We start from the raw sequence: 72,089 nt of genomic DNA on the forward strand, positions 1-72,089 counted from the left end.
TAGAACCGGTCGAAATTCATTACTGGCCCGTAGAACAAGATCTTTAGTTGCGTCCTCGCTCTCTACGATTGTCCCGTTTCTTGTCATCCTCTCCAACGGCATACCCATTGTAACTTCAAATTTGTATCGATCGTAGCGTTTGACATGACACTCATGATTGGGTAGTTTCTTCAGCTTGCAGAGCTGGTCTTCTGGAGCTGGTTCTGGAGCGGGGCGGGGCTTGGGTTCGGCAGTGCTGTTTTCCCCCTCATTGCACAATGGATAAGGATCACCGTACAGACACCGCATCCAGTTACCCATAAACACTGGCAGCAGGTTGATGATTGACTGAGCCCCATTCTCAATGTCAGTCACACGAACGTATTTGAAACGGCCCGTCCAAGTGACATGGTGGCCTTCGAGATGGGAGCAGAGGATCTGAGTTTGGGCCATGTTGGATTCCTTCCATGCCCGTGGGCCACAGAGGTTGCCGTATTCATGCCAAGTCAATGTAGAGTTATAAACCTTCATGCCTTCAGATCGGTACACATACAGCCAACAGAAGAGTAACATTCCACTGAGCCACACTAGGATGAGCTTGACGATGCTAATTCGCGACAGTGACCGAATCATGACGATAGGGTTGAGGCTGAACTTGGTCCATTGCCTCAACACCACTGGCACAAAGCAAACTGTCAAGGTAACCACCATCTTGGTCAGCTCCAAAGCTAGGAACCATTGTATCATCTGGACGAGGAATAGGACTGCCAGGCCCATCGAGACAACAGGAAGGGCAAAGAGGAACAGGAAGTAGCCCACGCAGGTACGGAGGAGTCCTATGGCAGAGGAGTTATTGAGGAACACAAAGCACAGTTCACACCAGGTGAAGCAGACTAGGTAGGGCGCCAAACATAGGTAGGTTCCCCTGAAGCCTTTTACCTGGGCCATGCGGAATAGCAGAAAGAAGAGGTGTCCGTACAAGAGACATGGCAGCCCCAGATTCAGTGCCACCATATTCCCTAGCGGTATGGTGATAAATGTCCTCCCCAATGCGCGGAGGAACCACAACGAGTCAGGGAGGAGAGAACAGAGAGAACAGGCCCCACAGAGGACCTCGGTGAGCAGGGCTTTGCGGGAAAAGAGCTCGGCGGAGGCATGGAGGCTAAGGTAGGAGGTGACAGTGAAAAAGAGGGCGATGGTAGCTAGCTCTGCGCAGGGGATCCAGGTCTTTTCAGCCACAGGGAAGGATAAAACCACAAAGACCACGGAACCCATGAAGTACCTGGGGAAAGAAGGCAGATTTAGGGCCGTACATCTGTATGGTTTGAAAGAAAATGTTGATTAGTTTTGCTTTTAAAACTAAACTATCCACAGTGTCGATCGTTCATCATAACAGTCCTGAATTAATGTATAACTGGCTAAATCCATACAATGAATAATGATTGAACAGAAGTTTGCTTACAAGTAGGGCCCAAAGTGTGTCCATCCAAAATTGGACTCTGCCTGTTCCAGGTCCAGACCTGGCTCAAAGCGAACCAACAGGTCTGTCAGGGCTCGGAAATTCTCCCAAGCCTTGGAATTCTACAGAGAAAATAATTGATGTTAACTTGTGTTGTTATGTTATGAAATAATCGTTTTCCCAAAGTACAATTAAGGCTACTTTATACTTTCGACAGGCAAAATAAAATGTCTACAAGTACACAACACAAGTAGTGCGGCTGCTGACCTGGAAGACGCGCAGTGTGCAGATGACCATGGAGAAGAACGAGAGGTAGAAGACCAGCAGCGGGATGAGGAAGAAGAAGAACTCAATGGTGAGGTTGGATATGATGAAGAAGAATATGAGCGCGTTGACGTGGTGCGTGGGGATGAGCGCGCTGAGCCACTGCATGCCGGCCCGAGATGCCCAGTCAATCAGGTGCTCTTTGATCTCCAGCAGGGCATGCAGGGGGAACTTCAGCACCTGATGGTTGCAGGAAGGAGACGGAAAGGGGAGAAGGACAGAGACGCGGGGATATTTTAAAGATGCACAATGTAAATCCATAGTGCACTACAGCAATTCACAGCCCTTGGGCCCCCAGATAATAGATTTTGAATGATAATTATTCATTAAAATTACTGTTTTTAATTAATAGTTTTATGTTTACCTTGTATGTAAGTTTATGTTTTTTCTTTAGAACTTTGGAAATAAATAAGAACTTAAAGTATACTACTTCCATTGGTCTTAGCCGGAGCCCAGTTGGTTAAATGATGAAAATTAAACATGCCCTGAAAATCAGTCACCCATCTGACCAGTGACGTCTTAACAGTTAAGTGGTCAAATGAGTGCTCTGTAAAACTTTTAAGAATGGGCCCTTATACCGAACATTGTGTGTTCGGAACCACTGCATCACAATACAACCTCAAAGCAGAGTGCTGCTGAGAAGGGACATGAAGACACCTGTAGCTCGTACCTTTTGGTGCAGGGGAAGATCATCAGGGTTCTTCACAACATCATCGTAGTCGTCGTCATCGTCGTCATCATCATGCCTGGCCATGACAGGTGAAGGAGGAATACCCTGAGCATACTTTTTGGTCATCTCCACAAAGTCGTCCAGACTCACATCGGACGTAGCTTCAAATGCAGATAGAAAGAGACGTTGTTGAAGTCATTTTATATTAAGACAATTAAGGCAATTTTGGCATAATGAAATGTATTAGCTGTTTTGAGCCTGGATCGTACAACCTCGCAGTGTAAACCGCAGTGTAAACCGCTACAGTTTACTTTACTCGCAGTGTGTGTGGGGGGGGGGGGTCTTGAAAGTATGTGAACTACTGATTTAGAAGGAATTCGTAGAACTGTTCTCAATGTACCTTCACTGGAGACCATGGTCTGCAGAACTCTCCTCTGTTTCTGGGCACCGCTGGGCAGAAGGCCTGGGGAGCGTGGTGTGCCTGAGGGAAAGGGAAAGCAAATGAAATACAGACATAGGTAAACACAAATTATTTGTTAAAGTAGAACTATATCATGCAGAATGATGCATGCTTGCGCACTTGTGCGTGCGTATTAAATATTTAATTATATTATATATATAATTTGGTTTCAATTATGATGTGCTTTCTTATTTTCTATTAATCTGCTGATGTTCTATAAGAAGCCATTGAGTTAGTATTTCATGTTCATGATATGGCTGTGGTGCATATTATTGAGTCTACCAGTGATTGAGAAACCCTGCCCAAGACTCACCTCAATCAGACTAGCCTGATTGAGTGATTGGCATTTGGCACTCACAAATGTTTGTGGTATATGGAGTGTGGCTCTGGCAGTCCAGGCTGAATGTGAGCAGAGAGAGAGACAACTGGAGGAGCAGGCGGATTAGTTCCCAGGTTTTGCTAGTTTCTAATGCATCGTATTGGATACCACTACCACTGGCTGAAGTGAACTTTTCTATTGTGGATTATTGGATTTCTTGGATCAAGACTTGCTATTAAAGGGACAAACTGTGCGAAAGAGTTAAAGGGATGGTAAGAGGAGACCAACTTACCACAGGCTGGTTTGCATTTTGCTTTCTTTTGGAAATTTGTGTTTAGTTTTAGACCGTGTGAATATTTTCTTATTTGAAGCTACATTTTCTTTGACGTTTTTAATTGGCTATATATATTGATATGACCACATCTCTGCTATCTCCGTCTACCTGGGTCTGTGTGGACTTGTCCAACGTTTTCCAGCATCTCGGACACAGTTACTGTCTTTTTCTTCTCTGGGTTTAGCTTCCAATACATTTGAAGGGCAGCCTTCCTCACTCCTCTCTCATAGCGTGTCTCCAAACTCAACTTCCTCACCTGCTCAAGGTTTTCTTGTGTGATGCCTGGTAAAAAGACAAAATGTGAATGAATATTTTGGTACAGACAGGACAAACAAACCCCCAAAATAAAAAATCTTCAACTGTACAGTTTTTCTTCAGTCCCTTTGGTACATTTTCCTGATCAGAATATTAGAAATTCTCAAAACTATTCAACATCTAGTAACTTGTGCATATCAAAAGGTATTTCTCATTCTTTTGGGGGAAAGGGCAAATGCTTTGGCACAATACATTCAAGCAAATTATTATGTAATTATATCACCATTGTACCTTTGTTGGAGGCCAGACAACTTTGCAAGAGTTTGACAGCATCCCTGCGGCCGTGTTTAGCAGCGTGGATCAGCCAGGTGACCGCGTTACAGTTGTTCAGCTCCTCATCTCTCTCCTCTGCCAGCGCCAGGTAGTAAAGACCCATCTACACACACACACACACACTGTTACAATACCAACTGATTTGGCTTTAGCTGCTTTACAATTACAAAGAAGACCCGTTGTCTGACTACTAAGATGGCCATTAATATAATTGTCAATGTTGGGAAGAAACCTTGTATCTTCATAATCACCGTAATGTTTTTTATTTATTTTTTCATAAGTGCATTTAAAGATTGATGTTGAAAATCTTTTCACCAGCATGCCCAAAATAGGGATGTCTATAAATATATAACCAATGAAAAGAGCTTGTGACAAAGCAATGGTTTTGGACAATTGTACATACAAGGTTTCTGCCCGATGGTGGCATTTACAGTGGCAGTTATTGTGACAGTGGTTGTTGTTGCTTACCCTGGTTTGTGATTTGGCATCTCCAGATTTTGCCCTCTTCTCTAGGATCTCAAAAGCTAGCTCCTCCTCTGGCTCTGCTTCTGGAAACACAAGTAATTTGCTTGTTGAGTGGAATAAATTATCTGTCATTTTGCGATTGACTTGCTCCTCTGGTCAGTTGTGCGGTGAATTAGGAATTTACCTATAACAGCATATACATGCAATGTCTTTTGCATCAGACATTCTTGTTGTGTAAGTCTAAACAAAATGATGTAAAGTAGCATATTTGAGGCCAAGTATTTTTGGCATTCCACAATGGCTTCCCTTTTTGAGGGGCGCCTCCATCCGCTCCTCCTCCGCTTTCCTTGGGAAACTTTGATAGCTACTGAAAGTTGGGGTAACAAGTTACAACCTATATAATATGTAGGCAAGTTTTTCAAAATTGTATTCTGCTTTAAGTCAGTGGCATGAGATGGGTCAAACCAGGGGTCATCAAATTTGGAAAAGCGGCTATGGCCGTTTTTAGCCCAAGAAGTGGGCAGAATAAAGCAGAGTGAAATTTTGCCTGCAAATAGGTTGTTAATGGTACCCCAACTTTCAGCAGCTGTCGCAAGGTTTCCCAAGGGAGTTGACTTGGAACACATTTAGAGGTGATAGTAGACACCTTTGTCAAGAAAGCTAGTGGCATTTATTTTGCCTCAAATTCAGCTAAATTTCCCTAATTAAATGGCAGTGGAGTCCAGTCGAGCATACCCCCCCCCCCCCCCTCCACTCCCCCATATATGTTGAAATCAGGACACCAAGACTCACATCAAACAGGGAAAGGCTACGGTTTACTTGTAGAAGTTCTATATTTATACACAACGCATGGATTCCAAATTCAAATGCCGCAGTATTAGATTTCATACTTCCATAGTCTATTTGCATGTCTACAAACCTTACCAGGCCCACAGATTCCCAGTTGTTTGCCTGTGAGAATCTAGGGGTAAGAACAGGATTTTCTCCCTCAGTAAGCATTATGGGAGAGGCTGCTTTTACATGTCATGTAAATGTGTATGGTTATAATGGCACATCATGATGAGTCAGGGTATCGCTGTCGGTGCAATGATTGGTCAGAAAGCAGGAAGTAGAAACAAGTCAACCACTATTGTCTGGGGAATACTACTGCAGAAAAGTATATGGTCAGTTGGTCACGGTCTAATTTTGTAAGCATAATGTGTGTGTGTTTGTTTTATACATGCATGGGTGTTGTGGACACATGTCTTACTTCTGTCACCTGGTTCAGAGGCCGAAGTAGACCGCAGAGGGCTGGCTGCAGCCACGGCCGGGGGTCTGGAATTCTCTGTGGAAGCTGCATTGAGCTGAGACCTGCCCACCTGAACAGGATGGCGGAGAGGGGAGGAAGGTGGGGTGGAGAGCGCAGGAGAGGGAGGAGATAGAACAGGTGCAAACTTAGAAGATATGGAGGGACTGGTGTGTGTGGCTGGTTTGGGTGTGGTGGGAGTTGATTTTGAGGTCATTGGAGGTGGGGTTGCGGCAGGCGAGCCAGTCTTTGAGCTGGCGAGGGTGCCAGACGGTGATGGTTCCATTTCTGAAAAATGGAAACAGACAAGTTAAACCTGGCACGCCTTCAATCACAACCAGGGTTGTCCCGATTGGAAATCAGGGCCAATCACATCATTTTCAAATGATCGGAATCGGATCGGGAGCAAAGAAAATTGATTGGGACATCTTGATCCTTGTATCAATTTTATATCCATATCATGATATTAGACTGGTTATTGTCTGTGATTTTGGATATTGTACTATTCTGATATGGCATAAGTGTTCTATAAAGAAATCTGATCGGGAAAAATCTATATAAAAATCAAATGATCTAATTCGGATCGGGAGCAAAATCCCTAATCACAACCTTTCAGAATATTTAAAAAACAACAATACACAAAGAAAACACACACACACACACACACACACACACACACACACAGTCACACAGACCACAGACGGAACAATTTTATTTTCCGAGGCTATGAATGCACAGCTTGACTGACAGGACAGAGGGTGCAAGGGACCAATGCTGGGCCAGGAGGAGAATCAAGAAAGGGGAGATTGCAGACTGTGCTTGCATTGACAGGCTGTCAATGCAAGCACAGCTGCCAACAGCTGTCAACAGCAGTCTTTAGAAAGACACTGTTTTACTTTCTTCTCCGCCTGTCAGCAGTGAGTCACTCTACTCTCAGTCAATAAGAAATCTGCTGCTCCCGTCCTGAGCTAGTTCACCAGTCACCACTCCTACAGCTCAACAAATATATTTGTTTATTCATGGCCTACTCTGCACTCACAAGCACAAATACATGGTGGGTTGTGTTCAGTTTGTTTTGGTGCAACAACAGTGGCTAAAAGACACATTTGCCACAATATGCAGTCAATATTCATTCATTCCAAACTGATTTCCAGTCCCAGATTCAACACAAAACAGTATCTGCATATCTGCACCCCATCAGTTGCTCTAGCCCTAGAATGACTCTTGTTGTTTCATACTGTATGAAACAACAAGAGCCATTCTAGGGCTACAGTTGCTCATCCCACCATGGGAATGGGACGCATGGGGCTATATTAAGAAGGTGACCAACCTACAAAAGTGCAAAAGTGACATGCCCTAACCTCATAGCAGGGAATCCCCTTTGGCCAGCAAGAGTTGCACTGTCTGACTTTGACATTACCAAGGCATCCAAAATTCTAACACAGGCCGGGGAGCTAAAACTATCTGTAATGGCAACATGGCTCGTTCATATAGCACAAAACCTTTGAGACTGTTCATGGCGAGAGAACGCGAAACGGAACAGACAGTAGTGGGTGAGTGAGTGACAGGTCAGTCAGGTACACAATGTTCACCCATAATCTTCAACTTTAAGGTGCTGCTAATGTTAGCACGAATCTCCTTAGCATGTGTCGTTCGCTCACCTTTACGATAAGTAGCATACACCAGTGTGTGTTTAGTCTGCTTGGGGAGAAATCTTCTAGAAAGTCCTCTTTCTATTCAAAGGCCTTTCTCATTCATGTCTTCCACTTCTGAAAGCTCTGTGTGTGAGAGTGTATGTGTTCACTGATTTCACCTAGTACTAAACTAGTAACAACTTAGGCAAGTGGGAAGGTTTGTTAGCTGTTGTCATACACAATGTAGACGCCCATTTCGTATTTCTGAAATTGTGATTGGACACATTTGTGGCTTCTTAGCGTTACATTATTCTGATTGGACATAAAGACCGGAAGTGAACATCATATTTGGCAGCTGTTTTTCAGACAAACGTAGTGGAATGTCGAAAACAGTTTCAGGGTTTCAGCTCAGCCAAGCTGCAATTCAACAATTGAGTCTTTAATTAGTAGTCCGACTTCAAGACAGTTTTATAATATTGCATGATTCATTGACGCATTTGTTTCCTGGATACTTTCATTATTCCTTTGCTTTATCTCAGACTTTATCATGTATGGATCTACCGTAACTTCCTTCGATTGCTCGTGTGCGCGCTATTGCTATGTCCACCAGGAGATGTCATCTAACTGTCAAGAATGTAAGTTGGGATATCCGTGGATATACCGGTACACGATATATCCATTTTCAATGAATCAATCTATGCAAAGGGGGGAAAAATCACACTCATGTGAAATGAGGGATGCCCAGTTTTTGTGTGGCATGTTGATGTTCTCATGTCTGAAAGATGTAAGATGTATTTATATCTGCAAGATTACGTTGTCATTCACTGCCCTAAACAAACATTAAAGTCCGTGACTTAATTGGTTGGAATGAATTGCGTCATAGTGCAGTGCAACAATTAGAAATCAGGAAGGATAAGGAAAGATCATAAGGAAAGAATATGTACAGTATAGAGGGATTTACTTTTTTTTCTCGGGCCAGTTTCAAATTGCAGTAAGTGCGGTGTTATAGATGGTGGTCCTCAGGGTGATGGGTTTCTAATCTATCATACAGTGCAGTCTGAATTTGGCTATATCAGACCATTAATGTTCATGACAGAAACCGTAGATGGTAAAATGCATGGACACTTGTAGCTCTTTGCCCAGACATACATCACTCATTCTTGAGATGAGGGACAAAAGTGGAAAAAACATGTCCCACACATAAGAGCCTTATTTTATGTAAAAAATAAATTAATTCATAAAAATAAAAGCACTTGCAAAGTTAAGTGTAATACAGTTGTGTATTATTATGCCCTTAATTTCATTATAATTGTTTTCATATTCCATCTGAATTAGTTAAAAGCAGGCCCTGTACCCAAAAAGGCCTGTATTTAGCCTGTCCCCAGCAAGTGGCCACAATTTCAAACTGCCAAAAAAGTGTCTAATACTGTCACAATCACATAAATATACATACTAAATTAAAGTAGATTGTCAACAACATAGCAAATAATATACACAGTTAATTTTAATTCATATTTTCTATTAAATATCTCATATCAAATGTTCGTCCCACGTCTCCGTCAACTCCGTCAGGTTTTTTTAAAAGTCTTAAATTAATCAGAAAATATTGTCGACAGATTTAGCCTGAAGACTCCTTTTCCAAGTCCCATTTATATTTGTTGCAACAGTGGAGTACCTGGTCTGACAAGCATTCAATTGTTTGATATTTTAAACAAACAATGTTGATAACAATGTGGTCACAGCTTTTACATGTCAACTCCGTCAGGACATTATTATGATCTTTGTTAAGAATTCAAAAATAATGTTTATTATTTTAGTTTAGGGGTTAGGTTTAGCTAACAAAATTAAGCAAAAACAAAATGGCTACATTGTACTAAAGAGGGTTAAGATGAAAACAAATGCCATTTTGTCAACTCCGTCAGACGTCAACTCCGTCAGATTTTGTGTCTGACGGAGTTGACGTGTATCTGACGGAGTTGACAAAAGTGTTCCTAAAACAATAAAATTATTGTTTTTGAATAATGGGCAGTATTCTAATTTGGCACACAGTTAGAGCATGCCTTAAGGAACATTTTTGGCTATGGGGCCATCACAGATTTGTCTCGTGGTGACCATGGCAGCCATATTACAAAAGAGCCTCCACCTGATGTTATTTTACAATAACTCAAGTTCTACACCACCTAGGATCTTGATTCTGGTGACTAAGACCTCATTTTCAAGGATGAGGGATACAGTGGTACAATTTAGACTTTCCCTGTGACCATGGCAGCCATTTTTCAAAATGGCCGCCACCTGCTGTTATTTTACAATAACTCAAGTTCTACACCACCTAGGATCTTGATTCTGGTGACTAATCATACATTTTCAAGGATGTGGGGTACATTGGTAATATTTAGATTTGTCCTGTGACCATAGCAGCCATTTCTTTTTCAAAATGGCCGCCACCTGCTGTTATTTTACAATAACTCAAGTTTTAGACCACCTAGGATCTTGATTTTGGCGACTAATCATACATTTTAAAAGATGAGAAATACAGTGGTACTATTTAGATTTGTCCTGTGACCATGGCAGCCATTGTTTTTCAAAATGACCACCAACCTGCTGTTATTTTACCAATAACTCAAGTTTTAGACCACCAAGGATCTTGATTCTGGGGACTAATCATTACATTTTCAAGGATGATCTTTCTCTGGGAGAGGTAAGGGCTTATTTCAGGTGCAGGTTGAGTTTCTACTGACAGGACATTAAAAGGAGGTGGGCTTTCTGGCCTTTGACTTGCCCCTTTCAGGTACAGATGCACAGTTTGACTTCACTGGCCACTGCAGGGAACTGTGGGGGAGAAACTTTGGTCTCTTGACACCCCGATTAGGTTCAGGGTTTTTTTTGGTGGAGACTTGCCTTTCATGACATCTTTGCTGCAGCAGTTGATCTCCTTATTGCCAGTGGTGGCACACTCTGGGTCTCTGGGGCATTGTATCTTGGTGGCCTCCTGCCAGTGTTTCTCCATCCTTCTCCTGAGCTCTGTGTTCTGGGGCTCTGTTATAGTCAACTTACATTGTCTTGGCTGGAGATTGCTTTCCTGCAGGGTCCAGCCCAGTCTTGTGCAGATGGCTGCTGGCCCACCTGGAGGCCCCAACCTCACTTGTTCGGTTGGTGTGATTAGGTGGGGTGGTCTTCCCCAATCAGGATGAGGGGTTTGACCCTTTCAAACGGCAGTCTGGCCAAGTGTCTGTATTTAGTTGTGAGTTTAGATACAGGATACGATTGCTCACCCAGCCCCAGGTGACATGAGGTGAAGGCTCCTTTGATTTGGTAACATTGCTTTGGTTGACATGCTGGGGACACAGAGAAAGACACTGATGCCTTCAGTGTCTGCACATCCTGCCTGATGGTCCTGAAGCCAAATCTTCTGTCTTCAGTCTTTCGCTCACTGTTCACTGCTCACTGTTCACCTCACCGAATTTAGCCCAAGGAGTTTGACCCCTAGTTTGGCCATAGACCCCCTAGTTTGGCCATAGCCACTTGCCCAAATGTGCCGACATGTGCTGACCTCATCACATCTGTGATGATGGCTATGGCTGTTTTTAGCCAACGTAGTGTTTTTTGTGCAAAACTAATGCTTGGAATGGATCCAGAATCATGAAAAGCCCCTAGTTTGACATGCTACTTAAAGCATAATGAAATTTAAAACATTTAGCCTTATATTGTTTGTTGATGGTACCCAACTTTCAGCAGCTGTCAAACATGCCCCTAGGGTGGTCAAATAGAAACCAATGTGGGATATGTTAGTAGACACCTTTACAAACATTGGTGAAGAAAATTCTTGGTAAGAAATGTATTCACAGATTTTATATTATTCTGATAATATTCCCTGAGTAAATTGGTAAAATAATAGCAGGTCCACCATTTTTTTAAATGTCTACCATCCATGGTCACAGGATAAATCTAAATAGTACAACTGTATTCCTCACCCTTGAAAATGTATGATTAGTCACCAGAATCAAGATCCTAGGTGGTGTAGAACTTGAGTTATTGGGAAATAACAGAAAGTTGGCGGCCATTTTGAAGAATGTCTACCATGGTCACAGGACAAATCTAAATAGTACCAATGTATCCCACATCCTTGAAAATGTATGATTAGTCACCAGAATCAAGATCCTAGGTGGTGTAGAACTTGAGTTATTGGGAAATAACAGAAAGTTGGCGGCCATTTTGAAAAATGGCTGCCATGTTCACAGGGCAAATCTAAATAGTACCACTGTATTCCTCATCCTTGAAAATGTGGGATTAGTCACCAGAATCAAGATCCTAGGTGGTCTAGAACCTAAATCAGTTAAACTTGTCAACTCCGTCAGATGTTCGTCAACTCCGTCAGACGTTCGTCCCGTGATGTTTTTGTTAATTTCCAAAGAAATAGAAAATTCGCTGTCAAATCTTTTGTGCTTATGTATTGAAACACCAACTGAAATGATACGTAATGATGATTTTTTTTTTTTTTTACATGGTTTTCATGTTATAATATTGAAAATAAAGGTTGAAATGACGGTTTTGAGAAATTGGATATTTCATAATAGTGTGATATTGGAACAAAATAATATTAAAAGATTTGTATTACTTAACTTGATTACTGAAAGCCATTATAAGATAACTGAGGACTTTATATTATTGTTGAAATGATAAAATTCAATTAAAAGGGATTTTAGTGTGTCTGACGGAGTTGACATGAATCAGGTATTAAGTGCATAAATGTCCCATTTTAGAAAGAAATGTTATGCGAAAAACCTGTTCCTTCTCAAGATTGGTAGTTGAGACCTGTGTCTACAAATACATCTATTTGATTTGAATGTATCTTAAAAAAAAAAAAAATCCAGTTTGAAAAAAGTTTTGTCCCTTATCTCAAGAATGGGTGACATATTGAAAATGATTGCATTAACTAGATAGAACCAGCTAAATAAAGCCAAAACTGACATCTTTGAAGGCTAAAAGAAAGAAGGAAAAGAAAGATATTTATTACGTCAAATTAATTACAACATCAGTCTATTATGATGCTATCATGACCTGACGAAGATGTAACTTAAACATCGAAATGTCATTTTATGCCTTGAGGCAGCATTTATTTAGAGAAAAAATAAATCAAACAGTAAATAAAAACATATATGCATAGCTGAACAGCAGATAGCTGAACAACAGTATTTACAGGTGACATAAGCACAAAGGTGATAGCCCTTTGTTAGGTCCACAAAGAAGCAATGTACATGAGTGCAAACAGAGTGTCAATGTATTGTCACATTCAACCATATAGTCCACAATAGGCTGTAACTTTCCCCGGTAAAATCCACATGGAGAGATTCACAAGGAAAAGGAAAATTCAAGGCCAGCCTAATGGTGAAACCCCTAATATAAATAGGGGTTTGAGTCTATCTGGAGTATGTCCCAAGCACTGTAATGGGTTTTACATATAGAAGTGGGTTCCTGAATGACAGATGCTTTTTGTCAAAGCAGGACAAATAGGTTCAAATGCTCCTACTACAATGCCCTTGATGAGACTAATGCCATGTGTGAGATTAAGTAAATCCATGCAATTTGATCTGGGAGTGAGAGAAATGGGAAAGCTGAAATTGGTAGAGTAATAGCTGCACTGTGCAGGAACATTATTATGGCACTTATGTAAATTGTCCCTGATGATTCATCAGTGATGAATAGATTAATTCAACCCACTTGATAGCATGGGCTGGTTTTATTTATGAGGGGCTCTAGCCCCTCCTACACAGTATAGATACAATGTTTGTCTTTAGTTCAATGTTTGTGTAATTTACGTCATATTGTCGCTTTATTGTTAATGGTGTTTAATATTTGTGTTTGCACCGTTTGTGTTTTACATCACCATTACATCACCTAATCAACATGAGTTATAGACTTTAATATATTAGCCCTCCTATACAGGTTTAATGTTTGTTCTTATAGTTCAATGTTTAACATTTATAGCTGCTCCAAGCTATACCAAATTCCCTCCTTGATGTAAGATGATAAGAGCGCCCCTCACTTCACACAGGTTTGATTTCTTTCTCACACATACACCTTGGAATCAAATGAGTAGTTCACCCAAATAATGACTTATTTTGTAGAAGCCTCTTGAATTCACTGAGATTTCTTTGTTTTTGTCGCATTCTTAAGCCAATATTTTGATGACCGTCCGAGTCTCAGGCAGGAACAAACTGCAGGTTGATAAAGCCCTCAGCTCTGAACTCGGTAGAATCTGCACCTGGCTCGCTGATAACAAACTAACATTACACCTGAAAATGGAGGACCCTGATGTAAACAAGTCTAGTGCTTCTCGGTCTCGTCCTCAAAGTAACAGTTTTTGTATTGACTTGGCTGTGCCTTCGTTTGAAATACCCATTCTAGTTCTACATACTGTGAAATAAAAAGTTGAAACAAAGTTCATCAAAATTGTCTCAGGAAAGTGACAAAATCTAAAATATCCATGAATTCAAGGCTTCATGGGGTGTTTGGGTTGAACTACTCCTTTAAGCAATCTGTCTTTCAAATGTACTTAGACGATTGCTAGCACACACATGCATAGTGCATCTCCTTAATTGGGTAATGCAAGTCAAGCTGGAGCTTTTATTATGATCTTGTTATGATTCAAATCCCTTTGATTATGCAAATCTTCCATTAAGTTTGTTAGGGTAATACTGTGACCCTCACAAATAATTATGTTTAAGTGTTTTTGAAAGAACAAAAACAATAATGACATCATGGTAAATTCCACATTATGTTTGCTGAACAGAAGGATAATTGCTTTTCCACATAGTGTACGTCTTTTGATTGAATAGTACTTTATTAACAGTTGGCAGAAAAAAGCACAGAAAAGTACAGTTCAATACAAGGTCTGCTAAGAAGATTTAAAACCCAAGAAAGCCTATATGGCTTGTTTCCATTAGGGTCCTTCATATTCAATTCATCGGTCTATAAGAGACTAAGCTTGTACGATACTCCTAGCAAAGACAATTTTACAATTTACCTTTTAGTTTATTTATTTCTACTTAGGCTGGCTTGTTCAAAGCCGGAAATGCCACAGACCTGCATCATATACAAAAGGTATTGCATATGTAGAGTTGAGCTTTCCTTGACATGTGATGTGACTCCCCAATCACCCATATTCAGGACAGCTGTGACACCTGGCTGCTGACTGAATAAAGGGGAGCCACACCCGGCCATCAGAGTAGCTGGCTGGCTTGTTGTGGTTGCTTGGTGGTGTGTTGGGTGAGGTCTAGGTGCAACAAGAGACTCATTGATGGTATGCAGTATGCACGGTTTCATGTGTTTTGATAAATGTATGTTTTGAGCAAAATATGAATGTTCCTTAACTCTTGCTGGGCAGGCATTGACAGTGGGAATCCCAGCTTCCCTGGGATAGGCTGCTTCTTCCCCACCACATGTCGTAGGCTTAAGGCCTTGTCTGCCATTAGCTGCTGATGGTTCAGTGGCGCCTCGAGTCATGGCCTCATATGCCGACTGCATGCGGCGCCCTTCGGCTCCGGTTCGGTGTCATGCGGCGTTTATGGACCAGAGCATGACGTCATGGCCTAGTGTGGCCCTCTTAATTTGAGGTAAAGAGCTGCCTATTGTATTTGTATGTTTTAAATTGCAATAAGTATTGTTTTTTAATATTGTCCTGCTGTTTTTGTCCCTATTATTTTGGTTATTTGTTTATTTTTTGTGCAAACCAGCTGTTTTTTAGTGATTTCCATTAGTAGTTCCTCATAACGTGTACATTTGGCCCCAGCCGTGCCAGTATAGCAGGTGGTTCAGATAGTAGTCTGACAGGTGGGATGATCACGGGTGGTAGCTGCGGCTGTGTTTGGGATTTAGTATAGTCTGCATGCTTATTCCCAGTTTTATTGTGAGTGTTTAACTGTATCCCTTGTCTTGCAGTGATTGAAGAGTGACGTGTCTTGCTGTGTGTGGGCTATTTGGTGGCGGTTAGACATTTCCCTTCTCTCCCCTCACTCCCTGCCTCTCTCCTGTGTCAGGACACCCTTTAAAACCCCTGCTACTGGTATAGTATAGCACATGGGCCCCTAACTCATTACCCCTAATTCATAATCCCTTTTTGATATTGACCTTTTTGTAATGGTCATTTTAATTAGTATTTTGTAATTGATAACTAAATCAAGTCTGAAATGAATTCAAGTCTTATGTATTTAATTCTGTTTCGAGTTATGAAAAAATAGTCTGGCTCTGTTTCCGGGCCTTAGTGCCCAGGTTACACATATACAAATGGCCCCCATTTCAAATGATACTTTCCCATCTTGTCAAGCAGTCTATATGACACTCGCTCTAAGGCTGCCCAAGAGAGGTGTGCCACAGCGTCGGCGATGGTGCATATGTGTAACATAAGGGCAGTTTGAATAAAGTCATTTAACATGGCAGGATTACAATTACCCAAACTAAACAGAGTTAGTTCTAGTAATTAAAAATGTTCTGACTGAATTAAAAATAAGAGCTTGTGAGACAATTCAATTTCCTTTGGCAACACCTTGCGGTTACTTTGGAGAGAAGTTTAAAGCTACACAACTCTATTTGGTTCCTCAGCCCTCCTGTCTGCATTACCTCCAATAAATTATAGCTTATTCTCATAGAAAACACAACTGCAGTTATAGCAGCTTCTCCATCCACGCCGAGCTACATAAATTTAATCTTACATCTGGCAGCAATTATCTAACGGCTTGTTTTACTGCAGTACTGCAGTGTTGACAGTACTGCAGTGTTGACAGACTACTACATGACAGTATAACATGATGTCCATGCCCTGCCCATGGTCAGCCTTGCCCATGGTCACCCCTGATGTGAATGACACCAACAGTGACAACACACAGGAAGAAGACGTGAAGAAGAGGAGATATGGTCAGTAACTCCTAGATTCCCATGTCTAGCTTTGTGTCCCCTTCTTAGGTTGCCAGCCAGCTTCTCTGTATTGGTTTTTGACTGGCCGGTGTTTATAGATCTACGCTTTTTGGCTTAAAAGGTGATAAAAATGGCCATCCAGGTGTGTCATACCAGGATGGCAGCTCGTGGGATCCAGGCTGGCGAGGGGCATCCAGTGGTGACTGGCCGCGTATGTCTGTCGCTCCGGCCAGCATGGCTGCGAAAACCTGCCTCCCAAGGGACCTTTCATAATTGACATTGTAATTTGTTTCCTGTTCTGAGACACTGGATGTATAGAGGAAGATTAAGATAAAGAGAAGATAAATGTGCCACATGACACAAAGTTTCCCAATGTATCTCAATCAATTAATCTCACGGACACAATCTCTGGATTTATGCTTGTTTGTGAATCTGTTCTTTCAGGCTTAAAATGTTTGTATGATAAATAATCATACAAACCTCATAATATCCGAAGGGTGTCAGAGGTATGATGGGGAATACACACACACACACACACACACACACACACACACACACACACACACACACACACACACACACACACACACACACACACACACACAGTGCATGCCACATACAAGGCATGCCACATACAGAATCACAGCAGTAGTGTTTCTACTTTAGTGCCATTAGGCAACGTGTATTAATATTCAGGGTGTGTGGGCGTTATAATAGTGTATTATAAAAGGCCTATAAAGCCCTGGACTGTTTCTACTCTAATGGAACACTCAATGACAGTATTTCCACATAATTCCTCGGGTCTTACTCAGAACTCTAAATGCATGCCCAACTGAAATATACAGTACGGTTTTTGGATTGTTAAGTGCATGTTCTGGATAATGTTTTTAGGGAACGGACATGGAATAGCGGACTCAGACTTTTGTAGACTGATGAATAGGATGAGTCATGCCTGGTAAGCTTAATTACCTTCATATGAAAGAGTTACGTCACTCCTGGCAAGCCCAAAACCAAAGGACTTGGGTTAACACATTGGAAAATAGGACCGTGTCGCTCCTCAGAATTTGAGTTCTGAGTTGAGTGAGTTGAGCAACAGATTAAGTTTGTTATGTGGTTTGTATGTATATCTCTCTCTCACTCTGTGTGTGTGTGTGTGTGTGTGTGTGTGTGTGTGTGTGTGTGTGTGTGTGAATGCATGTGTATATCTTTGCACATGAATGGTTTGTGTGTTTCTAGTAAATCGATTATGGCATTACAATCTTTATTTGATAATCATGTCTCCTATGAATACCATATAGACTCTTAAAATAATTTACTAGTTTTCGCCCTTGTCTGGCCGTCCTTGTGTGTGTTCGTCCTTCCATCTACAGTACAGCTAATCTCCGGCACCATTGGCCCGATCGGTGTGATACTGTGCGCACACACTCCCTGGGTTTTCACATTGGTCTGTTATAGTGCCACCAAGAGGTTGATTTTTGCAAAACAATGTTTTTTGTTTACTCCTACAGATTTTGCCAATCTGTACACATTAACTCTATAGTCATGTGATCAAGAGTGATCTGTCCGATTTTTCATATTCCATCCTGATTGGCTAAGATTGGCTTCCAACATTTGCAGGAGTAGCCTGTTTTGTGGACCCCAGGAAGAGTAGCTTCTACTAAGGTAGTAGCTTTGGGGATCCAAATAAAAAACAAAATGACTCTAATCATAAACGCAGCGTCCGATTGCCGTGAAACATTGCTGGCCCACAATAAGCTGACCTGCCCTGGCGGAGGGCATTTTTCTAGTTTAATCTGCTATTTCTTATGAAATGTTAAGCTTATTATGGGCACCTCTAAGAAGTATGTTTTTTTTCCAATCATGAATGTGAAGTCATGAATCTTAGAATCCTCATATCACATATTGTATATTGTGAGAGGTTATATGTCTCAAAATCTATGGTGAAGCTTATTGTAGCCTCTAATCCTAAATGAATAGTGCTTTTCTTTTAAGCTTTTAGAATACAGGCATTCTCTTCATTTACATCTCCCGTGGCTTATATATTTGCAGTAACGTGATCACCTGAGTCTCATCAGATACTAAGAGCAACTATTTCATTTGAGGCAAAGAGGTCACATGGACTGGCCACATGGTTATCACAAATTTACAATTAGAGATGGATGTGATTCCCTTTCTCCCATAAAATGATCCTTCTGTTCTTGCTGTAGGCTATTGTTGTTGGGAATGTGGTACAAAAAGAGACTTGTGCAATCCCACACTGGCTTAAAAAGTACCTCAGGTGAAAACCCATAAACAGAAGCGTGCACATTAACCATATCTCTCTCTCTCTCTCACATGCACACACACACACACACACACACACACACACACACACCCTCGCTCTCCCTTTTCTGTTCTGTTCTGAGGTTAATCTTCACTAACAAAACAACTCACACACGCAGCCCTCCCTCCTTCACTCTCTCTCTCTCTCTCCCCCCAAACCTCCATCCCTCATTCATCTTATCAGTCTATCTGTGTCTGTGTGTGCTGGCCTCAGCAGTAATCAGTGTCACTACTAGGGGCTGCATACCAATACTATACTTGTTGTCTACTCTCCTATAAAAAAATAATTCAAATATGATAAACCTAAATATTATATGGAATGCCTACAACTAATCCCTGGCTGTGTGTAGGCCTAGTACTCATCCTCTCCTATATCCGGGTGGCTGGGCCAAGCCCTGCAGCAGTACAATGCATATGCTGCAGCCTGAAGTGCAGTGATGTGTGTGTGTGTGTGTGTGTGTGTGTGTGTGTGTGTGTGTGTGTGTGTGTGTGTGTGTGGTGGTGTCTGAATGCCAGTCAGGCACAGTGTAGCGAGGCAGAGAGACAGGCAGCTGGGCGTGAGTAATTCATCCCCCACAATCTGGGTCATGATACTCGCCAGTCCTATAGGCACACTTTTATGTTGTCATATTATTTTTCAACATACTTTTGTTATTTGCCCTAAATACACACATGAATTTAGAAACACCTTTTTCTATTATGCATATTTGCAGCCGTTGCCCATATTGACAATAGGATGTAAATAATATCTCTCTCTCTCTTTCTATTATGCATATTTGCAGCAGTTGCCCTATTATATATTGACAATGTAACAGCCACCAATGACGACAAACGCAATGACGACACACGTTCCTCCTCCAGCACCGTGTGCACGCATTTACCGTGCGCGGTGTCATTCTTGAACACGCAGTCAGGTGTCGCGCTTCTATCACGCTACCGGCGACGCCCGGGTTTTCTATGGTTTTCCCACGTCCACGTAACGGCAGAACTTGCATCCATAGGCTGTTGGACTTTTTTCATCCGTGGGTGAAACCGAAACGGACGGTAATTATGCCAGGTGACGTCGTGTGTGGGCGTGGACGAAAATATCGGCGTGCACAAGAAGAGAAGAGCTTGAAAGCCTTGAATATATTCTATAGTTTGAGCTCCCATCCCATGCAGAGCCACCACAATTTGTGTATAATAATAATCATGGCATTATAATATTTTGGCCACATTGTACCATTAAAAGAGACCCGGTCGTGTTGGCAAAAGTTGAGCAAATGGACATGTTTTCAACGGCAGCAGGGCATCTGTAGGTGCATTCATGAGGTTCTCAGATCGAAGCCCAACCTCCCTGGATCTGAAGCCAGCAGCAACATATTTCAACCTCTGTCCTGTCCAAAGAACTGTCTTGACTCTTCTTCTTATCCACTGGACCTCCATTTGATTTGAGGTAAGTTAATTTACTGATGATTGAAAGGAGAGTGACTTAAAACAGACATCGTTGATGTTAAAACGCGACGGGCAATATTATAGCTGATGCATCTCAATATCCGGGGTACGATAAAGATAACAGTGTAATTCGTTTGCAACCCTTTAGCGCTTGCTTGGCGACTGTAGTCTCGCTTGACATGTACATGTGGTTCTTGGCTGCAGAGCCGCCCGTATGAGGAGAGGAATATTATTAATGGGCAGTATAGCTTTATCCAGCGAGGCTTCACCGAGCCTGATGCGGCGTGTGTTCAATGGTGAGAAGATGTCAAATAAAGAGGATGTTTCGAGTCTGTAATCTGTCATTAATTAACATCGCCTCCCCATGGGCTCAGCGGAGCCAGATACAGTAGCCTACCAACCCGATCAGTACCTTAACGGCTCGGTGACAGGCAGCATCCAACATGGCAACATAATTGAGTGTGCATGCATGTCTGCATGTTTTCTTTGGTAGTGTCAGTGTGACAGACTGTGACCCCAGGATGCTGCGGCCAGGGCGGCACGGATAGCCCCCCACAGCCCCCACACACAGTCATACACATCAGATCGCTGTGGGGTGTGGTTGGTTGGCACACCGAGTGGCCGTGGCCGTGGCCGTGCAGGCTAGACAACCCTTAGCCGCTGCTAATCTTCCGTTTGACAGCTCATTAGAGAGCTGACCACGTCGCATTAGCAGGCTGTAGCCTGCAGTGTAGCTGTATACATATCATCCTCCGCCATGCACTGCATGTCGAGTTAGTTTAGTGTCGGAATCGCTGTCATAACGTCTCTATCAGGCACTCTGGACTGGAGGACCATAAATCATACTCTGTGGGCAGCCAGCGTGTGTTGTCCGCCGGTCGGCGCCGAGGGCGAGGGCCACCGTTGTAATACTGACATGATGCATGCTGTAGTGGTCTGTTAGTATATTGGGTGTCTACTGTCTAGCTATTGGTGGTGATGGATATGTTGAATCGGTAGAATACTCAGTCACAAAGTAGTCTAGATGTTCCTTAACTGCATCTGTTATAACTTATAAGGTAAGCATATTTATTATGTATGCATTGTTCTTATTTCTGAACACCCCATGCAGCTAAGAATGTTGATTGGCAATTTGGCATGCATAACCTACAATTATCCCCCTTCTTTCCCCAACAGCAATAGTTTTATTGCTGTTTGGCATGACTTGTATGCAATGGTTTTGATTTTTTTTTTAAAATACCGTTATGTCCCTCTCTTTTCCCCTTCTCTCCCTTCCATTTCTAGTAATCTATCCCAGCCTCTAAATGTTTTGATGAATTGAACAAGGTGGACCCTCTTGTAAACAAGTGTAATGCTTTATTTGGTCGTACACTCACAGTTTAACAGTTTTTGTATTGAGAGTTGTGCTTGAAATGTACTGTAATTCTACAAACTGTTAATAAATACTTCAATCAATCAAAAGCCATTTTACATTCATAATTCTTTATCTTCATATTGTTTTCCACATCAGCAAAAGATTTTGAGTGATGAGTCTATAAGGTTAATCACAGAGGCCTATGTACTCATATAAATCTCTTCATGTCATCACACTTTTTAACCATAGCTTTAAAAGCACTGTATAACAATAGTTGTTACAGTCTGTGTGTGTGTGTGTGTGGGGGGACCTTTGCCTACTGCTTTGAAAACCAATTATGTCATAGCTTTAATGAAGATCTGCTCTTAATACTTTGGATTTGTTTTGAATCTGCAATGCAGTTCCGCCAGCATTAAATTGCGCATTGCCAAGGTTTTATCGCGCGTAACACTGATTTTGAAGAGCCAAATATCCGTAACTGCATGTTACAATGACAAAATGCTGTGTGTGGTGTCTTGACTGTTTGTTGATCTCTCGCTCGGTGCAGAAAAAACCCGACCGCGAGTATCACAGCGCCTGCTGTCGGCCGTTGAAAAACCTTGTTCTCACCAAAAACGACATTCATTGCACCGATTTGGAGATGCAGGCATTTGAACACAGACCATTGAATGCAAGTGAATGCGCATTGCGCGCGCATCTTCAAAACATGGATTAAAGAATATAAACCCCTGGATAACGTAGCTACGTTTCTGGCAGGCTAGACGATTAATTTAACACCGTTTTCTACGGTTCTGGCAGCCTGCGTCTTCACTCTCAATCACCCAGTTTTTGCAATGAAAGATGGGAGATTGCACCCTCAGTTTCTCCAGTTGAGTGAAGTGTTATGCTGCATTCACATGACAAGCAAGCGGTACACGGCAAACGGCAAAACCTGCTGGACGGCACGGCACGGAACGGTAAAAATATTAAATATTTTAACATTGATGCCGTCTGTCGGACTCGTTACCGTCACCGGTTTGGGCTGCCGTGCTGCCCTGTTCCATTTACCGTCCTACACCTATCCACTAAAATGCTGTCTACCGCTTGCCTGATTCCATGTGTAGAGATTGACTTGTGTCTATAGACCATTATGCACATTTCTACTTTTTTCAATAGAAAAGTGAAATGTCATTGTTTATATTGATACAAAAACAGATACTTGTATCAGGGCCTGTAGTCTTCAATTAACAGGGTAATCAGTAATCACATTATTGATCTCCCTTTAATGCCTCAGAGAGGAGGGTATGCGTACTAGTGCTAACAAGGATGCAAGCACACAGATACTGTATGTGCACAGAGAGAGTGACACACACACACACACACACACACACACACACACACACACAGAGACATGCCTGTGTCGTTATCTGCATCTGCCAGTGCCACATACTGTACAAGTGTACATGGAGTCATGTGAGCACAACATGAAGTAACCCCTTAGACACAGAATTTAAAACCCTGTCTAGTCTGTGTTATAATACCGCAGTGTTTTGAAGGCAGCACTGTGCCATTTTTGTGGTCAGTGGACAAATCGTTAACATTCTCCAAACTAATTGAAGTGAACGTTCATTAAAATTGTGTGTCTGTGTGTGTGACACACACCAAGAGAGAGACTGGTGTGACATGGTGTCAGCATTGTATATTTGTTTGCCTTGACTGTATAGTCCTATTAGTTTAGATTACATGCTTCACTAGTCTGCACTTGGCTGGGTTATGCAGCGGACTATTGGCTCTCAGGCTATTGTGTGCATTTGTATTATTGGTTGGTATGTGTGTGTGGTTGGTCCTGTTCTGTCACCCTGGCCTACAGTCAATCTGGTGATGTTTTACATCACTGAAAAAAAGAATGCTTGTGTGAGTCAATGGTGTAGTGGGCAACTACACTATACACATACTGTAACTACAGTATGGGTGAATGTACTGTATGCACTGCATAGAAAGTGTCTGTCTTATCTGTATATCTGGTTAACCCTCTCTCTCTCTCTCTTTGTTGTTTTTGAACCCAGACAAAATGGCGGAGTGTTTGTTTGACGGCACATATGCAACTCATTTATGTATTTATTGGGTGTGTGTGTGTGTGTGTGTGTGTCTGCCTCAAGTCACTTCTAGTTAATGTTTAACAATTGGTGTCTGTGTGTGTTTGTCTACGTGCATTTGTGTGGTCTAGTCTTCACTGCAGCCTAGAAGAGGTACATCTGGGCTCTGCTAATGAGCTCCTGACAGTTGTAAAGGCATTTGGCTACCAATGCTTCAGAAGTTAATTGTATGTTATTAATTTCATACCAAAATAAATTTATTTTGGAGAAACAGCCATCCCAGTGTTTCACCTACTGTATATGCAGTATTGTTTGGCACAACACAATAATGACCATGATTTTTAGTAGGTGGCCACGAATTGGCCAAAAAAAGACAAGACTGCAAAAGACTCTCGTGGGCATATCATAGAGATATAGAGATATACTTTATTAGTCTCCCGAGGAAGACATTTGTCTTAGACAAAGGGCCCGCATGCAAGCGTAGCAATAGTCCATGTCGCTGCAGTGCAGTGCCAAATAGTCAATTGACTTCACACTCATTCATGTTACGGTATAGTGTCGTTCCAAATTGCATATTTTCTATCAACAACTAGAAATGCACTCTGTCGAGGTGCCAACTTGCCGACCTCTACGAACTTACGATCAGTCCCTCTATAAAATATATATACCTACCTTGAAGTGTACCATGGTTACGTCACTGTCAACAGCCATTAGGCATACATACATGTATACATACACGTTACCTTTTACCCACCCAACATTGAAACATATCTTTATCTTAATTACATCGCCATCAACAGCCAATTATAACCACGCATACCATGCATACCACTTTTGATCCAGCCGACCACAGTACTAAGTAAATATTCACCCTGTTGGACATGGTATAACAAAATAGCAACTCATCGTTCCAGGTAACTCTTGAGCCTGAATTATCTGTGGGCCTATTCATACTTACCACTGAAAACATGTCACGCCGCGGTGTTAAGCGACTCACTGCTCACCCAAACACATCCGTCTTGTTTTTACGACCCACCGTTTCGGTGCTCTCACCTTATCACCTTAGACTAGGCAAATTATTTAAGACTGTTGATGTTTAACTTGCTCTTTACTGTTTACCAATTTAGGTGTTATGCCAATTGATTCCTCTGCACACACATTTCTGTTTTGTCACTGCTGTTGTGTCCCACTGATGTTGTATCTCACTACCATTGAGGCGCCCCCACCGGGAGGACGTAGAGCCTTCGTCCTACTCCTCTGCTCAATGCACCCTGCTGACAGGTGCTGCCAGGATTATGTGTAGTTAGTTAGTGACATTTATCACCCTCCCCCGAACACAGGCCAGTCGTGTTTGTGTTGTAGACACTTGACAAAGACACAATGGTGGATTTGAACCCACAACCTCAGTCCGCAGTGGTAGGCAGGCACTTTACCACTGCGCCTCGTGACATAATTTTATGTGGTTTTTGTGTTCATCAATGTAGCAAGGCTGGGATTGGCAAATACCTTTAATAGCTGTTACAAAACTTCCTCTTTATTTTCTTTTGGTACACTCACACAAGATTTTCTTAGTGTGATGAATAGGCCTTTAAAGGTGTACTAAAGGACTGTCTCTTGCTCCATTTCCCCTTTTACAACTGGGAATAAAATGGCATAATTTGGCGAGTCACTGTATGAAAGAGAAAGCTAAACCTGGATGATTGGTTGACTGATATGATGAATTGTGGTATTTTTCATATCGGTCCCCTATCAGTTTTACTCAAATGGTTGTACTTGCCTTAAGAAGTAAAGTAGAAATACTATGAGCAGATGATTGAAAGGTTAGACCTACGCTGGCTTTTGTTTGCTTCTTTGCACATGAAAGGTGCTTGTTAGATTCGCCATGCCCCTATAAAACTTCCAGTTTCCCGTATTAACATTCCTTGTTTGCAATGGACGATAAAGTTAGCTATTGCCTCCCGGGACATGTGCTTCCAGGATGTGTCATGAAAGCATTTTGTGTGTGTGTGCTGTGTTTGTGTACTTGCCTCCATGTTTCAGGCAATAATTCCTGATCCTGATCATTCCTGATTTATCTAATCATTTTAAGAGTAGCATTCCGATGGTTCATTTTTAAGCCTGATTTATACTTGTATATATATATACTGCGCACCGGCGACAATGCCTACGCCACGGCTTCAAGATCACAATGCATTGTGAGCTTGTAGATTGCCTATTTATGGTGCGCTACACCAGCATGACACCACAAGTCTTGTCATTCATGGGCCATGGCTCTATATATAGAGTCTATACCATTGTGTTTATTCAAAGATGTATCTTTGTCTTGTTCTATTCTGAAAGTAGCTGGTCTTATTTCTTTCTCTTGACGATATACTTCACACTAAGGCCAGTTGTTGCGAGTCTGAGCATCCACGCCTCCACCTAGTGTTCTCATGTCCATCATGCGCGTTCCTCAGTCTCTTCTTCAACTCAGGAACACCTGGTTATCACTGCAGAGAGGCATGCCAAAACATGTGGTCATGAGAAAACAATAAGTGTGCAAATTTCATAATGCAGTACACCGTAACATCTGGAGTGTTATTTTTTTAACTCTTGAGTCTGTAAAAAAAAATACATAACATATTTTACTCTGGACTTTGCTGTAAACGAATGCTTGTGAAACACACCCACTTACAGTAGCTAGCTATATGAATAAATAGTGCCTGTGCTTTTTCAATGTGAAGGATCCCTCCGTGTCAGTGTGTGTGTGTGTGTGTGTGTGTGTGTGTGTGTGTGTGTGTGTGTGTGTGTGTGTGTGTCTCTGTTTGTGAATGGGAGTGAGATCACTGATTCCAAGTGCTCTGTGACTTGACGTCAATCCTGCCAGTAGGAGGGAGGATGGAGCGGTGGGCGTGAAGGGGAGAGAATGTAGGCCAGATTGGGGGTGGGGGGGGGGGTCTCTGACTGTTACTGCCCCCTCCTGGCCTTTCCTGGGCTGATTTTTCTTTTTTTAGTTGTCATTTCTTTTTGCCTTTCCATCATTGACTCTGTCCCTGCTCCTGTTCTGTAGTTCATTCCCCCTGTGTGGACTAAGTTCACTCTTTAAGACAACATGGTAGAAGAGAAGGCCACCTTGTAATTGTGTCTTTATGCACCCCCCAGTGGCAGCAGTACATTTCTGTCTCTCTCTCAACCTTGACTAATGCCTGACTTAAAAATAGGCGATCTAAAGGTTTACAGATGTACTTTTCAGTGCACAACACCAGTGCCCAACTATGTACACTTACACTACAGTATAAATCCAGCTTAAGAGATGGATGAGCCAGATGATGAAATCGCACACATGGTTTGATTTTTCAAATGAAGAGTGTACACGTCTGTTTGTTAGTTGTTTTTTCTTCCGAAATGTGTAATGTTGTGCTATTGGAGCATGTGTGTTTGAGCATACTCGTGTCTCAAATCATCCAAAGTGCTCTTTCCTCCTCTCCCATCATCGTCTACTCTGTGGGAGGCATGGAGTCTTAGAAGCGACGGTTGCCGTGGTAACTATTGCTGCCATCTGTGTGTAGTACGAGTGAGTGAGTGTGCACTATTTGAGTAGTGTTTGAATGTCTTTGTGGAAAAGATGGAAGTGCCTGCGGTGCTTCAAACTCCTTGGCTCCTTCGTGGTTTAATATGCATTATTTATTTAATAGTAAACAGAGGTTACTACGTTACAATGGAACCCACAGTTTTTGGCTTTCAGAAATTATAGGCCAGCAAAGTCCCAGCAAAAGTCTATGGAATTTTGTTCTGTTTGTTACGGGTAAAATATAATTTATGCCAGCCAAGTCTATGGAGTTTGTTAAAGGTAATGATGACAACGTAAGATGTCATCTAGCTGATATAAATACTGCCCTCACTGCGCCCCTGATTTTTTTTTTTTTAATTTCAGGAAGAAATTATAAGTCCAGTCCACTTCCCTTTTATATTCTGTTCATCCAGGGTGATGATGAATTTGTGTCTCATTGGCACAGGACAGGTATAATGCTACCAATGTCACTGTATATCTTGCTTCAACTGAAAAAGAAAGTTCAGCTTGCTGCACTTAGGGTTAGAGGCATAAAGACCTCCATGCCTTCACATCATTACTTGCGCAAGCAGAGCACGCAAGTAATAATTTTGCTCGGTCTCTTCAAAGTGACAGCCGTCTTTTTCAACCGTTTTTATGTGTATGCAAATCTGTGCCTGGTCTGCTGGGACAGATTACACAGATGACCATTTCTCTTACGTCATCACTGAGAGCTAGTCATACATATACACACCATGTACTCTGGTCCCAGCTCTCAACGATGATGTAATGTGTAATCTGGTCCCAGCAAACCAGGCACAGATTTGCATACACATAAAAATGGTTGAAAAAGACGGCTGTCACTTTTTGGCACCAAGTAACCACAGTATACTGCTAATCAAATTACAACTACATACTCTATATGTAGTTGTAATTTGAAATTTGTAATTTGTAAATCTGTGCCTGGTCTGCTGGGACAGATTACACAGATGACCATTTCTCTTACGTCATCACTGAGAGCTAGTCATACATATACACACCATGTACTCTGGTCCCAGCTCTCAACGATGACATAATGTGTAATCTGGTCCCAGCAAACCAGGCACAGATTTGCATACACATAAAAACGGTTGAAAAAGACGGCTGTCACTTTTTGGCACCAAGTAACCACAGTATACTGCTAATCAAATTACAACTACATACTCTATATAGTATAATGTATATGTATACGTATGTCTAGTCATTAGTCATTGCTGGGACGGTGCATACGCATCGAAAAGGCTGGGACGGTGCATAGGGCGCAAAGTAACCACAGTATACCGCTAATCAACTTACAAATGACATATACATAGAGGCAGAAACTGAGATTTGACCGTTTGTAGCGGTCGAAAGTACTTGCGCGCTCTGCTTGCGCACTAGTAGGCCATTTATGGCCTACTAGTGTGCAACAAGCAAGTATGCACTCGGCAGAGTGCAGTTCTAGTTGTTAAATGTTTCATAGCCATCCCACTAAAGCATTTAAGTTGTGGCATCATCCAGTCGTGTTTGGCTAATACAGATACAGAGGCTGAGGACATAATGGTTCCTTCGGGGGTGGGTTGTCCCATTTCATGAGGCCCACATTTTTATTCCTTTAGTGACGGCTGTATTCCACTGCTGACTCAAAAGAACAATAACCCAAAAAAAGAAAAACGGCACTACTCCTCTTCAGCTCCATCCATTAAATGTGACAAATTATTGTTCTTAATATAATAAAACGGCCCCACACCTCCTGAAACAGTTCTTGTTTGTCCTTAAGAATGTATGTAATCTTTTCCAAAGGTAAACATAAAGACAATTCCTTGAACCACTGTGTAATACTTGTTTTGTCTGGCCTCTTCCAGGTCAAGGCTAACACTCTCTTAGCTTGTAAAAGACATATATCTATAAACATTTGTTCATTACGCTTTATCTTGTGTCCCTCTGGATATAGACCGAGCAGGAAGAACTTTGGTTCTGGTACAATATTTATTGACAAAATCTTCTGTATTTCCTGCCCGACCTTCCCCCAAAACTCCATTGCTGACTCATACTTGACTAAAGGGTTATCCGGCCTCAAACTAGCATCAAGGATCAAGGAGGTTTCTTTTTTACCACACTCGAGTACAAACTGCAAAATACTAGTCTGGCAAGGTCTGCAAGACTGTGATACTGCAGTGTGTGTAGATAGACCAACCTTGTCTGTTATTGATCCCGTGGGAGAAAGGAAAACAAAAAAAACATCAATAACTAACAAATAATAATCACCGGACAAAACCATTCAGTATGATTACTAGTAATTAATAATAGTTTAAAACTGGTCTGTTAGGTGAAGCGACCCCCCACCCCCTCCCCACCTCCCCACCCCAAATACAAACTGACTGCAAAAATAACCATAACTAGATAAAGTTCCCGTCGGGGCACAGGTCTCCACCAGGGCAGGTCAGGTTGTGGCCTCCTGGTGGCGCTATAATAGGCCAATGTGAAAAGGGTGCCATTTCTTCTTACGCCTGGGATGGCAACTTGAGGCATTTTGTACCAAAAATGTGTTTTGCAAAACTCCACCTGTTGGTGGCACTATAACAGGTAAATGTGAAAAGGGTGGAATATATTCCTCAGCCTAGTAGGAAAGTCCGTGAAAGATTTCACGTAAATTACATGCTGCGTTCATGATGTGAGGCTTTTTGTTCAAAACGGGCCAATCCTGCAAACTTTGATCCGGCTTGAACACATGACTATAGAGCGCCGCAGTCCCCGCCCCCTTTCAGAAAAGCGAGTGGCCCAGGAAGTGAAAGCCCCATGCATTCTGCCATCGGCACTTTTAATATAATTTATTTAAAGACGGTTACGCCGCGGACAAAGCCAATTCGGATCGTGACGAATCATGACAATGAACACAATATTTTGGGACGATCAAATCATTAGAAAGAAGAAAAGAAAGTCAGGAGACAACACTATTTGTTTTATTTTTCGTCTTATAAATTATTTGATCGGCCCAAAATATTGTGTTCATTGTCATGATTCGTCACGATCCGAATTGGCTTTGTCCGCGGCGTAACCGTCTTTAAATAAATTATATTAAAAGTGCCGATGGCAGAATGCATGGGGCTTTCACTTCCTGGGCCACTCGCTTTCTGAAAGGGGGCGGGGACTGCGGCGCTCTATAGAGATGGTGTGTAACAATTAGCAGGATTTTTGGACAGAATCTGGAGGAGTAATATCAAAAATGTGTTTTTCAAAGGTCGGCCTGCTGGTAGCGCTATAACAGGCCGTTCTGGAAAATTTGGGGCAGAGGTTCATCATTGCCATCCAGGGAGTGTGTGCAAAAAATCAGTCCGTTGCTCTCCCCAGGTTGGCGGAGGGTGTAGAGCCCAGGATTAGATAATTGACACGGTGAAGCTTCTACGGGCTGATCGTGTGGAACAAACTTCCACTGTACCTTCGACAGGCAGCCTCTGTAGATATTTTTAAATCGCAGCTGAAGACCTACTTCTACACTCTTGTTATTCATGTCCTCACTGTATTGCATTACTGCTATTACTTTAATGTTTTATGCCTTGCTTTTCTTTTTTTTCTCCTTTTCTCCATTGCTCTGTAAAGCACTCTGGCTAATTATTTTGAGAAGAACGGAGAGAGAGAAGGGGAAGAAGAACTTCAACTTCAAAGAACTTTATTTTTCCTTTAAGAAACTTCTTTGATGCAGTGGTTAAAAAGACAACAAAAATTCACAATGCATGGATGCACAGATACTAAAAAAAAAGACCATTAAAAACTAGTGCTTAAAAGCACAATATATTAAAATCAATTAGAAGTGCTGATAATCCAATCCAATATATACTGTAATATGCAACCTATGTGTTCACTATAGTCCATCATGTGGGAAGTGGGAGGGCGATTCAGCCTAGGCATTCAGAAGTCTGACGGAGATGGGCACAAAACTAGCTGAGTTTTGAGGCCCTGTATCACCGACCTGAGGGCATTAGTTTGTAGTGGGTGTGGAGGGTGTATGACTCCTCAACTGTGTCCTCAACTATTTGAGACTTAAACGTGAGCTTATGGTCAATGGTGGTGCCAGGCAATGTATACTCTTCGACGTATTCTATTGCCTGTACATTTATCTCCAGGGCCAAAGGTGGACGTGTCCTGCCTAAAGTCTACCAGCAGCGCCTTAGTTTTCTCGGGGTTTAGGTCCAGGAAGTTGTTAAGAGGAGGCCATTGTGACCAGGCACGTTTTCATGCACTGTGGAGCCTCTAAACACAAGTCAAGGAGAGGAATTGTGATAAATTGTCAAGACCAGTGCTGGCAGTGCTGAGTGTGAGAGAGGAGACAGTGAGGAAGCATATACTGTGAATGTTGGTCCCCAAAATAGACTGTTCTTAGCAGAATATAATGTGTCATAATAGGTTAAGCCTGGGGTGTTGTGCAGAGGTGTCACGCTGAATGTAGTTTTGTCTTAACCCAGTTTTTAACCCTGACTCACCGTTTTGTCTTTGTGTCTCCCGTCTCTCTCTCAGGCAACTTCAGGGCCCTCGAGCAATGATGTAGGATGACGATGATGACGGTAATATGTGGGATAATCCGTGCAGGGAGGAAGAGCAGCGATTGACTCTGACCCCCCCCACCACTGTTTCCTCCAAAGCTCTATGTCTGTCCTGATTGGTTGGTCAGAGTGCCATGTCATCGACCACACCCTCCTCGGCCCCACCCTTTAAGAAGGGCAGGAAGCCGGAGAAATCGGAGGCGATGGCGGACCCGGTGCAGGTTGCCAACGAGGAGCTGAAGAGCAAGCTGATGGACAGCCAGATGGAGCTGCAGCAGGAGAGGAGCAAGGTGACGATCAGAGCCACATTTATGGGTCCAACGCCAATCCTAATTTTTGAGGGGAGCTAGCCCCTCCTATGCCCAGCTTTGTGTGTTATGTGTGTACCCCATAGCGATGACTTGATTGGCTGAGCAATGCGTTTACCCCATAGCGATGACTTGATTGTCTGAGCACTGAATGTGATGTATGATGATGATGTATAAGAGCGCCCCTCACTTCACACAAGTGTGATTTTTAGAGAGAGTCCTAGATCACTTAACAGTTTGGCTCGAGTCGAGTGAGGAAGAGGAAGTGTAGACAAAATACAATACAATACAATACAATATATATATATATATATATATATATATATAATGTATATTACGATATGGCACAAACTATGACGTTGGTAGTCAGTAGTCAGCAAAGTCACTCAACAAAAGCTGTAAAAATCATAATGGTGCAGCAAGGTCTAAACTTATACCTTACACCGACCATACTTTACAAACCCCCACCAGGTGTGTAAGCTGCGCGAAAGGCTCCAAGAGCAGCGGCAGGCACGCGAGCTGGAGCAGCACAAGCACGCTGTGGCGATCACCGACCTGCGCGGCAAACTCCACGAGGAGAAGCTCCGGGAGGCGGCGGCTGTCCGCGAGGGCCTGGCCCGCCAGCATGAGGTGGAGCTGGCGCGGGTTGTCAAGATCCGAGACGCGGAGGTCCAGAGGCTCCAGGGCCTGGTGTTCGTCCTGAGGGACGGGGCGCCCGACAAACTGAAGACCGCCCTCCTTTGCGAGGCCCGGGAGGAGGCCCGCAGGGCCTTTGACGGGGAGAGGCTCAAACTGCAACAGGAGGTATGAAGGATGGTGGTGTGTGTGTGTGTGTGTGTGTGTGTGTGTGTGTGTGTGTGTGTGTGTGCGTGTGTGTTGGATTGTGTGTGTTCTCTCATTAAAACCTGAGACCGATTCTACTTCATTCGCCTTCTACTTCAGTAGTTCTCACACTTTCAAGTTTTTTCAAAAATGTTTAACAATGCAGGGCTGTGAGCTTGTACATCTGTCATTTTTGAATAGCCAACACAAAAATCGAAAAGGACAGTCATGAAGTTCCACTTCATGTGCATACATTGTAGTTGTCTTGGCAGTCATGTGTGGCAGTGTGAATGTACAGGTGAGGAACAAACCGAATGTGTTATGGGTTTGTGTGTGTATGGGGCTGGTTCCCATTCTGTAAATGATGATTAGGGCTCATTCATGCTCTCTCTAGCATCAACACAAAATATAGACAGAAGGCTAGGTTCATATTCATATGTTTTATGCTATGCACATTCAGAGCATAAAACGTTATTCTACTTTTAAAACGGAATACTAGAGCTCTGGGCCTAAAACAGGAAGCAGTACGGAGAGTTCTCTGTGCCAGCCTATTGTTTCATTGTAACCTTTTAGATAAACAGGCTGAATGCTTTCAAACAGTGTCTAATGATAGGTGTGTGTGTGTGTGTGTGTGTGTGTGTGTGTGTGTGTGTGTGTGTGTGTGTGTGTGTACGTACGTGCGTGCACGTGCTGTTTCTCCCTCAGGTCCAAGAGCAGAAAACCGCCAGGAAGCAGGCAGAGGAGGTGCTGGCCAATGCTCTGCAAGCAGACAAGGCCAAGGCTGCAGATCTCCGCACGGCGTACCAGCATCACCAGGATGAGGTGCATCGCATCAAGAGGGACTGCGAGAGAGACATCCGACGACTGGTGAGACTTCAAACTGCTGCTGGAGTCAGACTAGACTGCATAAACGACACATCCCTTGGCATAACCTGACATCATCACACTGGCACCTGCTGTATTCTCATGGTGGCCATTTTGCGCTCACGTCATACACTGGGTGCAGGGTGTATTTATCTCACTGACGTACTGTACAAGTAGGTGGTAAATGATTTTACCGTCTGCCCCACACACCTCTCACTATTTGCTTGTCTCCCTAGATTCGGCTCTACAGTATAAGCCAATTTGAGTTATCCATTAACTATATTATGCAAGGCAACTATGAGATGAAGGTATATCAATATATAAACATCTAGGAAATGTTGAAGGAAGGACATGGTTTATTTATCACATGTTCAACCTAGTACACTTAAAGTCCTGCATGTAAATAAAACTAGAAGGCTTGTTTGTGAGGAATGCAGGAAATACCAAGAGCAAAAGAACAAAGGGAAATGGTGACAGGGGAAACGGGGACAGTAGCAGAGGAAGCCATGCAAATGCAGGCCAGGAACAATGCGTCATGAATTATTAATGGCAGAGTTACAATATGTATTTAATATTGTAGTTTAAACTGGAGCAACCTAGATTGAACGGAAAGAGAGTAAAAGGAAATGGAGGATTAAGGCTTTTTATACCCATAATGAAAGTTTGTACAAGAAATTGTGCAGAACTCGAGTGAGTGAAGACCTCAGATCTCACTGTCAATGCTAAACCTTTTTTGTAATTTAATTATTTTTGCCCCGAACAAACTACTGCGTATTTCCTATTGGTGGGAAATAAACTACTGCATATTTCCTATTGGTGGGAAATAGCTGTGAGCTGTAACTCATGTGTAAAAGATTCAGAATCAATCCAAATCTTCCTGTTTCGGAAACTCAATTAATTCTTTCCACACAGCATGCAACACGACTATCACATCACCTCCCTCCGCAACTACTCCCCCTCTTATTCCTTGTAGATGGATGAGTTGAAGGGGAAGGACCGGGTGGTGTGTGCCCTGGAGAGAGAGCTGGGAGCACAGGCTGGTTACGCCCAGAAGCTCCAGCTTCAGAAGGAGGCCCTGGATGAACAGCTGGGCCAAGTCCGGGAAGCCGAGAGATACAACCACGGCAGCCCCAAAAGAGAGGCTGTGCCTGGGCTAGGGGACACCCCAGACCTGCTTAACAACCAGGTAAGAGAGAGGCTGTGCCTGGGCTAGGGGACACCCCAGACCTGCTTAACCCCCCGAGCGGCAAGGACGGAGTTCTCCGTTCAATCAATTAGTAACGCCCAGCGCTCAGGATGGAGATTGATAAAAGGATGGAGATTTATTGATATCAAAACCGATCGCATCGCTCCACAGGCTGGGAGCGTCTGTTGCGCAACATTCTATGTTATTTTCCGGTGGGACGTCATCGATGAGACCGAAAATCTTAAAATGTGAATAACTCTTAAATCATAACGTCTAATTCTAAGCAAATATTATGTGTTAGACAGCCCATCGCGGTCCCGTCGCTAGTCGTGTTAAAATTAAAAAAAAAATGTGGTTCATACAATATACACACAACTTGCACATGCACGCAACGTAAAACATGCTTTCACACACACACACACACACACACACACACACACACACACACGCACATACACACACGCTGGAACAATGCACACATGTTGAAACCAACTCTTCATCCTCCATCTCGTGAACTCCTCTTCCCCGTCTAACAACTCCCAACTCCTCCGTCCATTGCATGCACTACCTCTGTCTCAGTTGTTGTGTTCCTCCTTCACCTCCACCTCCCCCCTGCCCCCTCCCTCCCCCCTGCCCCCTCCCTCCCAGGAGGTGGAGGAGCGGGATGCGAGGCGCTTCCAGCTGAAGATGGCGGAACTGCACTCCGTCACCAGAAAGTTGGAGGACAGGAACGCCCTGTTGGCTGACGAGAGGAACGAACTGGTGAGAACCACTCGCGTGAATTTGCCGGCATTCAAGTATTCAAGTGCTGTGTGTGTATAACTCAGCCTGTAATCCATAGATCGCTGTTGATTTTTGGTGTCTCCAACCGATCTTTATCGTGTGTGTGTGTGTGGTGTGTGTGTGTGTGTGTGTGTGAGTGATAATAACCAGAGATAATGTTTCTTCCATCTCCTCCGTGGTGTTGCAGGTGAAGCGGGTGCGGGAGGCGGAGAGCCAGATGAAGCCCATGTTTGAGAAGAACAAGAGACTGTCCAAGAAGAACGATGACCACCTGCACACACTGCAGCGCATGGAGGAGAAACTGAAGAACCTGAGCCGAGAGAACGCAGAGATGGTGAGACAGACCCACAGGCTTTTCCTACTACTACCCCCCTTTCCTCTGTAGCCTTTACTTGGACCTGACAGTTTTCTGAAAAAGCTATGTTTCTATGTCAGTCGTTCAGACCTACAAGCTTCTGCTATTTTTCAATAGCTAAAGCATAACATAATGCTAACGCCAAAAGGGGTAGTGAAAGTCCCAGTTTCTAGCCCTAGCACAGATAAACAGATGTTTAAAAAGTTAACAGAAATGGTGATCAGCAATGAACCAAAATGGGGTACGAAGAGTTCAATTGTAAGTATTTATTATTTATAAATATTATTATTTTTTTGTCGTTGAGATTTTGAAGACGGAGAAAGTAAGACCTCTACTGGTTGTTTGACAAAATGTGTGAGATTAATGCTGATAATCATGAGAATAATAACGGTGCTCCTTAGAGCAGTGGTTCCCAAAGTGGGGTCCGGGGACCCCCAGGGGTACCTGAGGGAGTTCCAGGGGGGACCCATCTATTTTGTTCATGTTCATAAAGTGCTAAAGTGTTTAAAGCAGTGGTTCCCAAACTTTTTCATGTGAAGGACCCCCAAATTGACACTACTTAGCCCGTGGACCCCCATTTGAAAAGATATGCCAGGGACCCCCATAAGAGAAGACGTACACATTTAGACGTCTACATTTAGACGTCTACATTTAGACTTATACATTTAGACGTCTGTATACATTTAGACGTCTACATTTAGACGTCTACATTTAGACGTCTGTATACATTTAGACGTCTACATTTAGACTTATACATTTAGACGTCTGTATACATTTAGACGTCTACATTTAGACTTATACATTTAGACGTCTACATTTAGACAGTGTCCCCCTGAGTGCCTCCCCAATGCCTCCCCAGTGTGCCTCCTGAGTGCCTTCCCAGTGCCTCCCCAGTGTCTCCCCAGTGCCTCCTCAGTGCCTGCCCAGTGTCCCCCAGTGTCCCCCCAGTGTCTCCAATAGCAATACAAGAGCAATAATACAAATTAATCTTAATGTATTAATCTTGTTAATTAATTAATCTAATTAATTAATTAATTAATCAAGATTGCGGCCTGTGCCCAGCACCATGCCAAAGCTTTTTCCTGCAGGAAACACTGCTTGTGGTTGTAAATATATTGTTATCCGTGTTGCGAGGATGAGAGGGTACCTGGAAAAATATCTACCCCAAAAGGGGTACCTGGTCCAAAAAAGTTTGGGAAGTTTGGCCTTAGAGCATAGGTCTCTGCCAGGCCCGGTTGCCTACCCAGGGGACGCAAACTTTGGTCATAGACACTTGGAATGGGATCTGAGAAGTCAAACTCGTACATCTTGATCACATGACCCCAGTTGATTATGTGTACAGATTTGTGTGAGTTTTGGACAAAATGGTAGCAAATAGTAGCAAAAGGTGTTTGTTGATGAAAACACACTATGGAAGAAAATGTAACCTGGCACAAACGGGGCCTATAATTTGCGTCCGGGTCCAAGGAAAAAATGTCGAATGAATGAAAACACATGACTACAGAGATCATTAATTTGGTCCAATTTGGGTGAGGTTTGGCAGGAGTAGCAGCAAAGAAAATGCTAAATTGGCAGATGGAAATGGCCTTGTAATGGGGTGTTCCGTAATGATCCAAGGAATCCAAGGGGAAAATAATTTTGTATGACCCATGCTTCAAGAGTTCTAGGCCAAAATGACGATCGGCCTGTTGTAGCACCATATGATTAGATTTGTCTTTCCCTGGTGATACAGTAGAACATAATCAATGTTTCCACCTCAGAAGGAGAAGGCCGCCTCCTCTCGGCACCAGTCTCAGCAGCAATCCCATCAGCCTCAGCTGAAGCGTCCCACCTCTCTGACGGATCTAAGCCACGCCCACGAGGAGCAGGAAGTGGAGTTCCTCAAGCTACAGATTTCCGAACAACGTGGCATCATCGATGAACTCACGCAGGTCAACTATATCACAGATAATTATGAACTCACACAGGTCAACTATGTCACAGATAATTATGAACTCACACAGGTCAACTATATCACAGATAATTATGAACTCACACAGGTCAACTCTATATCACAGATAATTATGAACTCACACAGGTCAACTATATCACAGATAATTATGAACTCACACAGGTCAACTCTATATCACAGATAATTATGAACTCACACAGGTCAACTATGTCACAGATAATTATGAACTCACACAGGTCAACTATATCACAGATAATTATGAACTCACACAGGTCAACTGTGTCAAGGGTTCTCAACCTGTGGGTCACGACCGGGGTTGCCAAATTCTTTTCGGGTTCCCCCAAAAAATAGGATAAAAATAGGCTGGATAATGGGAATTAAGATTTTACATAGTACACATGCATAAACTTTCATTAATGATTATATCTCGTTTCAGTATTTTTTATGATGCTATTATTAAGGTTATTGTAGCAGTCAATTTGTATTGGGGGTGGGGAGGGGGGCGGGGCAGGGGTCGTGAGACGCCCACCAACCAGCCTGTCCTCCCTTAAGCCATTATATAGGATATATACATAGGTTTTCTTTTACAGTTATATTGCAATAATAATGTGTGGTTGTCACACCATTTGGGAACCACATCTAGAGCTTGGTCCTGGGTTGGCTCCCATGTGGTTAACTTATTCATCTTCAGGTTAAATTCCAAGCAGGCGAGCTGCAGTTATTAGCTCAGTCAGTGGTAAACATGTCAGCTGTCAAATCCGGGAGAACAAGACAGTTACATGGAGCAGCTTTAAGCCTGATTTGTGTTACATCGTACAATGGTGTTGCGCCGTGATCTACAGGCTCTCGATGACGCAATGCGTTGTATATACATTAAAATAGGACGGATATAATGAAATGCCCAAAATACGGATGCCCATGGGTGATGGTGGAACCTCTGCTTACTTGCGTTTCTCCTCTATATGTTTCTCTTTAGGAACGTGACCGATTGATGATCAGCAAAAAAAACAAAAGGAAACCTCTCAACCTCTCAAAAAAAGTAGGTGTGGTGTGGTGTGGTGTGGTGTGGTGTGGTGTGGTGTGGTGTTTGTGTTTGTGTTTGTGTGTGTGTGTGTGTGTGTGTGTGTGTGTGTGTGTGTGTGTGTGTGTGTGTGTGTGTGTGTGTGCAAACAGACAGTTACTCCAGTGGGTTGTCACATAGCAACCACCCTACCTGGGGTGTGTTGATGCTCTAGTTAGTTAATTTGTGTGTTTTAATTGGGATGGTTCATCGGGGACTTTGCAGAGTCAGTGCTGTTGCTAGGAGAGGAGGAGTCTGAACATGCAACACACCATTTTTGTCCCCCTCCATCATTTATGGGATCCAGTCATTGTCGACAGTTTTATCTTCTTTGAGAACTGTGCCTTCTACCTGGAGGTAGCTCGACAATTTAAAGACCTCACCTGACTACAGATCTGACGAGAGCCATGAATCTACTTTGAGTCTACTCTGAGCCTTCTTGAAGGATCTGATTCTTCACTGTGTGTGTGTGTGTGTGTGTGTGTGTGTGTGTGTGTGTGTGTGTGTGTGTGTCGTTGTGGGTGTGTGTCGTTGTGGGTGTTTGACTTGGCTAAACAGTCGTTGAACTTAGCATTGAAGGATTGTTGTGCGTGGTATAGATCTGCTGGCACAGGTCCATGGACGGTAGAGGTGTTGTGCACAGCTCCCGTATAGATTGGCATTGGGTTCTGTACTAGTGTAGTATGTCGGAGTACATCCTCCTCGTACTCTATTTTTCCGCCTTCATCTGCCTGTGTGCGCTGGTCTGCCTCTACTTCTCTGGCTGCCAAGAGATGACCTATAAGCACGATGGTAAGCACAGGATATGTACAGTATTATGTATGTAGTACACCTAAAAACCTGGTCCATTTGGTTGGTTTTTGGTCTTTGGTCTTGTTTCTTTAGAACTGAGATACAGTACTGAGTTGACAGCATCAACTTGAGGATCAGAAATAATGTGGGATGGGTTTTTTTATTGGATGCTTGATGTGTTATTAAAGCAATGAGGCACCAGAGGCTGTGGTTTACCCTGGATTGTAGAATGGCATATGATGCACAACATGCTTCTCACTTTCTTGGCGCGAGTATTAACAGAACTCAGAATCCAGGACTGGAATGATCAGTTTTAGAATGAGTAATAGACTTTAGCAGCACCTGTTGATGTGTGTTTTGGTAAGCGGTGACACTGTGTGTGAGAGTGTGTGTATACAGTATTTGTATTTATTCCACTATTCTCTTATATATTTTTTTATCCCACGATATTTGTAACCCATTTGTTTCACCCATTGTCAATTGTCTAATCTGTAATCCTGGGTGCTACACTCTCTCTACCAACCTGGAGAGAGTAATGGACTGACATCATGCTTCCTTCAAGCCGCTTTTTGTCAAAAGTTTCCCCGGTTGGATGTAGCGAGTGGAAGGACTCCCTAGGCGGAATCGAAGGGGACACGGGGAGAACATGCAAACTCCACACAGAAAGGCTCAGATTTAACTTGTTAGATTTTCATATAGTGTAACAGCATGTATCTTTGTATTTTCTCTTCTCTCATAGAGGCATGTTGTGGAGACATATTTTGGATTTGATGAGGAGTCGATAGATTCTGAGACCTCCTCTCTGACCTCCTATAACACTGACCTGACAGACCGCACCCCTGCCACACCAGAGGAAGACCTTGAAGATGTAAGAGAATCCCTCTGTTTGGAGTCATTTTATTCAACTGTTCATAAAATAAGAAAATCACACCTGTATGAAGTGAGGGGTGCTCTTATCATTGTACATAATCTCATTCCGGCCAATCACAATTTGCGTCCTCACCTTTGTCATCAATGTTGCTTTGTCATCAATAATTTACACTATGACGTAAAATTGTCCATTAATTGTCAATGGGAATTTAATGTTTGAGGACACAAACACACACACACACACACACACACACACACACACACACACACTAAAAGCTGGACATAGGAGGGGCGCTCTTATCATCATGCATCACAATCCGTGCTCAGCCAATCAAATCATCACAAAAGTAATTCTGGCCTATCACTTTTGGCGTCTTCACTTTTCTGCCCTCACTTTTATCTTCCATATGTACTTTGCTCAGCTAATCAAATCATCGCTATGGGGTGATCAGCCAAGCCGATGTTTGTATACACACAAACCCAGAAAGCTGGGCATAGGAGGGGCTAGCGCCTCTCAAAACTCATACCTGTGTGAAGTGAGGAGCACCCACTGTATTTATATCGGCCACATGACATCTTACGTAGTCATTTAGTGCCCTAAACAGACATTAAAGTCCATAGAACTGGCTAGCAAACCATTTACGTCATAAGTGGTCTAAACAAACATAAAAAATCCAATACACTTTTCTGCCATATGACGTAATGTTCAAATCGCCCCTCAATAAAAAGAGTGTGTGTAGTAGGAGGTGGAGGTCATGAAAGTGTGTGTGTGTGTGTGTCCTCCCTCCTCAGGGCGTGTCTCGCGAGGAGTCAGAGCTGCGTTTCCGCCAGCTCACCAGGGAGTACCAGGCCCTCCAGCGTGCCTATGCCCTCCTGCAGGAGCAGGCGGGGGGCTCTCTGGACGCCGAGAGGGAGGCCAGGGTGAGTACACTCACAGCTGACCTGAGTCTTTATCAGGAGCAGAGAGGGAGGCCAGGGTGAGTACACTCACAGCTGTCTTTATCAGGCGTGACCTTCTGACACCACCCCTTTCCCCATAAAGAGTCTTGTAAGCCTTTAACCAAGCAGCATCTCTTACAAAAAGCTTTAAATACAGTGATTAATTGTCATGCACACTTCCTGTATACCTTTAAGCTAGATTTCTACTTGGTTGCGCACTGCGCATGTCGCTAGCTGATCTACAAGCTCACAACTCGCAACTCATTGTGCAGCTTGCAAGCTTCTAGATCTGCTATTTCCATTGAGTGACAATGTGCACAATGCCTTTTTATAGTTTCTCCGCCACATGGTGGAACGCCAGGCATCATCAGTCCCACTGTTAACTTGTTGCCGTGGCGATGTCCACACTGGCTCCCTAATTGGTGAATATTGACCCACCCACAGACGCGTGAGCAGCTGCAGGCAGAACTGAACAGCTGCCTGGCAAAGATGGCTGACCTGGAGAAGGCCCTGGCGGAGAGGGGGCAGGTAACAAAGACGTCCTCATTGGCCCTGCTCCTTGTCTGTCTGGCCGCTCTGCTCCTGGCCTGGCACTATGCCCACAGGGTGTGCTGCAGACTCCTGTGATGTCACAACCCTGCTCCTCCTAATCATGCTCCACGCATGCGGCATGCCCTTTCTCCTCATTGGTTTCTTTTTCTTTCTGGGTTTTAAATTCAGCAGTTCAACGGGAGACCGAATCCAATTTGATCTGTTTACACAATAAAAACATTGATATGATGTAATTTGATCGTACTTCACTTTAGTTGTAGATGTACAAACAGACATGAATGAATCTCAATTCATTCATTTCTAACAAAAGTTCATGATAAATCAGTTTGACTGAGAACCAAGCCACATTTTTTGAGTTACGGTGCACAATATTAGCTTTTGTTGGAGAAGCTTAATAATATTAAGAGATCTTGCTGTGGAGCACTTTAAAGATATTTTGTTGGTGTTTTGTGCCTTTATTGATAGGGTACAGTAATTAGAAATTAGGAGTAATTAGTAGGGTACAGTAAAAGGAAAGGGGGGAGAGATGGGGAGTGACACGCGGCAAAGGCCGTCGGGCTCGGGAGTCGAGCCCGCGGCATGCCATCCGGCTGGCTTGGCAGCCTACTGTAGGTTAGCTCAACCGTCTGGGCACCTAGGCTGCCTAGCCAGCCGGGCGACGTGTGGAGCACTTTAACGAGAGGTTATAATAAATTAATAATGAGGAATGTTAATGATATTTAAGTTCATATCTCCTTCCTTTGTTCTGAATGAGTTTGCACTTTTGCTTGTCACTGCATCTTCACTGCATGTTGCCTGTTCCTCTGTGGCTTGATTCACTGTGTGCTGGCATTGGCGTTTTGTTAACCCTGTTCTTCTGTTTATGTGAACACTGAATGACTGCTAATGGAACTCTCACTCATCTGTAATCACGGTAGTGGACTGTCCCTCCCTGTTGATCAATAAACTTGAGTTATTGCCATTCTCTCCCCGTTTGCGTGTCTTTGTCTGCATGCACGAGCGGTATACTGTAGATGGTTTTGTTTATTTCAGTTATACTTATTATTACACTCATTCATTCCTGTGAGCTTGGGTTCTTTGTACATCTAACGGTACACTGTGTGTGTCTGAGTGTTTTACATGATGGCTTTGTGCTTTTATGGTTCTGATGGCAGGACTCCAAATGGATTGAGGAGAAGCAGTACCTTCTCAGGACTAACCAAGAACTCCTTGAAAAGGTACGTTCTCACCATCAACGCAAAAGCTTTTAGTGGTGCAATAGTTTCAAAATAATTTTAGGTGATGGCACGATGAATACACTTAGTTGCTGCGAGAGTGAGGTCTAGCCAATACCAACTTGGGATTCCTGGATCGCTGCCCTCCACAATTTCCTATCCAACATCAGGTTCTTGAGCTCTTTGAATACACTTAATTAAAGTCAGTGCCACAATTTTTTGAAAAAAATGACTTCTTGCATTATACGACCACCTCCCTGTACATTCATATGTAAAAATTATTAAGCGGTGATGAGACAGTTTGTTTGCTTTCGGTAGGGGAAACCAGTGTGTTTCCCAGGCCCCCATCCTCAGTCACATCACACATTTATAGGTTTGGAAATTATTTTCTATACAAGCTTCCAGGAAGTGCCGTTACCAAAATTGAGTAGAGGGGGTAAAAAGGAAAATTTCAAATAACAAAACAACAATATCAAATGTACATAAGGTGTGTGTTCAATAAATAAATAAATTTTAAATATTGTGCATGTACCAGGCAGCATAATATGAAATGTTTATGAATTAGGTGGTCCTAAGGTGCCAACCTGGAATGCTTAAAGGAGAATTCCGGAGTAGTCGTTTTTCTTACCGAAATCTGACGTTAATATATCCAATAACGAGTGGAACACGTGAATTATTACATTACCAGAGTGCAGCGCAGCTCAGACCGGGTGTGCTGGGTCTTATGAGACTCTCTCGCCTTAGAAGCCCCGTTGGGACATAACATGTCTGTACGTCTTTGGTCTTTATAAAAGACATGTACAATTTTTTGTTTTTTTCAAGTGATCTAAATGCATCTAAATAGGCGATTTTGCCTAAGACCCAGCACGCTGGGCTGTGCTGGGCTGCGCTCTGGATGTTATATAATATTTCACTTTTTGTCAGATTACGTTAAGAAAACGGCTACTCCGGAATTGTCCTTTAATCAACTGTGGAGTGTTTTCGCAGAACAAGAGCATTTTAACACTTTCTTCAAGAAATTCTTCCTCTATATATAATAATAATACTCAATGATTATTCGTTAACCCATTAAACCTAGGAAAGCATCTGTCATTTTATATATGGATATAAAAAAAAGCTATCCATTTATTTATATTTTTTTCTTGAATTTTTGAAAGATCTTGAAAGTGTGGGAACCACTGATTTAGAAGGCATTTGTAGAATCGGCCTCAGATCTTAATAGGTTAAGGTAGGAGGAAACAGTCAAGTCACCTTTTATATAGCAGAATAGCACACTGGGCAAGCAAATCCTTTTCCAATCAACAACAATCAACAACACCAAGGACATCACAGCGTTCAGGAAGAGCTCTAGTAGGACTGCGGCCTTATTAAGCCATTTCATTGTGAAGGTGGTGTGTTTGTGCGTGTGCGCAGATGAGTGCGTTGCAGCAGGCAGAGTCTCGGCTGCAGGCGGAGGTCCAGGATGCACGGGACCAGAATGAGCTGCTGGAGTTCCGAGTCCTGGAGCTGGAAGTAAGAGAGTGCACCCCCATCAAGCTGCCACCAGGGGCCGACAGCAACAATCACACCTCCAGATGCAGGACCTACATACAGTGACCAAGCAGACAGATAGACACACTTTGACCATATCGATACAGCAACCTCTTTTTTGCTTCCGAGTATGACGGAGGAGCTAAGTGGCTGCCGGGTTGCATATGGTCAATACAAAGACAGAGACACATGTCCGTTTTTCACTGTATGTAACCACAGTAGCTCCTTTAGCATGTCATCTGCCTGCCCACGACCCCCTCAACTGAACTGGAATGTCTTGTTTTTTATTTTACTTTTATGATTTTATGTTGAGATGAATATAATTTTAATGGAATAAAAATGTATTTAAGTTTACCGTACAACCCATATCTATCTGTTGATTTTGTGCCTCACATCCTTGCATGTATTTTTCTTCATTTTTAAATGTTTTCCATGTTTATAGCCAGTGCACATTTGTTGTTCTCAAGTGATCATCATATCTCATACTGTACTGTATGTCTGCCATTCATTTTGGATTATATCTGTTTTACTGATTATAGTTAATTGCAGCAATGAAAAGCTGTCATATCTGTAACTTTGTGGTTCTATAACTGGCAAGTGCAGACATAGAAAGAAGCTTGATAACAGGTGTTTATCAATCGGTTCAATAATCAAAATTCACACCACCTATAGTTTATCAGTTAGTTATTGTATCTACATGGTGCTCTAACTAATCCATGGACAGAACATCATTTACAGTGATGGCGTTCCCAACATTAATCTTTATCTTGAGTTTTAGCATGCGTGTTCAAGATCCAACTGCTTTGGTTTGCATCTCCCGTTTAAAACCGTGCATTTCCACCCACTGTACCATTTGGGCAGATCGTGACCATGTGAGTACATTTCATCCTACAATCACCCACTTCCCAATCCTCATTACATGTCGTGCTCATTCCCTCACTGCAGAGCACCATTTATAATACATTTTATACAAGAGCAGTGGTTTTCAAACTTTTGTGTCCTAGGCTGGGCAATTAAAAAGGCACACTTGTACTAGGAAAATGGAAGATATGCATGTTCCGTGATGCGTTGTGAGCTCGTAGATGGCCTATTTTCACTGTTTTCGAACAAATGTGGTGAAAGAAAATTTAAACATTTATTTTTTACATAACCTAACATAATTATGATGCCCCAATTAGTGACACCGGGCTGAAATGTTAGTATTTTTATGGTATAGAATTTGCCATGTATTGGGGAACGAGTGCCCACAAAGTACGGATATAGACTCAGGGTATGTGTGTGACATCATCATAACTGGAAGTTATGTGGAAACGCCTACAGAGTGTCAAAAAACTACTTTTTGGCCTTGACAGTCCAAACAGAAAAGTCCTATCTGATCGTTACTCACTTTACCACTCAATTTGCCACTAACTTAATGCATACGCATATCCTCTATTGTAAAGAAAAGGGAGAGAAACAACGAATCCAAGGCACACCTGGACTTGTCTCACCAATATGCCTTCACATACGATTTGGGAACCACTGTAATAGACTTGCGTTTCACCAAGAGAAAACCTGTGTGTAGTTGTGCGTGTGTGTGTGAGAGAGATGTGTAACATGGCCCTATCTTCTCTATAGGAGAGGGAGCGCAGATCTCCGGCCCTCAACCTCCACATGTCTGCCTTCCCTGAAAACAGCAGCAGTGCCCTGCAGATCTACTGTCGCCAGGAGGGGGTCAAGGTGACACATACTTACATGAAGCAAAGATGCACCAAAACATTCATCAAAATAGTGACGAACAAAAGTCAGATAAAATGTATACTGTACGTATAAGACAACAGATACCTGCACTGGATCAAAAGTGTTTCATCTGTTAGTCTTATTGATAAAATGTGTTAATTCTTTCCCTCAGCACATGTACTGCAGTATTCTACTTAAAATTGAAATGTATCGCCACACATCACATGTTTACAGGTGAAAAGGATTGGGTGAAATTATTTTTCCCATACAATTTTCCACAAATGGCAGCTAAAACGATCATATTCATTCTACAATACAAATACAAATAATATACTTGTATTAATATATTTGCACAATCACTCACTGTCCATTACACAGCAGCACATGAAATGTATACAGTAAACAGAAACATCAGCGTTACAAGGTTCAGACCCTGACATGGACTCCACAGTCAGTGAGTAACATGGGATGTGTGGATTTGAATCTATGTACTGTAGGATGTGGTCATTCCTGAACTGATGAAAAAACTGGATATCCTGGGAGACAATGGGGTGAGTTATACTAGACTAATAGACGGCTAATGGAATTCTATGATATCCATCTGTTACCTTGTATTTGACCTTTGACCCTGATACTAATAGTAGCTTGTGGTGTTTTCCATAGAATCTCCGCAATGAAGAGCAAGTAGCAGTGATCCAGGCAGGAACAGTGCTCTCCCTGTGTGAGAAGGTCAGTTACCTGTTCTGTTCTTTGTCAAGTGTCTATTTGTACGTCTCTAAATGTTTTGATGAATTGAACATGGTGGACCCTCTTGTAAACAAGTGTAATGGGGGGGGGGGGGGGGGGGGGCTGCACTACTCAGTTCACACGGGTGTGATTTTCATACAACAAGTGGCTCCTGGTGGTACCACCAGTGCCACTTTTGTTTCTAAATGTAGCAAACATCTATCAGGACCAGGGGGGCAGTCAGACAGATATTTTGTGAAGCCACTGAGGAAATCGGGATTTCCTGAAAGTTCATATAATGGCCTGTATAATGGCCTGTTGTGGCGCTGTCATTGGGCCCAAAAAAAACCATAGCCCCATAGAAGTCCATGTATTTGGGCCCAACTTCACCTAGACTGCATTACCTTAATAAACATGGTCATGAATACTTTCTGCTTCCAGTCACTAGTTTAAAGTCTCATTTCTAATGTGATAATATTCTTTTTGGAAAATGATGGTCCCATTTATTTAAAAAAATTACCATAAAGTCGCATATGTTCTGAGGGGCGTGGCTACCGTTACAGTCTATGATCGGGATTCCCCACCCACTCGAGTCAAAATAAAAACCAACTAAGAAGAAGGGGGGAAGTCCCGCCTCGTTGTCTGGGCCAGCCAATGGGCCAGCTGGGCCCAAACGGATCTAAAAAGATGGCGATTTACAATTCAAGGACTGACAGGCTTCATTTTACGTTCATGTTAGACCCGGGGAACACTTTGTCCATATTTTTTACAGTCTATCATCAGGACCCAGGAGACCAAAAGGGGATATAATTGTCATTTTCCCATCTCTTCTGTACATTATTGTATGCTATGTTGATGAATTGAAAGGGACTACAATGAAAACCCATTTTTTTTCGTTTTATCCTTTTAGCTTTAATGTCCTACTGTACCACATGCTGTTTACATTTCTGACTAATAATGTATTCAATCAATCAATCTCTGTGTCTTTGTCCCCTCCAGTGGTTGAAGCAGATAGACAACACAGAGGCTGCCCTTACTCAGAAGATGATAGACCTGGAGAACGACAAGGTGAGAGACAGATTCAGCTAGTTCCAGATCCTAAAAGGCATAGTCTGATACTCAAACTGGATTTCCTTTAAATCAATTTAGACCCGGAGCATTAACAGTATAACTTCAGATTTATTCAAAACGGGCATTTTATGTGATTATGCGTTCATCAATCCATTTATGTCAAAAAGGATCTGTCTCTAGGATGCAAAATCCTGCCCAACCTATATCCCCTGATACTGTATGTATTGGGCCTTCCTGTTGTGATGACATGTCCTGTGTTAAAATAATATGCCATGGGCCCAGGCGGTGGCGTAACCGCCTGGGCACCCGACTGGTAATCCAGTCGCAGTGTGCCGCGGGTTCGACTCCCGAGCCCGACACGGCCTTTACTGCATGTCTTCCCCCATCTCTCTCCCTTCAAAAAAACCAATAAAAGGCGTAAGTCGCAAAAAAATATCTTTAAAAAAAAATATATATATATATATATGCCATGTACTTCTGCAAGACTAAAATAGCAAGATGGTTTACTTTGTGTGTAGTAGCTGTCGTCAGAGACAAATCAGGAGAAAGATCTACTTCATTATCAACCTTTCTCTGTCCCAGCAACACACTCTTGCGGGATCTAGCACCAGTAAACATTGGACATTCACCTCCCTGGGGAGGGGTGGGTGGTTCACCAGGTTACCATTTCGCCTCTAGTGGCTCCAATTGGGATAGTGTATCTTCCTAAATTGAATTAATTATTTATCTTTGGTTCCTCCAGGATCTGTTCAGTAAACAGAAGGGCTTCCTGGAAGAAGAGCTGGACTACAGGAAGCAGGCTTTGGACCAGGCTTACATGGTACGGAGCCTGGAACATTTTGGAGTTCTCTAGCAGTGGTATAAAGTAACTGTACTTAAATACAGTTTTGTCGTATTTAAAAAAAAAAGATGTCTGCATAGGTAAAGTAAATATTGAATTCCGTACTATTACTTTTAACAGAGTAATTCCACATTGCAGTATTGATACTTTCACTTAAGTAAAATATGTGAGTACCTTTTCCACCACTGAAAAAAAACACAATTTCTTGACCGTAGTAAAGGCCAAATGGTTTCATTATACAATATTTCAGCACTGACTTAGATGTGCATTTTGCTTAAAGCATGAAATAGAATCCATCATACATCATCCGCCCTATTCACACCATAACGGTAAACTTGTCATGTTTTGTTGGGATACTGCATCTTTTACCAATAAAGTCCTGTGCTCTGTTAACGATAGATAGACACCAGGGGCTTATCTGGGGCGCTTGGCTGCTGGTTCACTGGTGTCTATTGGCTGTGTTATGTCAAATAAAGCCAATCACTGGTCTAAATCAGTTTTACTCTGGAGCTCAACAAGAGTATGGGCAATAATGAACAGATTTCCCTCTTCTGTTATCTTGATTTAAAACCTCACTGACTCCAATAGCCGAAGAGAATAACTTACTTGCATCACTCTCCACGTGGGTTTAAACCATTTGACTTGGTCAGTTGCTTCTGCGTTGGTTTGTGTTTATGGTACGACTTTACAGGAATGATTTTAGCAGTTTATAATGTTTTCCTCTGGGACCCCAATCTACACTGTAGACTGTGTTAATTTAACAGAGTGTACAAATGGAACAAAATGTACCCGTAAGGTTCCACTGGTATACGCTTTCAGACGTACAGATTCCATATTTCTTATTACGGTGTAGCTACTGCGTGCGTGCGTGCGTGCGTGCGTGCGTGCGTGTGCGTGTGCATGTGCGTGCGTGTGCGTGTATGTGTGTGTGCGTTCCAAGGTTATTATAGTTTTCCCTTATTTGTTTTATTATTTTATTCCCGTTTTGAAATTTGTTTGCACTTTCAGTTTAGTTTTGATACTTTTCTGGGTTTAGTAGTTTATTTTTATTTATTTTTAAAAGGCTTAATTTTAGTTTAGTTTTATACATTTTAGTGTTAGTAAATTGTACTGAAATAATGGGGAATTCAGGGGCAAGATTAAAAAAGCTCAGAAAAATATCGAAAATGGCAGTTCACAAAGTGCTGCAATGCGACGCCTTATGAGCTTGCAGATCAGCTATTCCTGCTGTTTCTAGACTATAAGGACAATGTTTCAGTTATTATTTTTTTGGTAAAGCCTTATTTTAATTTTAATTTCGGGTAACTAAATTGTGTTTGTTTTTTGTTATAGTTTTAGTTAACTGAACTATAATAACCCTGGTGTAGGTGTTTATGAACCTGTGTGTGTGGTGTGTGTGTGTGCTACTTGGTCCGGCGGCCGCCCGCAGCGGATCGATGAGCTGGAGGCCACGCTGTATAGCGCGCTGCAGCAGGAGCAGCCGGGCGGGGGCGTGGCCGAGTCGCTGACAGACAGGCAGAGGGAGGAGCTGAGGCTGGCCGTGGACAAGCTGCGGCGGCAGATCCTCCGGCAGAGCCGGCAGTTTGACAGTCAGATCTTACAGGAGCGCATGGAGCTGCTCCAGCAGGCCCAGCAGGTAAGGCCCTGACATGGAGCTGCTCCAGCAGATAAGGCCCTGTCATGGAGCTGCTCCAGCAGGCCCAGCAGGTAAGGCCCTGTCATGGAGCTGCTCCAGCAGGTAAGGCCCTGACATGGAGCTGCTCCAGCAGGTAAGGCCCTGACATGGAGCTGCTCCAGCAGGCCCAGCAGGTAAGGCCCTGACATGGAGCTGCTCCAGCAGATAAGGCCCTGTCATGGAGCTGCTCCAGCAGGCCCAGCAGGTAAGGCCCTGTCATGGAGCTGCTCCAGCAGGCCCAGCAGGTAAGGCCCTGACATGGAGCTGCTCCAGCAGGCCCAGCAGGTAAGGCCCTGTCTGCATGAGCAGTGGTGGAACAGGCTAGCTTAACCCATTAAAACCTGAGGCCCATTCTACAAATTAAAAAAAGTCTTTGGGTCTTTTTGGATGTGCAGGAGTCCCTTTTTTGTCTATATATATATATATATATATATATATATATATATATATATGTGTGTGTTTTGCTGCAAAATTATTCAAAATATTTCAAACAAGAATTTTCTAAAATACCAGTGTGAGCTTGTATATTTGCAATTATATTTTATTAGCCGACGCAAAAATGTAAAATGATACCGGTAATGATAATGGGTTAACTTAAGAAGTAAAAGTAGTAATAGCACAATATATATAATTAAAAAAAAAGTCTGCATTCAAAATTTTACTTAAGAGTACAACATTATTGGCATCAAAATATACTTGTCAAATAGCTGATCTACAAGCTCACACGTGACATGAGCTTGTAGATTTATTTTTTGAATAGCTGAAGTATAAATTAAGGTGATTAATGTATGTGTTATAATAATAATTTAAATCTACAAAGAAACTAGCAATAAAGCTGTCAGATAATTGAGTAAATATTTGCCCCTGAGATGTCGTGGATTAGAAGTATTGAAAAATGGAAATAATAGTAAAGTAAAAGTATACCTCTGTAAATGTACTTTCCACCACTGGCCCTGAGACAACAACCTGCAATCACCAAAGCTCTGGTGTGGAGAAAAAGATGCAGTATCCCTACCTGTGAGCTGTGACCACACGTGTGTGTGTGTGTGTGTGTGTGTGTGTGTGTGTGTGTGTGTGTGTGTGCTGCATCCCTTCACTCCTCAACCCTCATAATAGTCATGTGACCCCATTCCCTGGATGCACTGAAGGGATCAACCAAACTCATTTGAAACACTTGTCGCTAACATTACCATGATGTCCCTTACCCCTTAACTCATCTACCTAACTGACCACAAACTATACTAACCTATCAATAGAAGGACAAAACACGAGGAATAACATGGACAATGTGTACGGTGTTTACCTGCGGTCCAGGCTAATGAGATATTCAGAAGTATTTTCAACAGGTCACTGGTCTTCTGTCTTCTGCACAGAACTTAATAGAATGAAATTAAAGCAACTTCCGCCACGTTAAACATAGAGGAAGACAGTGACGTGGCTGTTTGAGAGCCGTGAGGTTCTCCGTTCGATCCCTGGCTTCTCGTGTCCCTTGAGCAAGACACTCGCCCGGTGAGGGTGGTACCCTGCATGGTTGCCTCCAACATTGGTTGGTCAAGCGCTTTAGATGAAGGTGCTATAGAAATTGTAGACCATTTAACTTTTACAACATTCTGAATTTCTTCCCACTTCAAAGTCCAATAAAAGTATTACCGGTTAGTTACGCTTACGCCTGTACAGTAGGTCTTTATATAGGCTACACCCTCACCCCCTCAAAGTCTCCCAGCTGACTCTATATGGTATAGTGAGCCTACTGGAAGTACCTTCACTTTGTTTAGGTTCAATGTGCTCAGAAAATGTGTTAGTGAATGGCTTTCTTTTTTTTACACCCAATTTTGGACCTGCCTCATTGGAAACAAGCAGGTCCATTCCTTCATTCAGAGATAAAAAGCTCCCGTTTCAGTTTAACGATTTCACGCTGATCTTAGTTTGTTTGCAAGGGGTAGATTGAAATCCCTTTATTTTGAAACAAATTGGAAAGGCATATTTTGGTTGAACAAAAGGGAGGATTTTAGTGGCTCGATGAGACATGTTCACTGTAGCCAAGAACACTGTTTACAGGGCCTTGTTAGTTAATCCGCTTTCTCCCAGTGTGCAAATGAGCCACTCGGGTTTTACATCTCACAGATGAAGTCACTTCCTCCTTTCACTGATCTGGCATTCCAGTTTCCATGACAGCCCATTCTTAAGCCCAATACATGCTTCGTCACGCGGCGGTGTCTCACGGCAGGAATAGCCAACAGACAAGCTCACAACGCGTCACGGATGCGACGCGTTGTGAGCTTGTAGGTCTGCTATTCTCTGCCTTTCTCGGCGCGTGGCCGAGCATAAATTGAGCTTTACTTGACGCTGGGCAACAGCTGCCATGGAGACCGAGGGCATGGTGGAAAGGAGGCAGGATTTTGGCGTAGATGCAGAAGTGGTTGGCTTGCTTAACATTCTCATTATCTGTTTCACCACACAGTTGCCCTTTCAATAAAACAGAATGAAACGGTTACATTTAAGCAGCTGTTTCCCTGCTGTGTAATACATCTCATATCATCACATTTGGGAAACTTGTATCTCTATTTTTTCGCAACGCAAGCTCACAACTCACCATATTGTGATGCATTGTGATTTTGTAGATCAGCTATTTTCTAAATTGTTGAAATATTTAGAAATAACTTAGAAAATTTGACATTTTCACCTATGACATGTCCAATGTAGGGATACCGGGTTGAACATGGTTATGTCTGTGTCTGTGGGTTTTATGACTACATTGTATACATTGGAACACGTGATTCTTTTTTCCATTTCCTGAAAAATAACAATGTTTGCCATGTAAACATACATTACATACATTACAGTATGCTGGCCAGCATTTCACTATTCCTGTCTTGTTTGCCTTGCAGAGAATTAGGGAGTTGGAGGGCAGGATTGATATGCAAAAGAGACAAGTAAAGGACATAGAGGAAAAGGTACTTGTAATTTTACTTATTTTTTCTGGGAATACATTTTGTCATTGGCTGATAGAAATAAGCATGCATGTTGGACAGATGGTTTAGCTACAGAATGCATACTAAGAGAGACAGACTGATGATACTATTATGCATATTGATGATCTTTGTCTTCCTTTTCTTTTGGCCTGTTTGTTAAACCCTTTGTGTTTCTTTAGTTTTTGTTCCTCTTTTTGTTTTTCTCTTTAGCATTTATTCTTTGGCCTTAATCCAGGAGACGTGGACCGATATCAGGTATATTCAATAACAATCATCACTTCACAAATCAAAATGACTTAATGTAGAATTGTATTGTCCAGGCACATTTGCATTTCTTTATTTTACTAAATTATTTTTTACTAAAGTGCATCCCACTAGAAAGACATTTAAATCAACATAATTAGTACAAGCAGAGGTGAGATGATGATGAATGTATAAATAATATTTATACATTCATCATCATCGTCATCGCTCTGTTTGTACTAATTATGTACATAGATTTAAATGTCAATATGATTATGTATTTTATTTTTTGTCTCCTCAGGTGCTAAGGCGCTCAGGTGGCAAGAGAGGACAAAACACACTTTGTTTTTTATGCATTTCTAGACAGCTGTCGATACCCAATGGCCTTTTTGATACACGTGCACTTTTTTGCGGATGACCCTAAGCTGGAATGCTGGAAGCATTCAAAGACATAAAACGTAACTGCAGATACTACATTTTTGTAAAGAAAATTATTATTCAAATAGATGATGTCTTTACACTAGTGTTTTTTGGACCTGGAACCCTAAACGTGAACACCACGGAGATAAGAACATGTACATTATGGATTTACGGAGGGAGGAATGAGACAAGGAATGCTAAGCCAGGCAGTGAAAGAGTGCAGCCACAGAGGGAGAGGTGGACGACAGACGGACGGACCAAAGGAGTGGGTACAGTATACAGAGTAGTGAAAGGGAGAGAGTTGGGGCATGAGGAGGAGTGAAGGAATGGACAAACCTTATATGCTCGGCCCGCTTGGACATTGGACCGCCTGCCAACAGGTCAGCATCCATGGTGTGTGTCCTTGGAAACCAGAGTACAGCCAGGTTCAGCAACCAACACACTGCCTTGGGACTGGGAAGACCACATTACAGTAATCGGACCAGAATAAAAAGCAGGTATGTTACTTCTCATCATTTCAGAATCCAGTTTTTTATTATGGCTGAGCAATTCTGTATCATGAAACTAGATCGTATATTGTAATATTGTGATGTGACATAAGTGCTCTTACCGGATTTTACTAGTTGGTATAGGCCTGACTCCTGAGTAGTCCAAAATGTAAAAATAAATACAAAATAAAATACAAACTATACAAGCTTACAATGCGTCGCATGGTTACATGTTATAGATCTGCTATTTTGGTGAATGTGTTGAATAAATAATAAAATATTAGCATCACAATATTAGCAAATGTTAGCGTCACAATATGATATTATCATCACAATATCGATTTTGGGGTATTTGGGTGAAATATATCACAAAACTTGATTTCGTCCATATTGCCCAACCCTTTTTCATAATGTTTACTTGGTTATACTGTAGTACCAAAAAACATTGTACCCCATGTAGTCTATGAACTCAGTTATCCATTGGTTTCATTGGCCTAAAAAAGGTTATGTAGTAACCCAAATTCATGTCTGTGGAATGTCTGTGCAGGAAGGGGAGAGGGGGCGGGGCTAGCTGCTGAGGAGGTGGGGTAACATGATAGACACCTGTGGTTGGCATCTTGCTACCAAGCTGTTGTTATTGTGAATAATTAATGGTGTGGGTGTGTGTGTGTGTGTGTGTGTGTGTGTGTGTGTGTGTGTAACCAAGTACATTTTCTTGAATCGTGTACTTAAAGGACATGGGAGTATTTATTTTCTACCTTTTTTCTTTTTTCATTACAAGCCCATGACTTTCACTCCGCTACATTTCAAATCGAAATATTCTTTTGACTTTTGACCTATTTCTAAGAGTGAAAAATGCTGATCTACAAGCTCACAACACGTCGATCTGCTATTTGAAACATTTTCCAAAGCTCTGAATTTTGTAAAAGAAAATAATAATAATTGAGCGCAATGTTCAATGCATTGATATGAAAAGAAAATGAACTTTGTAATTATGGGTATACTCTACTTTCTCCACCACTGCTCACATGCTCCAGGTGTGAGTGGGCTGACCAATGGAGGACTGTGTGCCTCCGCCGGACGGCGTGGAGACTGGAGGTGGCTCAGACGCCGGCGGCGCCGCGGCGGGCTCGCCGGCTGCCGAGCCGCCATTGGACCTGCAGGTTCTGAGTGACAGGGTGAAGGTTCTGGAACAGAGTGCCACGTCAATTAGCCAGTCTGACAGCAGCAGCTACCTGAGGAACAGGTGAGAGACTAGGGGAGAGGGGATCCCATGACAGATCCACTAACGGATGGGCACACACACACACACACACACACACACACACATCACACACACACACACACACACACACACACACACACACACACACACACACACACACACACACACACACACACACACACCTATGTCTGTCCCACGGACTCGCATATGGCCAAGGTGATATCACATATCACACACTGCACGCTTAGTCGCTGTCACACACTGACACCAGCACACGCCGGTGCTCACATCATTCCCCAAATTGTATTCGTCGTAGATATGACTCGACTTCCCTGACACCGGAATGCAAAACAATACGATTTGGCGTTCAAATAGTAAAAAGTAAGTAATGATGAATTTAGGCGTGAGTTTGGCTGAGCGCTGCATGTTGATTCAGTATGATTGAGTTGCTCTGTGCTAACGCTAAGCTACGGTAATATGAGTACTTGTGTGTATATCTGTGGTTGGTGGTAGGATCACAGAGCTGGAGCAGTCGGAGAGGAATCTGCTCCATCAGTTCAGCCAACTGCCTCGCGCCAACGGCTGGCCTAGCGTGCAACACACCCAGAGGATAGACCAGAAGGTACACACGCTCAGGGACCAAGTCAGGACCATGGTGAGTCTTTCATTCATTCATTCACTCGCACACTCACTCATTCAGTATCAGATTATTTATCACAGAAATGAATGTTCAGAAGTACTACAGTATCTATCCAAACAAGTAGATGAGTCTGTTACTGCCCTGATATTAAAATATATATACACAGTCTGTCTGTTCTGTACCAGTGAAGCCAGCACAAAATTGTAGGTGGGGGGGAAATTGAATGGGTAAATTTGGAGAAACTTCAGTTGTGAGCTTTTAAAAGTCTCCTAAATGTAAGTGTAGCAAAACCTTGTTTCACTTGTCTCTTCCCCTGCTTACTCTCTCTCTCTCTCTCTCTCTCTCTCTCTCCCCAACCCTGACCTCCATTCCTCCCCAGACTCTTGAGAAGGAGCGAATAGAGCGCGTGTGGAGGGATCGACTCCAGCGCAGTCAGAACCAGATGAGGGTCAAAGAAGAGGAGATGGGTCGCCAGTCGCAGTACTTTGAGAACTTCAAAACGCAGCTCCTGCACAAACTCAGCCTGGCCAGAGATCGGGAGCAGAGCCTGCAGTGCCGTGTCCACACACTGGAGAAACAGCTCTTGGACATGACAGTGGCTGCTGCAACCAACATCGCAAATATCAGCGCGGTTAGCATCACTGCTGGGTCTGCACTGCACAGTGGGGAGCTAGAAAGACTGCCATGTCTGAGAGGAGAAGGGGAGGGAGAGGAGGAAGGGGAGGAGAAGAAGAAGAAAGAGGAAGAAGAGAGGAGGAGGAAGCAGGCGCCCGGGTACCAAAGAGTCGGTGGAATAGAGGGGGGTGTTTCAAACGAGGTCAGGCTGCAAGGTTTCATCCTGAGCCTGCAGGAGGACCTCAGGGTTCTGCTGGAGAGAGAGGAGCAAGGCGTGGCGGAGCGAAGGGAGCTGACGGAGCAGCTCCAGGAAGCACAAGAGAACGGCCACTTCCTGGGCTGTAAGGTGGAGGGGATGAAGGCCGAGGTCCACCGGCTGAAGCTGTCCGAGAGCTCTCTGATGGAGGAGGTGGAGGAGCTGAGAGAGGAGAACCAGAGACTCCAGCAGGATATGGAGGCATCTGGCCAGACACCCAGTCAGACATCCACCATCGCTGGGTCTGCGTTTCCAAGCCCTGGGCCTAGCTCCCCAATTCCCACCAATACAAGTCCAGGCCCTGGTTCTTGTCCTTTGCTGTCCCTCTCAAATGGCACCGCCATGAGACACTGTTCAGCCAATAGCTCTGGAAAGGTACGTCAGAAAAGATGTATAATTTTGATTTCTTTTTTCTTTTTTCTTTGGGCCCAAAGTGTGTTTTAATATAAGCATAGGAACATCTAGGCCTAGGGTATCTTAGGGTGAATGTGTGCATTTCTGTCTGTCAATGTCTGAGGAGAAAATAAGACTATATAAGTCACTATATTCACTATTTTCATATAAATCTTCATTAATTCCTTTTGTTTCTCCCTGAATGAACTAACATGGCCAGATGGACTTACATCTGTTCACCACCAGGGCGCAGCAGACAACTAACACAATGCAGCACAACACACATTTCTTCCCCAGTTTTATTTATTAGCACATAAAGAGAAAAAAATACATGCAACTTATTGTGCAGGAGAAGTTTAGAAGCCTCCTAGAGGCTTATATAGAACTTCCCATATTTTGTAGAAACATACATAAAAAAGTATACATTAAACAAGTAATACATTCAATACACACACACACACACACACACACACACACACACACACACACACACACACACACACACACACACACACTCACACTCCCAAACAATATGTACTGTATGCATAATGTACTGGTATGCTGCATACATGATTAACTAACCACCTACCCACCTGTCTACAAAACTGCACACACGCATAACAAAATGCATATTTACCTACTTGTCTCTACCAGGCCAAACCAGACGTTTTGAATCTCTCCGCCCACCTCAACTCCTCCAAACACAACCTCAGCCTCCAGTCACTCTCTCTGACCACGGACGCGGTGGAGGTCGGGGGATTCAGCCCAGGTACATGGTGCTCCAGAGGGACCCTGAATCTGGAGGAATGCCCCAGTGAGGAGTCGGACGCCCTGAGGGCCGCGTACCTCAGCCTGGGCCTGGGGGAAGACGCGGAGGCCCTCACAGAGCAGCGTGAGCGCCTGCAGGCCTCCCTGCAGCGCACACAGGAGCAGCTGCAGACGCTGACTCAGGAGAACTGCCAACTGAAGTTACAACTCAGGGAACGGGAAGAGGAAGTGGAAGGAGAGCCGAGTACAGTGCCTTCAGAAGAAAAGGTACATTCTTCAGGGTTCAACCTGGTGTTTTTAAATGTTTTATTTATATGTCCCCAAGGCTGGTAACAATTAGACATTTTCATATGCCTTTAAAAAGTTCACCAATCTAGTCCTACTTTCATCTACATGCTCTAGATTAACGGGGTGCCAACACAGAACACACCAACCCACAACGGCGCTGTCCACACCTCATGTCCGTCCACCCAAGAGGACTCCATTCTCACCCTAGCTGAGGATGACCTCGCCCAGGCTCTGAACCAGGAGAACCGGGCCTTAGCAGAGCGCATCCAGGTGCTGTTGGCCCACATGAGGCTCCAGGAGGCAGACAACGCTAAGGATCTAGCCCAGCTGAGGCAGCAGATGTCTGGGCTAGAGGCAGATGGAACCAGGCTCACGCAAGATAACCAGGAGCAAGGCTGTCTGATCACAGAGCTGACCAGGAAAACCGAGGATGATCTTAACACTATCATGGAGCTGCAGGAGAGACTGGCAGAGAGTGGGCACGTTCTAGAAGAATCATCACAGTGTCATCACATACCTGATGGTGTCCATTTACAAAATGGCCACATGGCTCCAAATGTAGGGTTTGGTGGCAGTCAGAAGAATAATTTAGAAGGAATTGTGGACGCTTTAGTGGACAGTGTATTAGATAGCGAAGATAAAACAGAGTCCATATCCGGTCCACAAGCACACCATTTAACCACAGATTCAGCATTTTGCTCTCAAGATGATGACCACGATGTCTCAACAAGCCATAGCCTACAAGCCAAGCCACAAGGCAGTCTATTGTCAGATGGGGTTGAACAGCTGGCCGGGTCAGTTCAGAACCTGGAAAAAGAACAAGAGGAGCTGATGGGTTCTGTACGGTCCCTGAGGGAGGAACAGAGAGAGGTTTCCCTGTCGATCCAAACTCAGACGGAGGAGAAACAGCAGCTAACTCGGACTGTTTGGGGACTGAAGGAGGAGAGAGACGGCATCAGTCAGTCTCTATCTGGTCTCAGACAAGACAGAGAGCAGCTAAGTAGGACCGTCTGTGGGCTAAAGACCAATGAGAGAGACCAGTTCATAAGGTCCATGAGGGGACTGAAGGATGAAAAAGAGCAGCTAATTGTGTCATTGTCTCACCTTAGAGATGAAAGAGAGAAAGTGTCAGGATCTCTTTCATGCGAAAAAGCAGAAATAGAACAAATCACGCAAACGCTTCAAAGTTTGCAAAAGGAGCGGGACCGGTTAAGCCAGGAGGTGTGTGACTTAAAACAGGAGAGTGAGGACATTATGGATTCATTCCACAGTCTAGAGAAGAGCAGAGATCAAGAACAATCCAGAGAAGAGAGAGACAAGCTGTCGCAGTCAATTTGCACTTTGAATGAACAGAAAGATAAGATTGAACGTTCCATCGCTGGTTTAAAAAAAGAGGAGCACCAGATAAGGCTGTCGCTTCTGAGTCTCAGAGAGGAGGAGCTACAGGTTGTTGATGCTGCAGCGGACTGGAGTCGGAGGCAAGATCCTTCCGATCTCAACAATGCTGGCCTGGCGACGAAGGCTGTGGAAGTGTGTGGAAAACAGGAGCAAATGGCTCTGATGACGGAGGTTGAAGCTTTGGGGGTGCAACTAACAATGTTGCGACAAGAACTGGACAAAAGCCAGTTAGAGGTGAGCATCCGTAACACACTAAATATATTATGCAAAGATGTTTGTTGTTGAAATAATTTCTGTAATTCCTATTAGTGACATTATATATAATCAATAAATCGGTTTATGCATGCAGATCCAGAGACTGAACAGTAAACTGTGTCAGTCTGAAGCTACGAGGGTGGAGGCAGAGAAGAGGGCAGATCAAAGAGCCAATGAAGTGATGAGGTTGACAGATATAACCAATGAGATGGAAGACACCAGGAAGGAAAATGACAGCTTGACAGCACAGGTACTGTACATCTATCTAATCATTTAGCGATCGCTGTCTGTCTGTCTGTCTGTCCACTTCCGGGTCACCAGTGAAATGCATGTTGGGACGGACACAGATTAATACTGGGACACACTTTTCCGCGTAACAGACCCACACAGGGAAAACAACCCCCCCCCCTAATCAGTAATGTGATCTATTACATTGCATTACTCACACTGAACATCATTTGCTGTTCATTATTCAGAACGGGTAAGGACTAGTTCATGAAAAAGTTTGCACTGTGATTTTTGCATCCAACCAAATTTGTTTTGCTTATTTAGCTTTCTTTCAATACCCCCAAGGAACACATCTAGCTCATATCTCTCACGAGAGGTCTGTAAAATTGCCGTTAATCTTCATTTCAGAGTTGGGAAGTGGGAAACGTGATATTATTAACTTGAGGCTCTTTGAAAAGCTAAACCTTTCCACTAGTAAAAAACATATTGTTGTGCCATTCATTCATATTCTGTTCATGAATGTGCTGAACACAATAACAACTTGAATTCTCAGTTACACTCACATCATCATATATCGTTGCTGTCCAAACCTCATATGTCAAACGGTTACTTTTCAGGATTCAAAATTGGATAAAGTTACATTATGGAGATAAGAGGTTTTTGCCAGCAACAATAATGGTATTAAAACATCAACTATTAATTTGTGGATGGTTAATTAATGTACTTACTGGTTTACTGGTCTGGTTTAGGTGAAGGAACTACATAGCAGACTGGCAGGCCTGACCAGAGAAAAGGCTGATGCTCTGGCACTGAAGGCTCAGATTGAGGAGGAATTCAATATCCTTCAGGCTCAACTCAAAGCCAAGGTGGCCATGTTTTGTTGTTTGGGAGTTGTGGCTGTGTCGTTGTTGCTGAACGACTGTGTTGCTGATAGTTGATAGTAGACTTGTCTTGTATGTACTTACATGTATGTACTGTATGTGTCTGACCCCACAGACAGTGGCTCTAGAGGAGCTGAACTCAGAGTACACATCCCTGAGAAGAGACCTGGGGAACAAGGAGGAGTGGAGCGCTACTCTCGCCTCACTCCGGTCACGCTATGGCGACATAAGATCTAAAGTAGGCAACCAGCTGCCATTTTGTAGTCTGTTGTAGCAGTTGTAGTCAAACAAGTCCTACAAACTCAGGCTATTAAACAGTTCACAATACTCTGTTTCTTGTATTTATAGTATGATATTCTCTTGAAAAAGAAGAGCCAGACAGATTTGGATATAGCTCCTTTAAAGGTACGTTGAATGGGTGAGCCAAAACTGTATGAGTCAGATATTGAATTTTTCACTGACAAGTTGTTAAACTTTGGAAAGTGAAAATCGTACCATACTGTTGCCATGTTAATGTCACATGGGTTTTAATCCAATATAACACAGGCCAAGCTGTCATGTCTCGTGGTGAAGTGTCAGGAGAGGAACAGTTTACTGGCCCAGATGGTGAGAGCCATGAATAGGTGTGGATGTGCAGACTTCACTCTCACACAGCAGGCAGAACACCTGCTGTGTGACACAGCGCTGCAGGACTACACTACTGCATTCATATCCGACGTAAAGGTCCAGGACTTCACTTCTGCATTCACATCTAATGTAAAGATACAGGACTGCACTAGTACTACTGCATTTACATCTAATGTAAAGATACAGGACTGCACTAGTACTACTGCATTTACATCTAATGTAAAGATACAGGACTCCACTACTACATTCATACCGGATGTAAAGGTCCAGGAATACAATACTGCATTCATACCGGATGTAAAGACCCAGCACTACAATACTGCATTTACACCTAATGTAAAGAAACATGACTATACTGCTGCATTCACACCAGATGTAAAGTTCCAGGACTACACAAATGGCTTCATTCCGCGGTCTGATTTACAACAACACAACTATGTCGGTGGATATCCAAATGGACTCACTCCAGGATCTGCTATAAAACACCTTGAACGCCCTGGGGGAAACCGTGCTAGTCTATTCACTGCTGGACCCTCTGCAAAGCATCAGGACAATATCAGTGAATTTACACCAAACGCTGGAGTGAAAAACCAAGCCAATTCACCTGTGCCAACTTCAGCAGTGTCTGAGCGTGCCAACGTGCAGACGCCATCTTCACCTGTCGTTCCTGCAGTGAAAAAGAGTTTGCCTGCAGCATGCGACATAACGCAGGTAGAGTATGTTAATTGAACAAACAAAGAGGTAGGAGTGTACACCAATAGTGGGGAGGTGCTGACCACGGGAGACAAAACTTGAAAAAAGGGAAGGTGAGGTCGCACAGCTCGTAGTCACTCGCTCTTCTTTGAGATATTTAGATCCTGTGTCTAGGTTGGACGACCTTTGACACGATCCTATTACTGGTTTCTTCCTTAACAGTTTAGCCCATTATGTTACAGTACAGTTTTTGTTTATACCGGTAGTACAGTTTATAGTGAAATTGATGTAGCCTATCCTCCATTCCATGACAGATGCCCCAGTCCCCTGGTGGACCAGTCCAAACACCCACTTCTCCAGACCGACTTGGATTATACCATGTTGGCATGAAAGGGGAGTCCAGCTCCGTTCCAGCCAGTGGTTCAGAAGGCAGAGGGAGGAACTACCTGAGATGTGCTCCCCTAACCCCAGACAGATGTTTCAGTCAGGGAAGAAGACTGAGTAGTCCTGAGAAGATCATTAGTTTACATCATGAACTGCAGAAGACACTCTCCAGCTTCTATCAGGTAAACTTTAGAGCTATGAACATGCAGACATACTGCAAACAATGAAACAATATATTGCCTAGTGACCAGGGGGAATGTGTTTCATTCTCCACTAGGAGCTTCTCAATTGATTTTTTTAAAGCTCCTCGGAACACAGGTTCGTCTTGATGACTTGATTATATCTATAATTTGCATGTTTTTACCAAAACATTTGTTTAGCAAAAATCTGCCTCCTTTTTGCGCTATCACAGGCCAATGTGAAGTTTCATAGCAATCGGATGCTGTGTTCATGCAAAATCTTAGTCTTCGCCATGACTTTGGCCTGACAGAGACGAATAACGTTATGTTTGTTTTTGTATTGTAGTCACATTAGTACTGGAAGTCAACTTCCGACTTTCTCTGTTATGGATACACACATGTGTACAATTATATCTAATACGTATTGTATATCTAATATCTTTCAAGGCTCCAGCAAGAAGAAAGTCAGAAGACATCCAAGTAGGTGACAGAGGGAGAAGACAGCACCCTAAGAAAGCGTTCTCATATTCGTCCACAGGAGACCTGACTTTGACCTCTCAGACTAAGAACCTCACAGTCACCAGTTCCACCCCTGTTCCATTGACCTCTCAGACTAAGAACCTCACAGTCACCAGTTCCACCCCTGTTCCAGTCACCATCGCCCCTGTTCCAGTCACCATCGCCCCTGGCCAAACCACGCGAACAACAGTAACATTAGCAACATCATCAACTAAACCTATAAAAGCTGCCATGTCTGCAACCCTTTTCACTGCAGTTGCCTCTAGGTCTGCAAATATTCTACTCAATCCCAGTAAGTTGACACACACACAAGCAGCCTCAAGCACTGCCACAACCTCAGCTCTTTCTAACTACTCTAATGCTGTCAGTGATACGGGACCTAGTAAGTCCACCTCAAGTGAAAGTGTTCATATAGTTGCTGCCCCCAATATACCAATATCCTCCAAACAGACGAGGCAATGCACTTCTATCCCCACATCATCTATGGCTCAGCATCCAGTCGCTACCACTGTAACGCCAAGGTCAAGTTCAACTACCTCAGTTAACGCTGTCAATTCTGCAGCCATTGTATGTACTGTTACTAATTCTGATACCACTGCCCTTGGCATACCAACTGCCCCCACGGCTAACCTTTCTAAAATGGCAGAATCTATCACCTCCATCACTGGTGATCTGGACAGCATGACCCAAGTCTTCGCTGGTCTCGCATCACCAACAGCCTGCAGTAAATCTGCCCCTCCGTCTCCTGGAAGATCGTGCAAGTCTATCGTCAGGAACAAGACTCTGCCTCCAGATAATAAAACCAAAACAGAAAGACCAAAACCAGGTACGCACACGCACGCACGCATGCACGCACGCACGCATGCACACTGTACAAACACGTGAACTTAAAACAAAAAGGAGAGGAAAAACAAAAAAAATCCTAAAAAAATTGGCTTTTGGTGCGTCACGTTCAACAAAACACACACCATGAGCTACATCCACCTTTGCAAATAAATTAATGTTTGTCATATCTGTCAGGTTTTTTTGTCAGCAAAGAGTGTGTTCCATAGACATAGACAAAAATAAGTACATTTGTGAAGTGGCTGCAAGTAGCACTTGCTCTGTCTCTCTGTTGCTCTCTAACTCTCTCTCTTTCTTCTCTCTCTCTCTGTCTGTCTCTCTCTTTATCTCTCTCGGGTGTATGCTGCCCAGAGGCAATACATAATTATGACTAATGACTATCCAAAGCAATGGCAATAATTGTTTTGGCATTGCTTGGGATTATGAAAAGACATGGTGGGGGGTATAAGGTTTATAATAGAGGACGCAGCTTACAAAAAAGTTGAATTACTTCAAACTAATTATCTTTTTATCTTTTATCTTTATTCGCACAGTGTGCTTGCTTGTAAATTATTTTTCCAGGTATCTATTTTTAGGGGGAAATGTGAGGGAAATATACTCACACTATAGAGCCCTTGGTCTCCTTATTTTCTCTTCCCTTGGAATCCAGAGAAGATCTCTTATAGCATCATGCCAGAAGAACGGAGCCAATTAACCCATTCTAAGAGTGGGAAAGTTTGTGCAAATCTTTGAATATAATCGTTGCTGTCGGAGAGAAACCACCTAACTCAATTCTTTAGGTTTTTGATTATAATTCTTTTCAGAAAACAATGCTATTGAACACCCTTTACATGTGTATTGGTTTAAAAAGAAGTATAAAGTATTAAAATCGGACAAAACCTCTTCACACCATTGGACCCTCAAACTGTCCCCTAAAGTCTTAAATTCTCACAATACCAACACTGGTAGTGTTGCTTTGTTTAAAAAAATATAATGGTTTTCTTCATTTCCTGAAGGTGCTTTCTTTCCGATGGCAGAGATGTATATTTTTAAACTCAACATCTTTAACTCAAATCTTCGCTTCTGGGGGTCCCTGGAACAAAATATTTTGAGATGGGGGTCCGCGGGCAAATGCAATATTTAATTGGTTCTCAAACCTTTTCATGTCAAGGACCCCCAAAATTATATGTATGCCTAACATATTTTTTTCGGAAAACTGTTAGAATTTAGAAGACATTTTGTAGAATCAGCCTCGGGTCTTAATAGGTGAATAACCATAACCATTTATCTACTTGTTATTATTTTTAGGGCTGGGACTTTAACAGAAATTAATTACAGAACAATTAATGTGGTACAAAATTTACGCATTTTCATCGCTCGTATCTTTTTGCGCTTTGAGTTTCAGGCATACGGTACCAATCATAATGTGAATCTTTGAATATAATTAGGCCTATTCCTAAAATAGCTTTATGGTAAATGGCACTGATCTGTTTAGTACCACCTTGGTAAATATACCGTATATATACATAAACTTATGTATTCACTCATAAGTTGCTTAAACTTATGTATTCACACATTGATTCACTCGTACACCAAAATCCATTTTAAATTGAAAAGAGCATTGCTACTGTAGCTATGGTATCATCCCTGTGCTCGTTGGCAGTAGTACCGTACCACCCATCTGTGTCAGACTGTGTGTCTAACGTACTTCTCCCCATGATATCATGTACATTAAAGCATAACCATCACCACCTAGAATAATTATTGTCTCCGACTCCTATATCCTCAATTGCTCATCGTTATTTTGGTTGCTCTTCTCGACCTCCAGAAGCTCCAGCAGAGGTGGGATCCATCGAGGTGATCAGAAATGTGGGCCAGAGCAGTCTCATGATTGGCTGGGAGAGGCCGCCACTGGATGAGCTGGGCTGCAGCAATGGCACATTTGTGTACGGATACAGGGTAAGCAGCCAATCACTGGCCAGTACAGGACATTTTTTTTAAGTACCACTACTCAACTATTTTATGTGTGGATTTCATCTCATTGTTTTGTTTTTGTGTTTTGTTTCTTTTCCCTTCTAAAGGTGTACGTAGATGCAGAGTTCCACAAGTCTGTGATGAGTTCAGCGTGTACCAAGGTAGCAAATCCATGATGCGTGGCAGCTAAGCCTACCATATTTTCCTATCAAAACACAAACAGCACAAGTTCACAAGTGTGTGTGTGTGTGTGTGTGTGTGTGTGTGTGTGCGTGTGCGTGTGCGTGTGCGTGCGATCCTCTCTCCCTCAGTGTATTCTGGAGAATATGGACTCGAGTGTCCCAATCCACATCAGTGTTCAGACGCTGGGCTCTAACGGTCTGGGTTCTAATCAGGTCCACACCGTGTACAGACGCCCTGACAGAACTGACTCCATCAGGAGAGAGCCGTCTCCTCATTCTGCGTCTCCTGACCATAACTCTCCCCCTTTACACAGACACAGTGGCCTTACTCAACATGTACGTACAGTACGTTCACTTCTCTCAGATGATTACTGCCTGTTTACGTGACATCAAAGCTGCCAGTGTCGTCATGCCATTCTGTCCATCTCTTTGTAGAGTTTGAGCAACTCTTCCCTTTCAAAACCACCAATGGCTGAAACTAAAATGGTAGGTGTGTGTGTGTGTGTGTGTGTGTGTGTGTGTGCGTGTGTGTGTGTGTGTGTGTGTGTGTGTGTGTGTGTGTGTGCCTGTGCCTGTGCGTGCATCTGAGAACCCATTCAGTCAAACAAATATTTTTGTTTAGTTCTTGCCTCTGGGGGCACCACCTCCTTTTTGCGTAGAATCAGGAACTACTCCCCTTAGCTTCTGTCTTTATTCCTACTAACAACAACACATTAAGTGTGTTGTAATGTTTATGGCAGTGGTGCTGAGAGATGGAGAGATATGTGTTATTGATTGGTGGCATAGAATGGAAACATGGCTACGGTATATCTAGCATCAGTATTGTTAAAACTGCTTCAGAGGCCAGACAGAAATTACTTGGACTGGTTATAACAGAGTGGTGATTTAGGCTCAAACCATTAGAAATACGTTTGAGGGACATAAAAAATATGATATTAAATATTAAAAACCGTTTACAAATGCATGTTGTAGTTCCTTTAATGCTTGATAAAAGAATATTTCGTCAAAGTATTAAAGAACACTATTCACAAAGTTTATTTGATGTCCTCTGTGGTCCATGTTTACCCTCTGTCCTGTTTGTGTGTGTGTGTGTGTGTGTGTGTGTGTGTGTGTGTGTGTGTGTGTGTGTGTGTGTGTGTGTGTGTGTGTGTGTGTGTGTGTGTGTGTGTGTGTGTGTGCGCGTGCATGCATCCTTTAGTGCATGGCCATCTATAGCTACAGCCCTCTGAGGGACAGCCCTAACCTCCATCCGAGCAGAGAGCTGGCCCTACGAGAGGGGGACACCGTCACGCTGCTAGGCAACCCTCGCCATGATGGTTTCTGCGAGGCTCAGGTTAGCCAATGAAATCCACGGTCAAGGACATTGCCAGGGGAAGAGTATATATAGTATAGGGGTAGCAGTGGCTCAGGGGTAGAGCAGACGCTTCGGAACCAAAAGGTTCCCAGTTCAATCCCGGGCTCCCCCAGAGTTAGCGTCCAGGTGCCCTGGACGCTAACAAGAAACTGAACCCCTAATTGCTCCCGATGTGCAGGTTGGTGACTTGCATGGTTTTCTCCACCATCGGTGTATGAATGTGTGTGAATGGGTGAATGTAATGCACAATCTATGTAAAGCGCCTCGGATAAAGCCACTATATAAATGCACCATTTATATAGTGATTTTAGAATCCTGCATATCATGTGATTGATTAACGGGACAACCGAGGCCTTCAAATATTTTAATAATTGATTGATATTCTGTATTTTCAAGGTCAATGGCAGGAGAGGACTGGCGCCCATTGCCTATTTGGAAGAACTTCCTGTTTCAGAGTCCCGTCCCATGAACTTCACTTCCTGAAAGAGCGGATAAGACATTGTAACTGCCAATCAGATATTATTACCAGGTGAATGGCCAGAGTGGCTGCCAATCAGAAGTAGTGGAATCAGGTGCAAGGCCAGAAAAGACTGTTAATGTGTACTTTCCCACAAAGGTTTACTAGGCCACGATCAATAATGTCATTAGAAGCTGCCTATGACGAACATTTCTGAACACGTGCCGCTCTGTGACACTTTGTGTCACATGCTGAGGGATTAAGTGTCTTGAACCTCAACGTCCCTATTGTGGAGCATACATTCAGCGGAAATAGCAGATCTTACAGCTCACAATGTATCGCGTTGCGACGCATTATGAGCTTGTAGATGAGCTGTTGTCAGTGAAGAGATTTGTTGTAGAAGGAAAAAAGGAGGGGCTTAGTGTAGACCACTGGGACAACAAAGTTTATTCTTCTGCCTACACATACGTCATGTCCTAGTATGAGGAATAGGGGAGCCTATGTGTGTCTCAAAGAATAGGGTTTAAATGGATATTTACAGGACATCCTACTGTTGCCTCTGTGAACTCAAACATGCATCGTCGGTTCGTGGGACACTTTGTCAGGGTGACAACCACCTACTGTATGACGCGCCGAAGCAACATTTTTGTACCCAAAGGACATCTTACTTGATTTCCAGACATCAAGCCAAATTACATGTTTCATTCCAAAGATGTTTTGTTTTATTTCCTCACAACTCAACGTTATTGCTGTAAATCAAGCCAGATTTTATTTTAATTCAGAATTTTGCACACAGTCTCTATTGAGGTCTAGTAAATGGAAAGGGGAAGGAGAAAAAAAGATAGCCACAGATATTTTTTCTAGGGAATATTAAAATATGGTGTATGTATACGGTATTGAACAGTATATCTGTCTTTTTAAACGATATTTATCTAAAAGGAAATTACATGCAGTATGGTTATTTTGTGTTTCATATGAGCTTCATAAAATGTTCATCTTCATTTTATGTTTGGGTGGAAAGTGAGGAAAGGTATTTTTCTATCATTAATTGATGATGATATTAACTGTACAGAGAATAAATGTTTATATAGTAACTGCTGGTGTTCATGTGTGTTCATCCACATGTGTAAAGTCTGTTCTTATTCAGTCACAATGTGGATGTGAAAAGAGGAAAAAAATACACCCTTTATGGATCCATTTACATTAATAATATCAATAATATTGAGTCCCATCAGTGTGATACAGTATAGGCATGTAGTATCTCTCTCCCACTGTAAATATGTTATCCAAGACATTGGTATAAGAGAACAACTTCTAACTTCCCCCTTTTAAAAGGGGAAAGTTGAAACTGAGCGAACATTTCAACGTTCTACAACACTCTTCCTATTGTCAACACTAGGTGGAACTAAGCAAATACCCTGTAGCCCCAAGTTATTTACTGCTGGTTGTAACTTAATACTTTCATCTAATCTGACTGGCGTTTTCATTACAGTATTTGAGACTGATTGATTGAAAAATGTTTGTAAAATGGGTACAGTTCAACGAAAGTACAGGTGAATACAAAATCTGCTAAGAGGATAAAACCAGAAAAAGCACCAAGACTTGCTTACATGAGGGGCCGGGTCCTCCAAGATGGGACAAGATGATGCTGCCCTGTGCAGATGGATACGGTACACATTCAAGTCCACCATCGCTGGTATCAAAGGTAAGCCTATTTTAAAGATTTTTTAAATATAAAAAATGTGTTTGGCGCGCATTGTCATTTAATGGTCACATAAATCACAGATCAGAGAACGTGTACTTGATATGCTGAAGATTGTTTAAAAAAAAGACGGAAAAGGGAGATTTGTTGCATTTGTGGTGCTCTCTAATGGTCTATATGAAATTGCTTTTGTCTCTGCATTTGTAGCGGCCCCACAATTTGCGATTAAATATGGGGGTACTAAAGGATCATTTGTTTCCTGCATGAGGCACACAGATGTAATTGTTTTCCGCATGGTGTCCAATTATCCTTGCCTGACCCTATTGGACAATGCGTTGTAAAATAGGTCCCGTAGCTGCATTATGATGATGGGAATCTAGGGAAAATGCATTGATTGCACAGCCAATGGTTCAAGAGTTATAGGCCGAGCAGGTACAGCACCACCATCGCCATGAGGCCGATTTGAAAAATCTGTAGTGTGCAGCAGTTTGCGAGATTAGTCGGCCAGTCACAAACGCACGCACACACGCAAGTGCAAAAACAATATGTGCCTTTTCTTTTTAAATATGTGCCTGGGCTTCGGCCTGGCAGGCCAGCCAGATACTGTAAATGTTAGTGATCTTTCATATAACACAGATTTAGACCTGTGTACAGGCACAGATTAACCCCCACGAGGGCCCCTCATGCACGCACGCACGTTTCATAATTTGTTTTTATGAATTAGATGTGGACGACCTTGATATTTGCAGAAACATAATTGCCTTTGATGCATTTACGTCAGCTGGACACAGACACGCACCTCTCCTCTCTGCAGTCTCATTTATCTCCAAAAGCCCTTGAATATGATGGAATATGATTAAGGAGTACTGTGATTATGGTATAAGCTATAAACTCACATTCACACCATACCTGTAACTTTCACTAGTTCCCAGCCTCCCACCAATTTAGCTTTTTTTTTGACAGGGGTTGGTGCGGGCCAGACAGTTAATTGGCCTATTGGGGAACCCTGCTCTACAAGAAAACTACATAAATTACTCTCAGTCTCTCACTACTGCCAGTGCATGGTTGGTTATGTGGATGGAGTAGAGTTCCTATGTCCTGCACTGCACCAGCTTAAAAGAGGTGAGTCTTGAATACAGATTTATACTTGTGTGCCGGCAATCTAAAA

The 72,089-nt window shown here is 42.8% G+C and overlaps 3 protein-coding genes across 3 annotated transcripts in view; 2 read left to right on the forward strand and 1 right to left on the reverse strand.

Moving 5' to 3' along the window:
- The window catches only part of wfs1b (Wolfram syndrome 1b (wolframin)), a 9,497-nt gene extending 1,810 nt beyond the window's left edge, over positions 1-7,687 (reverse strand). Inside the window, exons 1-10 of the mRNA XM_080774036.1 lie at positions 7,545-7,687; positions 5,848-6,171; positions 4,602-4,681; positions 4,092-4,236; positions 3,654-3,827; positions 2,833-2,913; positions 2,433-2,593; positions 1,706-1,942; positions 1,442-1,560; positions 1-1,261 (exon numbers count right to left, since the gene is read on the reverse strand). The exon at positions 1-1,261 is cut by the window's left edge and continues 1,810 nt beyond it. Of these exons, the coding sequence (XP_080630162.1) occupies positions 1-1,261; positions 1,442-1,560; positions 1,706-1,942; positions 2,433-2,593; positions 2,833-2,913; positions 3,654-3,827; positions 4,092-4,236; positions 4,602-4,681; positions 5,848-6,169 (2,580 nt within the window). The 5' untranslated portion in view covers positions 6,170-6,171; positions 7,545-7,687. The remainder of the gene's footprint in view (positions 1,262-1,441; positions 1,561-1,705; positions 1,943-2,432; positions 2,594-2,832; positions 2,914-3,653; positions 3,828-4,091; positions 4,237-4,601; positions 4,682-5,847; positions 6,172-7,544) is intronic.
- An 11,973-nt stretch (positions 7,688-19,660) lies between these two features.
- Positions 19,661-54,175, forward strand: jakmip1 (janus kinase and microtubule interacting protein 1). The gene is made up of 22 exons (XM_080774774.1): positions 19,661-20,184; positions 31,675-31,990; positions 32,480-32,812; positions 33,536-33,697; positions 34,668-34,880; positions 35,460-35,642; positions 35,851-35,997; positions 37,779-37,949; positions 38,946-39,008; positions 40,561-40,689; positions 41,484-41,612; positions 42,075-42,158; positions 43,337-43,399; positions 44,810-44,908; positions 46,544-46,645; positions 47,143-47,196; positions 47,309-47,374; positions 48,371-48,439; positions 49,185-49,262; positions 50,713-50,919; positions 53,847-53,912; positions 54,110-54,175. Exons 2-22 carry the CDS (start codon positions 31,835-31,837, stop codon positions 54,158-54,160), a joined length of 2,625 nt encoding a protein of 874 aa, XP_080630900.1. The 5' UTR covers positions 19,661-20,184; positions 31,675-31,834; the 3' UTR covers positions 54,161-54,175.
- Positions 54,176-56,133: 1,958 nt separating this feature from the next.
- LOC308322168 (uncharacterized protein) lies at positions 56,134-70,187 on the forward strand. Its single transcript, XM_080773361.1, has 20 exons — positions 56,134-56,327; positions 56,820-56,961; positions 57,326-57,632; positions 57,732-58,192; positions 58,865-59,245; positions 59,381-60,898; positions 61,014-61,169; positions 61,897-62,013; positions 62,144-62,266; positions 62,377-62,433; positions 62,575-62,806; positions 63,029-63,366; positions 63,663-63,914; positions 64,359-65,256; positions 67,081-67,211; positions 67,334-67,387; positions 67,538-67,744; positions 67,844-67,894; positions 68,607-68,741; positions 69,159-70,187. Exons 1-20 carry the CDS (start codon positions 56,137-56,139, stop codon positions 69,243-69,245), a joined length of 5,838 nt encoding a protein of 1,945 aa, XP_080629487.1. The 5' UTR covers positions 56,134-56,136; the 3' UTR covers positions 69,246-70,187.
- The last annotated feature ends 1,902 nt before the right edge of the window (positions 70,188-72,089 follow it).

Source organism: Protomyctophum bolini (genome assembly GCF_963924005.1).
Source record: "Protomyctophum bolini genome assembly, chromosome: 10".
Classification (NCBI taxonomy): Eukaryota; Metazoa; Chordata; class Actinopteri; order Myctophiformes; family Myctophidae; genus Protomyctophum; species Protomyctophum bolini.

Bases quoted from the DNA above. Each gene is read 5' to 3' on its own strand.
- jakmip1 (XM_080774774.1), top strand. From the start codon at position 31,835: ATGTCATCGACCACACCCTCCTCGGCCCCACCCTTTAAGAAGGGCAGG. The intron at 44,909-46,543 runs GTAAGAGAGTGC...TCTTCTCTATAG, and splicing joins TCCGAGTCCTGGAGCTGGAA to GAGAGGGAGCGCAGATCTCC. The intron at 49,263-50,712 runs GTACGGAGCCTG...GGCCGCCCGCAG, and splicing joins CTTTGGACCAGGCTTACATG to CGGATCGATGAGCTGGAGGC.
- LOC308322168 (XM_080773361.1), top strand. From the start codon at position 56,137: ATGGAGGACTGTGTGCCTCCGCCGGACGGCGTGGAGACTGGAGGTGGC. The intron at 58,193-58,864 runs GTACGTCAGAAA...TGTCTCTACCAG, and splicing joins CAGCCAATAGCTCTGGAAAG to GCCAAACCAGACGTTTTGAA. The intron at 67,212-67,333 runs GTAAGCAGCCAA...TCCCTTCTAAAG, and splicing joins CATTTGTGTACGGATACAGG to GTGTACGTAGATGCAGAGTT.